Consider the following 72,089-nt stretch of genomic DNA (forward strand, 5'->3'; position numbering starts at 1 on the left):
AAACGGACTTGAAAGTATACTTTTATAAACTTAAAATGTTCCAATTTAGTCCGAAGAAGTATTAAATTAGTATGCTTTCTAGTACACTTGAAGTACATGGCCTGTAGTACACTTGATATACTTATACTTACACTTCAGAATACTTTACAAAATGAACTTTAAGTATACTACTTTTTGCTAAGGGAAGACAGTTGCCCAGCTTGTCTTTGTGTGCACAATAAACCATCTCTTTTGTTCTACTCTGGTTCTTGGTTTCCTAATTCTTCAGTCATCTTACGTTTGATGAAGTTGCAGTATTTTAATGATCATCCAGAAAGATTTCCACCAGTCTAAAATGGTCAGTTATAACATTAAAAAATATTGTGTATGTCCCCATTGTGCCACCAAAACAGGCCTAACCCCATGAGGCATGGGCTCCACAAGACCTCTGAAGGTGTACTGTGGTATCTGGTACCAAAATGTTAGCAGCAAATCCCGTAAGTTGTGAGGTGGGATCTCCATGGTTCGGACTTGTTTATCCACCACATCCCACAGAAACTCAATTGGATTGAAATCTGGGGAATTTGGAGGCCAGGTCTACACCTTGAATTCTTACTCATGTTTCTCTTACCATTCCTGAACAGTTTATACAGTGTGGCTGGGCACATTATTCCTGCTGAAAGAAGCCACTGCCATTAGGGAATGCCATTGCCATAAAGGGGTGTACTTGGTCTGCAACAATATTTAGGTAAGTGGTTTATGTGAAAGTAGCATCCACATGAATGCCAGGACCCAAGGTTTCCAAGCAGTACATTGACCAGAACATTACACTGCCTCCATTGGCTTGCCTTCTTCCCATAGTGCATCCTGGTGCCATCTCTTCCCCAGATAGTTTGATGACTTTTGGATGTCCATGGCCCTGTTGCAGGTTTACCAGGTGTCCTCCTTTTGACCACTTTTGGGATGTACTAACCCCTGCACACTGGGAGCACTCCATAAGATCTGCTATTTTGTAGATGCTCTGACCCAGTCGTCTAGCTATTGCAGTTTGGCCCTTGTCAAAGTCGCTCAGATCCTTATGTTTTCCCATTGTTTCCTGCTTCCAACACAACAACTTGACAAGTTGTTGTCATCCCACCCCTTGACAAGTGCCATTGTAATGAGTTAATGCTATTCAGTTCACCTGTCAATGGTTTTAATGTTACAGCTGAAATAAGGTGCTGGCAGCAGGGCCCTTTTCGGTGCAGTGTGGCAGATGAACCCAACAGAGTCAATGGCACACCATCAGATGGCATGCGGAAGAGTCACTCAGATGGCCAATGGATGGCATCACTCACCAAGTCAGTTGTTACTGTGGGGCAACTTCCAAAGCCGTCAGGTTTGTTTCACTTTTGTGCACCCCTTGGCATCAGGTTTGGAGGTCCAGAGAGACAACACGATGGAGGCACGACATAGTTTGTCTTACCTTATTGTGCAATGCACTTCGTTAGGAGAGGAGAATAGTATGTGAGAACTCACAAGGCCGGGCCATCCATGCCACTGCTCCGGGTGACTCTGTCACTCTGGTGCGGGCCTCACGGCCCATCTGTGCATCCTAATGAAGCAGTCATCATTGCTTGCAATGGACAGCCGATGATGATGTCGACAGCTGATCACTGTGTAATCCTTGAATTGGTGGAACCTCCTGGATTTCTTCTACATGTTGTGGGTTGAACCAGTGTCTAATGCTGTATTCAAGGGTCCTTGAAAGTGGTAATTTGCAAGTTGCAATAACGTTATTATCCCCCTTTGGACATTTGATGTGCAAAGTGGAAATTAAGTCCTGCAAGCACACCTTTTGTTTGCTGTGTCAGAGCATGTAAAGCTCCTGAAAAGGTACTTAAACTGAATTTTTAAGAGTTACAGGCCTGAGAGGCTATTGGTTGTATTCTAAGATTCATGTAAAATTTTGAACTGAAATTGCAGCACAGCAGTAAGAATGGACAACCGTGAATAGCTTAACAGCAAGGTTACCAATTAACATTGGAGAAAGCTCTAACACTGATGATTTGCTTTCTTAAAACAGCAATTAATATGGTTGGTGTTATAGATTTAACCAAGTACTGTGTGTGAGATGCATTTTATGATCTGTGACAGTAACTCAAGAAATCCTCCAGCATCTCTGTGTTGCTCTTCACCCTGCTGCCCTGAAGAGACGACACCATTTCAGCACCTCTGTTTTGGACCGCCACATGTAGCGTGGTCACTGGTTGGAGCCTGAGAACTACACACACAGCTGACTCCACTCAAGTGATGCCACTCTCTGCTCTCCTTCAGCAGCAAGGGGAGTACAAATCAGTGCTGCAACCAAAGAGGTCGGTGCTCTCTGAGATCCAAAAGCTTGCTGATTGCTCTCTCCCCTCTATCTCCAGGCAACAAGGCCTACAATGAAGATGATGACAAAGAAACACCTTTTTCCACGAGAGCTCCCGCTGCAAATCCTGACCCGCTGCAGGTTCTCGACCTGTCACGCTGCTGCTGAATTCCATTGGTGGACATACAGTGGTGCTTGACAGTTTGTGAACCCTTTAGAATTTTCTGTATTTCACACAAGTCCTACTGTAAAAGTAGATAAAGAGAACCCAGTTTAACAAATGAGACAAAAATATTACACTTGGTCATTTATTTATTGCGGAAAATGAACACCGGGACCCTCTCCACACAGGCCCCGTTGATGATGAGTGGCTGGATGTCAGCTTTTCTTTTTCCTAAAGTCAATAACCAGCTCCTTTGTTTTGGTGGTGTTGAGGAGCAGATTGTTGACTTTGCACCACTCTGACAGCCGCTCCACCTCGTCCCTGAATGCTAGCCTTGAACTTTAATTTTATTTATTTATTTTATTTTATAAGTTTTATATTGGCGGTATGGTGGTGTAGTGGTTAATGCTATCGCCTCACAGCAAGAAGGTCCGGGTTTGAGGCCGGTGAGGGATTTTAATCATAATATTTCAAAGTTAAGTATAAAGTTAGAATGCGGGGACAGGTAACACATGCTATTTTTCAGTGTTTTAGGTAGTTTTTATTTATACTTACAATTATATATTCGGTGGAATGGCTCTTATATTGATGTGTTTAAATACGCTTTATCAATTAATAAAGTAGTAGACCAGGTGGGGGCAGTAAAGCGCCTTGGTGCTCCTCCAACCGCCAGAGAACATTGGAGAAGAAAAAGGCTCTGTATGTGTTTTTGCTGGAAAATCTGAAGATAACAGCGCCAATCATCATTATATTAAATATTTCGAATAAAATTTCCAGTGGAGGTTATATCTGGTACAATTAAGAATACAAGTGCATTGTTTTGCTTATGTTTGAAGATTCACTGCGCTTTAAACCCTGAGGTAAGTTAAAATAAAGCTGTGAGGTCGAATCCCAAATGGGTGTCCATTGTTGAAGTCCACTCCATTCAGTATGAGAGAATGCTTTTCAAAACTCTCCTGGGGGAGAAAAGTGCGTGAAAGACATTTTCAGTTGGCCGAGGGTCTGATGCGCGGCTGAAGCGATAAAAACAGTGGATCCCAATTAATTGCAAACCATTTCAGATTTATACAATTAAAGAGTTTTTGAATTGTTGATATTGTTCTATCAGTTACTGTAGGTGATGGGATTCATGTGTCAGGCCTGAGAGAGCTCAGAGTGAAAAATCTGAAATAATACTCATCTTGAATTTTAATATAATAACAATGAAAGGGAAGTCTTGAATCAGATTTTGAGCTGAAAAATCGCCTGCCTGAATATTGTATACATACAGAGACCCACAGAAAATAACACAAGTGATGCTGTAGAAGTGAATGAAAGTATTATTGGATTGCATCAAATGTGTTTATCCTTCTGTAAGCTCATGTAAAAATACAGATAACTATAATATCATATAGAAATAAAATTTTAATAAGATTTAACCAAAATAGTAGCAACTCAAATCAATACTGCACTGTTGTAGTACGACTAAAATGCATCTCACTCACTAAACACTTTCCAACAGAATTTTTCAAAAGCACTAGAAATCCTATCGGAATGCATCAAAGGAATTTGCTCATTTGCAAACTTTGACTGAAAGTTTTCAAACAAAATGGCACGGTAGTGTAGTGGTTAGCACGGTCACCTCACAGCAAGAAGGTTCCGGGTTCGAACCCAGTGGCCAGCGAGGGCCTTTCTGTGTGGAGTTTGCATGTTCTCCCCGTGTCTGCGTGGGTTTCCTCCGGGTGCTCCGGTTTCCCCCACAATCCAAAGATATGCAGTTAGGTTGACGTGGGGCGGCCTTGGGCTGAGGTACCCTTGAGCAAGGTACCGAACCCCTGACTGCTCCCCAGGTGCTCTGGTGTGGCTGCCCACTGCTCTGAGTGTGTGCGCGTGTGTTCACTGCTTCAGATGGGTTAAATGCAGAGGATGAATTTCACTGTGCTTGAAGTGTGCATGTGACAAATAAAGGTTTCTTCTTAAAATGGCACTATAACTATCAAAATATACTTCACAAAGAAATTCATTCGAATGCAAAATTTTAGTACGACCAAAATACACTCACTAGTAATCTTATCAAAATCAATCACTTTCCAGATAATTCACTTGTAAACTTTTCACTTGAAACTTTCAAACATAAATTCAAAATAGCACTAAGACACTACCACACTATTCAAATACACTCACCAAACAAATTCTCTGTTATGCAAAATTTCACTAAACACTTTAGAAGTTGTACAGTTTGTTTCTGAAATGGTACAGAAGACTAGTTTAATTTCACACTCAAATGTCCATTATATTCTGATTTAAAGGAACAGTCCACCGTACTTCCATAATGAAATATGCTCTTATCTGAATTGAGACGAGCTGCTCCGTACCTGTCCGAGCTTTGCGCGACCTCCCAGTCAGTCAGACGCACTGTCACTCCTGTTAGCAATGTAGCTAGGCTCAGTATGGCCAATGGTATTTTTTGGGGCTGTAGTTAGATGCGACCAAACTCTTCCGCGTTTTTCCTGTTTACATAGGTTTATATGACCAGTGATATGAAACAAGTTCAGTTACACAAATTGAAACGTGGCGATTTTCTATGCTATGGAAAGTCCGCACTATAATGACAGGCGTACTAACACCTTCTGCACGCTTCGGCAGCGCATTGATATCTGAGCTCCGTATCAATGCGCTGCCAAAGCGCGCAGAAGGTGTTAGTACGCCTGTCATTATAGCGCGCACTTTCCATAGCATAGAAAATCGCCACGTTTCAATTTGTGTAACTGAACTTGTTTCATATCACTGGTCATATAAACCTATGTAAACAGGAAAAACGCGGAAGAGTTTGGTCGCATCTAACTGCAGCCCCAAAAAATACCATTGGCCATACTGAGCCTAGCTACATTGCTAACAGGAGTGACAGCGCGTCTGACAGCGTCTGACTGACTGGGAGGTCGCGCAAAGCTCGGACAGGTACGGAGCAGCTCGTCTCAATTCAGATAAGAGCATATTTCATTATGGAAGTACGGTGGACTGTTCCTTTAAGGTATCTTTACCTTAAAATCTGTAACTGGCTGGTCGAACATTTGCTTATCCACGGAAATTCATTCTCCCATGCAACCTGGTATTTACATTCATATTTTTGGTATTTGGTTTAGTGGCCATGATGAATGACTCATCTCATCTGTAGCCGCTTTATCCTGTTCTACAGGGTCACAGGCAAGCTGGAGCCTATCCCAGCTGACTACGGGCAAAAGGCGGGGTACACCCTGGACAAGTCGCCAGGTCATCACAGGGCTGACACATAGACACAGACAACCATTCACATTCACACCTACGGTCAATTTAGAGTCACCAGTTAACCTAACCTGCATGTCTTTGGACTGTGGGGGAAACCGGAGCACCCGGAGGAAACCCATGCGGACACGGGGAGAACATGCAAACTCCGCACAGAAAGGCCCTCGCCGGCCACGGGGCTCGAACCCGGACCTTCTTGCTGTGAGGCGACAGCGCTTAACCACTACACCACCATGCCGCCCTCTGTTCTGTTCATTGATTGGTTAAAAATCAGTTGACGTCAGCAGTGTTTCTCATACGATTCTGATTGGACATAATCGGGAGTATTTTTGACTTGGCGGTAGGGATTTCCCCAAACTGGGAGATTTTCCAGTTTTTAACAAATACAATCGGGAGACGGAGGCTAAAATCGGGAGCCTCCCGCTGAAATCGGGAGGGTTGGCGAGTATGTTGAGAGATTTGGAATTTGGCCTTAGTGATGTGTTTTAGTGTGGTTAACCTGTTTATTTATTTTTATGCTGAAAGTATTGAAATAATTTTAACTTGTTCAGAGTCACTCTTTACGAACAGCTTACACTAATCAAGATATACCTTTAATGAAATTACTTCTGAAACAGTTTACACTATACTAGGAGAAAATATTAAAAAGATACACATTCATTCATAAATACTAATATAAATATAAATAAAACTAATATAAATTCACTAATATAAAATCGTAGCAGCATGGTGGTGTAGTGGTTAGCACTGTCGCCTCACAACAAGAAGGTCCGGGTTCGAGCCCTGTGGCCGGTGAGGGCCTTTCTGTGCGGAGTTTGCATGTTCTCCCCATGTCCGCGTGGGTTTCCTCCGGGTGCTCCGGTTTCCCCCACAGTCCAAAGACATGCAGGTTAGGTTAACTGGTGACTCTAAATTGACCGTAGGTGTGAATGTGAGTGTGAATGGTTGTCTGTGTCTATGTGTCAGCCCTGTGATGACCTGGCGACTTATCCAGGGTGTACCCCGCCTTTCGCCCGTAGTCAGCTGGGATAGGCTCCAGCTTGCCTGCGACCCTGTAGAACAGGATAAAGCAGCTAGAGATGATGAGGTGAGATCAATATAAAATTGTGAATATACAATAGATAAAAACAATTCATATAGATTTAGTTAACTAACCTAGATTTTGTAGCTTTGTTTTTGTTTAACTTTTTAACAATAAAAAGCATTAATGTTGAGGTTTTAAAGCTCATGAACAGTTATACATAATCCTCTTGCTTTTATTTTTATCGAAATATCAAACATGTTGTTGTTGTTGTTGTTAATGGTATTAATAATAATAATCTTTGTTTAGAGCTGTTATAATGAGTTCAGCAGGAGACAGACAGTGCTCCTCCAGGACGTCTCAGTCTCCTGATCCCTCACAGGTAAAGCTCAACAATGATTTGTGTTGCAAAAACAAACAATAACAGTATGATATTAAAGTTTGACCAGTGTTTGTCTTTTGCTGCCTCGCTTCACTGCCAGCCTACAAGCTGTCCTGCTAATCACACAGAACCTAATAATACATAAAGCCCTGCTCCCACTACAGCTCGCAATAGGTTTCTGAATACTTGGTGATGAAAAATTGGTAGCTTCGCCACCAATTGTGTGATGCAAGGCAAATGTTCTCCGAGTTTCACGAGGTGTGTATCTGCTTCGTGAGTGGCCAAAAATGTCAATGCATGCGTTGAAATTTGGTGGCAATGTTTTCATCAGCAAACTAAGCAGCGAATACTCACAGATGGGTTTGGGAATACTAACTGAAGCTCAGAGAACCTTCTTTGAGCCTCTTGAGATGTATTTGACTCGAATCCACGTCCCCAGTGCTTACAGGAGATTCATTGGCATAGCCTGATCTTCCACGAGACTTAAAAAGCGCGTTGTGCATGCTCTTGGGACCCAATTATAATGGAAAATGCCTGATGCTGATTTGAGCACAATCAGCACGTGCATATCAGGATGCTGTTTTCACAGAGGCTTTATAAAGTATTTTGTCAGGGATGTGGCGTTTGACAGATGTCAGTGCAAGATGCATGTTTGTTAGCAGGTGTAATGTTTACAGAAACAAAACACAAATGAAACCAGAAGCAAAACAGAAAGCAGAGTATTTAACCAGAGTCATAATCATGGCTAGAAATAAATGTGACAGTGATGATGATACTTCGCAAAGTTTCTGTGAAAACAGTGTCCTCATATGCATTTGCACTCAAATCAGTATCAGGTGTTTCTCATAATGACTGGGTCCCACGATCACGCACAACGCACTCCGTGAGTGTGCGTGGCCACTCAACCTGAACCAGACTCAAGTGTGCAAAGACGTGACAGTCAAGTGTTCGCCTGCTGTGTGACCACAACTTTTAGCTCACCTGTACGTTGTCAAGCATCGCTACCAAAACGTCTCATTTTCATCTATAACCCATCACAAAGCATTGCGAGCTGTAGTGTGACCGTAGCTTAATGAAAAAGGAAATCTAAAGTCTTGTCTGAATAAGTGTTATTCTTGTTTGATCTTTAGCTGTATGAAGACGTGAAAATTGAGATTTCGGATGGAGGGACATCTGAAGTGTCAGGAATCTGTGTGAAGAAAGAAGAGACACTGGAGTTGAACATCTACAACCATGGAAACAACCTTGAGAACCCACCTGAAGTTCTCTCCGTGAAAGAGGAAGATCCTGACAATAAAGACTGCCTCTGTACGAGATCAGGAGCTCAGTAACACTCTCACTGATTTATTCTACCCGACACATTATCTAGTGCATTGAAAGTATAATAGTGGGTTATTTGGGATGTAGCCTCTGTTTCAGATAATTTAATCACCAAATTATGACTAAATGAACTTGCATGGTTTTTATGTTTTTAGAGAGTTTAATATCATACATAGGAGTAAGGAAAACTAAATAATTTTTTTCTTTAAATACAGCCCCAATTCCAAAAAAGTTGGGACAAAGTACATATTGTAAACAAAAATGGAATGCAATGATGTGGAAGTTTCAAAATTCCATATTTTATTCAGAATAGAACATAGATGACATATCAAATGTTTTAACTGAGAAAATGTATCATTTAAAGAGAGAAATTAGGTGATTTTAAATTTCATGACAACAACACATCTCAAAGTTGGAACAAGGCCATGTTTACCACTGTGAGACATCCCCCTTTCTCTTTACAACAGTCTGTAAACATCTGGGGACTGAGGAGACAAGTTGCTCAAGTTTAGGGATAGGAATGTTAACCCATTCTTGTCTAATGTAGGATTCTAGTTGCTCAACTGTCTTAGGTCTTTTTTGTCGTATCTTCCGTTTTATGATGCACCAAATGTTTTCTATGGGTGAAAGATCTGGACTGCAGGCTGGCCAGTTCAGTACCCGGACCCTTCTTCTATGCAGCCATGATGCTGTAATTGATGCAGTATGTGGTTTGGCATTGTCATGTTGGAAAATGCAAGGTCTTCCCTGAAAGAGATGTTGTCTGGATGGGAGCATATGCTGCTCTAGAACCTGGATATACCTTTCAGCATTGATGGCGTCTTTCCAGATGTGTAAGCTGCCCATGCCACACGCACTAATGCAACCCCATACCATCAGAGATGCAGGCTTCTGAACTGAGTGCTGATAACAACTCGGGTCGTCCTTCTCCTCTTTAGTCCGAATGACGCGACGTCCCTGATTTCCATAAAGAACTTCAAATTTTGATTCGTCTGACCACAGAACAGTTGTCCACTTTGCCACAGTCCATTTTAAATGAGCCTTGGTCCAGAGAAGACGTCTGCGCTTCTGGATCATGTTTAGATACGGCTTCTTCTTTGAACTATGGAGTTTTAGCTGGCAACAACGGATGGCACGGTGAATTGTGTTCACAGATAATGTTCTCTGGAAATATTCCTGAGCCCATTTTGTGATTTCCAATACAGAAGCATGCCTGTATGTGATGCAGTGCCGTCTAAGGGCCTGAAGATCACGGGCACCCAGTATGGTTTTCCGGCCTTGACCCTTACGCACAGAGATTCTTCCAGATTCTCTGAATCTTTTGATATTATGCACTGTAGATGATATGTTCAAACTCTTTGCAATTTTACACTGTCGAACTCCTTTCTGATATTGCTCCACTATTTGTCAGTGCAGAATTAGGAGGATTGGTGATCCTCTTCCCATCTTTACTTTTGAGAGCCGCTGCCACTCCAAGATACTCTTTTTATACCCAGTCATGTTAATGACCTATTGCCAATTGACCTAATGAGTTGCAATTTGGTCCTCCAGCTGTTCCTTTTTTGTACCTTTTAACTTTTCCAGCCTTTTATTGCCCCTGTCCCAACTTTTTTGAGATGTGTTGCTGTCATGAAATTTCAAATGAGCCAATATTTGTCATGAAATTTCAAAATGTCTCACTTTTGACATTTGATATGTTGTCTATGTTCTATTGTGAATACAATATCAGTTTTTGAGATTTGTAAATTATTGCATTCCGTTTTTATTTACAATTTGTACTTTGTCCCAACTTTTTTGGAATCGGGGTTGTACATACATTTAAATAGTTACCCCTACATTTGCTCCTGAACAACACTGGTTTCCAGCTCCATGGATATGATTATTTACATTATATGGCTAAATTTTGTGCACCCCAACCATCACACCCATATGTGGTTCTTCTCCAAACTGTTACCACAACATTAGAAGCACACAATTGAACGTTTTTGCAAGCTGTAGCTTTCCAAATTCTCTTCACTGGAACTAAGAAGCCAAAACCTGTTCCAGCATGACAATGTCCCTGTGCACAAAGCAAGCTCCATGTGTGTTAAGTTTGGAGTGGAAGAACTCTAGTGTCCTGCACAGAACCCTGACCTTGAACCTACTGAACACCATTGGGATGAAGTGGAACACCAACTGCACCCCAGGCCTCCTCACCCAACATTAGTGCCTGACCTCATGAATGCTCTGGTGGAAAGTATTCCCAGAATAGTGGAGCTTAGTTGAAAGGCAAAGAGGGTTGAATCTGGAATGAGATGCTCAACAAGCATTTGTGTGTGTGATGGTCAGGTGTCCAAATACCTGTATACAGGTTTAGGGGAATACTGGTGGTGCATTGTCATGGCCTCATACAGGGCTTTCCACTAAGGCTCATACTAGCCAGCCATGACAAATAAATAGCCAGCCGGGGGGGGTGAGTCAACACAAAATAAACTCCTGTGGACGCAGTTCCCAGGATTAAATGTATTTTCCACAGACCCTTTATTTATTCACTTTACTCAAATACAAAGTAAAATGGCAGTAAATCTTTCTTTTCTTGCATATTGCATCATGAGGCGTTCCTGGCTTGTAAATCTCTTATTTTCGGTGCATGACACATTCACGCAGCTGAGCATGCTATGAATTAACAACGACACCGGTCTGCAGTGGGGCTACACAAACACTCAGCGAACATTTCTCCATTTGTGTATGAAAATACACTCCAATGACTCAGTTTGGTTTCATTTACAACCAACGGTGTCTTTTGATGCCAGCATGTAATTGAACGAGAGAAGACTGGTTTACCAGAGACAAAATGAGCGTTATCTCTGCTTCTGTTCCCTCCGACACACTACTGCCTCCGCCGAGTGCGCGCGCGCACACCGCATGTCGGGGCCGCGGATGAGTTACTCTCCCTTGATCAGCGAAGTCGGCAGGGAATTTGTGGTTATTATCGGTACAAACAGCGTGAATCACAACTTGAATGAGTGCGGTTCAGTTTGACATTATTGTCAGTCCGTTAGTTAACATTTCGATTTTAATAAAATTAATATTTAGATCTAGGGCTGTGCGATATGGGAAAAAATGAATATCCCGATGTAACAGTTCTAACGAAGGGTGGAGCACAGAGGACGGCAGGACAGAGATCAGGTTCGCAAACACAGCTTTTATTGCCACACTTTGCAGTGACTAACGCAGACACACACACACTCGGCATCTGGTTCGGGGATGAGCTCCTCTGCTCTCCCTCTTTAAGTCGGGCGCGGTCACTGGGAAGACACACACAAACATAGGTTAATTGACATCAGGTGTAGTGATTCTGCCACTTACCTTCCCTGACTCCGCCCTCCTGTCACAGACCGGCGCTTGCCCATGCCCCCGCTGCCACATACCCCCACCGCCCGTCTCAGGCCGGGCGGCCGTCCGGCCTGCAGCCGACCCGACCCCCCCCCCCCCCCCCCCCCCCCGACGGGAGAGGAAGTCCGCCACGACCATCTGTGCCCCCGGCCTGTGGACCACCTTGAAATTAAAGGGTTGGAGTGCCAGATACCAACTGGTGATCCGCGCGTTGGCATCCTTCATGCGGTGGAGCCACTGGAGGGGCGCGTGGTCCGAACAGAGGGTGAAAGGGCGCCCCAGCAGGTAGTAACGAAGGGCGAGGACCGCCCACTTGATTGCTAGACACTCTTTCTCTATTGTGCTGTAGCGCCCCTCACACACCGACAGCTTTCTACTGATGTATAGGACTGGGCGGTCCTCCCCCTCCACCTCCTGGGACAAAACCGCCCCCAGCCCTCTGTCCGACACATCCATCTGTAATATAAAGGGGAGAGAAAAGTCAGGGGAGTGTAAAAGTGGCCCCCCACACAGTGCGGCCTTTACCTCAGAAAAAGCCCGCTGGCATTGCTCCCTCCACTGGACCGGATCTGGTGCCCCCTTTTTAGTGAGATCAGTCAGCGGGCTGGTGACGTCCGAATAATTAGGTATAAACCTCCGATAATAGCCAGCCAGCCCCAGGAACTGTCTCACCCCCTTTTTGGTCTTGGGCCTCGGCCAGGCCGCAGTTGCTGCGGTCTTGTTAATTTGGGGAAGCACCTGCCCGTTGCCCAAGTGGAAGCCCAGATACCATACTCCACCCGCCCAATCGCACACTTCTTCGGGTTGGCTGTGAGACCCGCCCGCCTCAGCGACCTAAAGATGGCCCTCAGATGTTCGAGATGCCTCGGCCAGTCATTACTATAGATGATAATGTCATCGAGGTAGGCGGCCGCATAGGTGGCGTGGGGGCGGAGGACCCTGTCCATCAGCCACTGAAACGTAGCGGGCGCCCCAAACAGCCCGAACGGAAGTGTGACGAATTGGTGTAAACCGAACGGTGTGGAAAAGGCCGCTTTTTCTCGGGATAGTGGGGTCAAGGGGATCTGCCAGTATCCCTTCGTTAAATCCAGTGTCGAATAAAAGCGTGCAGTGCCTAGTCGATCGAGCAACTCATCAATACAAGACATTGGGTACGCGTCGAATTTAGACACTGCGTTGACTTTTCTATAGTCCACACAGAACCGGACCGACCCGTCGGCCTTGGGTACCAAGACCACCGGGCTGCTCCAGTCACTGTGGGACTCCTCGACGATGCCCATTTCGAGCATGGCCTTAAGTTCTTCCTGAACCACCTTTTTCTTGTGTTCGGGTAGCCTGTAAGGGCGGCTACGCACTACCACCCCCGGGGGCGTCTCAATGTCGTGCTCGATGAGGTTGGTGCGGCCGGGCAGGGGCGAGAATACGTCCGAAAACTCGGTCTGCAACTGGGCGACCTCTGCAAGTTGGGTCGGGGAGAGGTGGTCTTCACAGGGGACCGGAGAGGTATGCGATGTCAATGCGCCTTTTTGAACCTCCGGCCCCAGCTCCGCCTTCTCCGGAACCACCGACACCAACGCTACGGGGACCTCCTCATTCCAGAGTTTGAGTAGATTGAGGTGGTAAATCTGTAGCGCCCCACCCCTGTCCGTCCGCCTCACCTCATAGTCGACGTCCCTGACTCGCCGTGTGACCTCAAAGGGTCCTTGCCACCTGGCGACTAATTTAGAGCTTGATGTGGGCAACAGTATGAGTACTTTATCTCCCGGTGCGAACTCTCTAAGGCCTCGTACCCTTGTCGTACAGGCGGGTTTGCCGTTCTTGGGCCTGCCGCAAATTCTCCTGGGTTAGGTGTGTGTGTGTGTGTGTGTGTAGTTTTGCGCGCAGGTCAATATTGTATTGAATTTCGTTTTTACTTGGTGAAGGTCCCTCCTCCTCCCAATTTTCTCGCAGCACATCTAAAATGCCGTGCAGCTTACGCCCATATAATAATTCAAACAGGGAGAACCCTGTGGAGGTTTGGGGGACCTCTCGCACTGCAAATAACAAGGGTTCGAGCCATTTATCCCAGTTACGTGCGTCCTCACTTACGAATTTTTTAATTATGTTCTTGAGGGTGCGATTAAACCGTCCGTTTGTGGGTGATATACGCTGGTGCGGATCGGCTTAATATCTAATAACCCATACAGTTCGTTCAGTGTTTGTGACATAAACGAGGTGCCTTGATCAGTCAGCATCTCTTTCGGGATTCCAACTCAGGAGATGACGCGGAAGTGTGCCTCCGCAATACTGCGTGCTGAGATATTGCGAAGAGGCACGGCTTCCGGGTATCGCGTTGCATAGTCCAGAGGTGGGACAAAGTCACTAATGTGCAAGTCACAAGTAAGTCTCAAGTCCTACCACTCAAGTCCGAGTCAAGTCACAAGTCAAGGCACTTTTGACCAAGTCAAGTCCAAGTCCTACCCAAGCCAAGTCGAGTCCAAGTCTCAGTTTTTTCCAAGTCCCTAACAAGTCACCATTTATTCTACAGGCAATCAACACATTTTTGATCACAAATGTATTACCTCTCCACACTGCAGTGTATGTCCTCCTTTGCCAGTCACCTTGGATAAAAATGTCTGCTAAATGTAATGTCAATGATTCATAGAGTCAGCACAAGTAACTACAGTACACCCATTCTTTTCCATTTTAAAATGTTTTAGAGCTTGTGCCCCAAGACAATCAAAGAATCTCAGAGGAGACAATGATTAGTTAGTTAACGTTAGTAAAGCATCCTAAATTTTCAGTGAGTTTAGTTTGAGTGAGTCAGTGTACATCTGAGGCTAAGGGTGTGAGAATGAGTGAAAGTATGACCATTTCCTTAAATTTTTTATTGGAAAATTAGTGAGAAATTAAAACAAAATTCTAAACAAAACTAGTACTGGTACTGTGTAACAAAAATCATCTTTTCATTTCATTCATGTCATTTTTCACATAAAAATGCTTTTCATGTGCATTTTAAGACATGAAACTCAAAGTCCAAGCTAACAGATGATCTGTGTACTTTTAGAATCAAAGAATGGTTTTCCTTCTGAAGTTAGGCACTGTCCCAACATTCAACATGACATGCCTTTAACACAATACAATGTGACTTGAGTACGTTTGTGTGTGTGAGAGAGAGACCAACTAACTGACAAATTCCGGAAATATCTGTTCTCCACTACTGAGAGAGGGATGTTGCATCCAATGACCAAATCTGTTAGTATTGAATTTGTGATGGCTTTTTGTTGTGGGTGGGTAGCATTGTACTGTATATCTTTTGCAGTAAGGAATCCAGAAATGGACGGCTGCTCTGTCTCACTTGGGATGATCTTGTTCTTCAGATATTCTGCAAATCTAAACAAGAAAAAAAAAATGTAAAATTAGTAGGCCTACTTGTTTTCTGTTTTTAATCATGTAGACATTAACATGTTTTTATCATTTTCAATATCAAAGTCTGAGTTCATTTAATCTGAACATATTTGTTTATACACAGTATAATGTTTAATACAAGCCAGCCAGGATGTTCCCTTAAGCAGTTTAGCTAGACCACAATGCATTCACTAAACACTCGCTAAAATACCGGTAGCCTCAGTAAACACAGAACGTTGTGACGATGTAGCCAGAATCAGTGTCCTCTAGGGCTCTGGCCAGAATGTGAGAATGAAGCCCTGGCAACATTCTAGAGAGCCATATAATAAAGTAGAATAAACAGTTGTTGTGAATTTCAGAATGTTCAGCGGAATCCTCCAGATCCAAGTTGCGTGCTTTTGGCGAATTTGGTTTCTCGCCAGAGACTAATAAATGCACTGGTAAAGCCACGCTATATAGAGGCATTGTGTGCCCTGTCGTTTGGGTAAGACTGTGGGATAATGCTTCGCGTCGGAGTAGGCTACACTCCAATCTGTCGGGATGTACTGCGCTATAAAACGTCAGTTGAGCTTACATTTTACATAGCCCAAATGGCCCATTATTCACATTGCCTACATGACACCAGAGAGAGGAAGAGAATAGAATTGAATGTCTCTGATGACACGTAATCCCAGCACTAATAACACACATTGCACAGCGTCCACGACTTGGTGCAGTACGTAGCAAACAGTTAAACGCCTGGTTTAACTTGCGTTGCTAGTCATCTTGTCTCAGTGGTTTAAATGCCTTTCATGACAAGCACTGACTTTCCCATTACAAAGAGCGAACTTGTTTTACATACTTAGTTTGCAGCCTGGGTAACTGTTTATTTGATTCACGTTTTATCCTTTGCTGTCCGGTTCTTATCATAAGTCTGTGTCGTTCTGACCAGAGCCTTTATAACAAGCTTGTAAACGTTCTCTGCTCTGACCAAATCACCACCTTCTGGCTATGCCTTCCCAATGTGTGTTAACTGGTAGCCTAGCCCACATAATCTAACACTAGACTGAACACAAAAGCAATCCAATAAAAAAAATCTACTTCACTATTTTATATTCAGCAAAGCAAAACAAATCCTTGACAGCATTAATATATTAACACATTCCACTTCTAGCCACCAACTAACCTGTACAGATTCTTGCTAGCTGTAGCCTAGCTTTGTTACTTACTTGTCCTTATGCAGCCTCAGGTGACGAGCGAAGTTTGATGTGGTTGACTGGCTGTCCGAAATTGTGGCTCCACATGTTCTGCACGTAGCAATGCATTTGCCATCTGTATTGGAGTATTCTTTAAATCCAAAGGAAATTACGCGGGTAATCATGTTTTTATCTGTCCGTTCATCATTCAGCGTCATCAATGTTCAGCGTCCTCGTTGCCCATCACCGTTTGGTTTTTCATTTGAACCAGTTGAAGTGCTTGAGTGACACCTAGTGCTAATGGATTGAGCTGCCGTAGCCTAGGACAAGGAGCTACACCGCATTCAAATAATGAGTGTACTTGGATTCAAAATCGGGGGGGGGGAGAATATTTATACCTGATACGCCAAGTCACTGCAAGCTAAAACTGCCAAGTCCAAGTCAAGTCTCGAGTCAACAGCGTGCAAGTCCGAGTCGAGTTGCAAGTCATTCCTCATCTCGGGATTTCAAGTCTCAAGTCATCAAAATGGTGACTCGAGTCTGACTCGAGTCCAAGTCACATGACTCGAGTCCACATGTCTGGCATAGTCCACCAGAACTAATATAAAGTGGTACGCTCGTGTTGACCGATCTAATGGCCCGACGAGATCCATCCCAATTCTTTCGAACGGGGTCTCGATTAATGGTAGAGGGCGCAAAGTCGCTTTTGGAATGGCCGCTGGATTTACTAACTGGCATTCATGGCACACCGTACACCACCTACGGACATCGCCGCGAATCCCCGGCCAATAGAATCGGGCCATTATTCGGGCTAGTGTCTTATCCTGCCCTAAGTGTCCAGCCATGGGATTAAAGTGAGCCACCTGGAATACCAATTCCCGGCGGCTCTTTGGAATTAAAAGCTGCGTGACTCGCTCTTTAGTCTGAGTGTCCTGCGTCACTCGGTATAATCTATCCTTCATAATCATGAAGTAGGGGAAAGACGGGGTGACGTTCGACTGGAGCGTTTGACCATCGATTACTCTCACTTGGTCAAACGCATGCCGCAGAGTCTTGTCTCGCGATTGCTCTAATGGGAAATCCGCGAGGGATTCCCCAACAGAGAGAGGAGGGGCCGGCGGCTCCTCACTCTGACGCGGAGATGACGTAGACGGCTCTGTGACAGCTGCTCCCGCCAAAGCAACACCGGGACCTCCCCCGTTAAATGGCAGGACCCACTCTTTACTAAGTGTGTCATGAAATCCCGGCCAATCCGTCCCCAAAATTAAACAGTGGGTAAGGCGAGGATTAACCGCCGCCTTCACTATAAATGTTTCCCCTCGGAAAAAAATGTGGACCGACACCAAAGGGTAGCTGTGAACGTCCCCGTGCACACACAACACCTTCACCCCCGTGCTCCCCCCAATGCCTCGTTTTGCACCAGGCTTTGGTGAATTGAGGTCTGATTACAACCAGAATCCACCAATGCCTGATATGTATCCCCTTGAATACTTACCGGTATGCGATACGCTCCGGCCCGATCGAGGGCAGCTCCTGGCGCGTTGGGGATCCGAACCACCGTGCCCACCTCCATGACCGTGCACTGTTGTTGGAGGTGGCCCGGCTCCCTGCAGCGCCAGCAAACCGGCCCGGGCTTCATCTCCACACCGGTGTTCTGGGGCTCACTCACCTGAGGGGGGGAGAGACAGACACAGAAGGGAGAAACGGGAGGGCACCGTGGGTGCGGCGGGCCGGCTGGGGAGGCGCCGGCCCCCGCCTCCACGGTGGGGGAATGGGGCGAGGACGAGACACAGGAGGAGAGAGAGAGAAAAGGAGAGAAGATGCTGTCTGCTGTCCTGCCGCCGGGACAGCCGCCATATGGTCCTCCGCCAGCTCAATCGCCTGATCCAGCGACGCCGGGCGGTGGCACTGGACCCACTCTGCGGTTCCTGCTGGCAAGCGTGCGATGAATTGCTCCATCACCACCTGGTCGATGATCCCCTTGGCGTCGCGGTTGTCGGCCCTCAACCACCGACAGCAGGCGTCCCGGAGTTGCTGGACAAACGCGAACGGCCGGCCAACTTCCTCCAAGCGCAAAGCGCGGAAGCGCTGACGCTGCTGTTCAGGGGTGTGTCCCACACGCTGGAAGATGGCCCGGTGAAGGTCCGCGTAGGCCAGCTGGCGGTCGGCGGGGAGCTGTAGCACGGCCAGCTGTGCCTCTCCCGTTAGCAGGGGGAGGAGGCGCGCCGCACGCTGCTCCATCGGCCACCCCGAGGTCTCCGCGACTTGCTCAAAGAGCGTGATGAATGCCTCAGGGTCGTCCTGCAAGCCCATCTTTGTTAGGGTGAGGGGGGACGGGCCCGCGGTAGGAGCGTCGGTGGACCCCGCCGACGCGAGGTGGTGCTGGAACGCCTGTCGACCTTCTTGTTGGGCCAACACCAGGGCCTCAAACCGCTGTTCTTGCTCCTTTCGGAGGGTGACTAGCACCTGGTGCTGGCTTTGCTGGGCTGTGGCGAGGGCGTGAACCAGTTCGGCGAACGGGGAGGACTCCATGGGGCTGCTAGGCTGTTGTGCTCCAGATGTCCCAGTTTTCAGCACCACTGTAACAGTTCTAATGAAGGGTGGAGCACAGAGGATGGCAGGGCAGAGATCAGGTTTGCAAACACGGCTTTTATTGCCACACTTTTCAGTGACTAACACAGACACACACACACTCGGCGTCTGGTTCGGGGATGAGCTTCTCTGCTCTCCCTCTTTCAGTCGGGCGCGGTCACTGGGAAGACACACACAAACACAGGTTAATTGACATCAGGTGTAGTGATTCTGCCACTTACCTTCCCTGACTCTGCCCTCCTGTCACAGACCGGCACTTGACCCCGCTCCTGCTGCCACACCCGATACATATTTTTCCATTTCACGATATATATCTCGATATATTTAAATCTCCTCTAAAGGACCCCATGAAATCTAACTTTTACTCTTTACTGTTTTCACTACAATCCCTGCAGATTAAATAACATTCTTGGTTAAGTTTACAGGTGGTTTTCAACAACACATTTTAAATTTTCATGTTAGTGATTAATCACAATTGAATTGAAATAAGACTGTTTTTATTCAACAAAGATGTGGCACAAACTGCAAAAACAATCTTGAAAATTGCAACAAAGGGGCAATACAATACAGAGCTGCTCAGAGCTCAGATCAATAAAATGCAAGCTCGACACTGAGAGGCATTTAGCCTAAATACGAAAAGTGCTCATTCATTAACTTATTTAAAAAAAATAGATCTCCAAGCTATTAACCTGACTACTGAGAACCACGGGAACATTCACAATAGAGAGAGAGAGATCTGCAAAACATAATTTTTCTCTTTGCACACTTTTGAACTGAATGTTTTCTGGCTCTGCCTCTCAGATGTGTATAATTCCGGTATTGCCTTCTCTGTAAAATGTCTGCGACCAGGCAACTCATATTTGGGATTGAGTGTGTTTAGTAATTTTTGGAAGCCTGGTTTTTCCACTATACTAATTGGGATCATGTCTTCGGCAATGACGTTAGTGATTGCATCCGTTACAGCTCTCCATCTCTGACTCGGTTTCTCATATGGGGTGACTTTGGAGACCGAGGCTGCTATGGTCATTTGTTTAGCTTGTGTGGGGGTTTTAGCTTGTGGGCAAGTAGTTCGGAGTTTAAGAGACTCTTCATACTGTACCGGTGAGTTTTCAGGTGATGGAACATATTTGTAGTGCTGCTGCCTTTCGTGATGACAGGGTTTTTTGCACACTTTACACCTGGCATTTGCTGTTCCATGGCCTCCTCGTGATATTCAAAAAACTGCCAGATGACTGACCCCTTACTAGTTCTTTTAGGAACCAATTCGTCCGCTTCCATTTTTAATTTGTCGCTGAAATTGGCAGAGCTTACACGGTAGCCTATGCAACACCAGCGAGTGCACAAACTGAGTCAACGATGTAAACCAGAACTAGAAAATCTTCCCGCCGGCAGTGTTGCCAGATACTGCTGACATTTTCCAGCCCAAAATATGTTCAAAACCCGTCAAAACGCACTTAAAACCACCCAATCTGGCAACGCAACTGAAACTAGAAAATCTTCCCGGAAGTTCCTTTCAGCACCGAGATGTCGCCCGGGATTGGTTGGCGAGTGCATGACGTTATTGTTTTCTTTACCCTTAGGCAGCCTCTCACGTTACTGCCTGAGGGACAGGGAGAAAACCACCAGAAAATGTTTTAAACAAACGCAAGTCGGCAGATGACCATAAAATACTCGATAGTTACGATATAATAATTTTATGTATCTCACACAGAATTTTCGGAGATATATCGAGTATATTCGATATATCGTACAGCCCTATTTAGAGCCTGTGGGCTACAAAAATAATAGTCATTAAAGTAGCCGGCTGGACTTAATTGTGTAGTCGGCTGTATGGCTGGCAGCCGGCGCTTGTGGAGAGCCCTGCCTCATAGCTCCAGGGTTGTGGATTTGATCCTGAGCTCAGGTTATTGTCTGTGTTGAGATTTGCATGTTCTCCCCATGTTTTTGTAGGTTTCCTCTGGGTCCACTTGTTTCCTTCAGATATGGGCAAATAGGCTATGCTTAAATTACCACTAGGTGTGAATGAGTTTCTTCACGTGTGGGTGCATGATTCCCTGCAGTGGACTGGCATGAGTGTATTCTGGTTTACTCTTGAAGTGGGTGTTGCCTATACGTTAAAAAAATGTAATTTAAATGCCACTGGAAAAATGTGTAGATCTAGAAATGCCAGAAGTGTCAGCATGCTCAAATAGGGAAACGAGTGGTTTATTTATTTGATTGATTTGATATATAATTTTTATTCTGCACATATTTAGACCACTATAGACTCATGCACACCTGCAACATGTCATAGCAATGACTTCATTAATTTTTTCAATGACAAAATTGAAAGTATCTGATAAATTTTAAACTAGTAATTTAAGGCCAGACAAGTAGAGTAACCCTGTAGTTAACAATATAAATGATTAGCAATTAGAATATTTTATTCCCCTTAGAGAAATTGAACTAATTAATCTCCACATCAAAATCTTCAACTTCTGTACTAGATCCCTTATCTCCTCAAACAGATAATAGCAGAAGCAATTGAACCTCTTCTAAAAATAATAAATTCTTCCTTTAGAATGGACTATGCACCCAAATTCTTTAAACTAGCAATTGTCAAACCCCTGATTAAAAAAACCTGACCTCAACCCCTGTCAGCTGTCCGATTATAGGCCAATATCAAACCCCCCATTTATCTCCAAGATCCTAGAAAAAGCTGTGTCACAGCAGTTATGCTCATATATCTGCACAGGAATAACATCCATGAAATATATCAGTCAGGATTTAGACCTCATCATAGCACAGAGATAGCACTGGTTAAAATAGTAAACGACTTACTGTTGGCATCTGATCAGGGCTGTGTCTCCCTGCTTGTACTGCCCGACCTTGGTGTAGCCTTTGAAACCATTGATCATTCCATTCTCCTGGACAGACTAGAAAATGTTGTGGGGGTTACGGGAACCGCCCTCTCCTGGCTCAGGTCTTATTTAACTGGTCCCTATCAGTTTGTTGATGTAAATGGTGATTTTTCTAGACATACTGAGGTGAAGTTTGGTGTTCCACAAGGTTCTGTATTAGGTCCACTGCTTTTTTCTTTATATATATGTTACTTGTGGGTGATGATATTCGTAAGCATGGTATTAGTTTCCACTGTTATGCTGATGACACACAGTTGTATGTTTCTGCAAAGCCAGATGAGAGACACAAGCTTAATAAAATTGAGGAATACGTAAAGGATATTAGACACGGGATGCTTATTAACTTCCTTCTGCTGAACTCTGACGAGAGAAGTACTTGTACTAGGACCACATGCAGGTAGAATTAGGTTTTCTGATTACACAGTAACTCTGGATGGCCTTTCTGTTTCTTCACGTGCAGCAGTAAAAGACCTCAGTGTAATCATTGACTCCAGTCTTTTGCATTTGAAACTCATATCGATAACATTACCCGGATAGCTTTCTTTCATCTCAGAAATATTGCTAAGAAATATAATGTCACTACATGATGCAGAAAAACTAGTTCATGCTTTTGTTACCTGTAAGTTGGATTATTGTAATGCATTACTGTCTGGATGTTCCAGTAAGTGTGTAAACAAGCTCCAGTTAGTTCAAAATGCAGCAGCAAGAGTCTTTACTAGAACTAGAAGATATGACCACATTATCCCTGTCTTAGCCACACTGCGTTGGCTCAAAATCAGATTTTGTGTTGATTATGAAAAATAATTGACCTTTAAAGCACTGAATGGTCTCGCACCACAGTACGTGAGTGAACTTCTGGTCCTTGATGTCAAAAAGTGCAGGCTATCTGCTGGTACCTCATATAGTGAAGGCTACATCAGGGGGCAGAGCCTTTTCTTACAAAGCCCCACAGTTATGGAACAGCCTTCCAAGAAGTGTTGAGGACTCAGACACGAGCTCAGTGTTTAAGTCTAGGCTGAAAACATATCTGTTTAGTTAAGCCTTTTGTTAATAATTTTTAATTAGGTAAAGGAGTAGATCTGGAGGGTTCTCAGGCATAAAGTGTTTTGGTAAACTGGGATGTATGGATGCTGACACACACCCCACTCTCACTTGCTCACTCAGGTTTGTTGGTGGTGTAGTGGCTGCTGCTTTATGTCCCAGGGCACCGTCATGTCTGTGTTACCTTCTGGCTCCCCCCTTTTAGTTATGCTGTCATAGTTAGTCTTGCTGGAGTCCCTGCTTGCACTCAGTGCAAAATGTATCCTGTTCTTATACATTAGGTGATATTGGGCATAGCTAACAAGCTGTGTTCCCCCACCCCTGTCTCTTCCCTCTGTCTGTCCCTCTGAGTTACTTGTCAATCCTGAGACACCAGTGGTGCTGCCCTCTTCTGCTCCTCGGACTTGCCTGATCCATCCTGATGCCCTACATCTGGCTGGAGTCTTATCTCATCACACCTGTGGAGGACGGCCATGTATGGACAGTTGAAAGTCACACTTGGAAGACGCACTGGACACTTACAGTAATACATTTATGTTTGAGGACTACAGTTGATTTGCTGACTTTAGGACTGCAGTTGTCATGAACAGTTTTGCATTCAAGTTTCCATCAATTTACAACTTCAACTTCAATTTACAACTTCAACAAAACAGACTTCATGCTAAACTATAATGAATTTCCTGGTTTCACAGTGAAACTTTGTGACTATATAGGATACAGTTATAGAAGTGAGTTATTTATAATCACACTATCTGTTATCACCCAAATGAGGAAGGGTTCCCTTTTGAGTCTGGTTCCTCTCGAGGTTTCTTCCTCATGTCATCTGAGGGAGATTTTCCTTGCCACCGTCGCCACAGGCTTGCTCATTGGGGATAAATTAGGGATAAAATTAGCTCATGTTTAAAGCCTTTAATTTTCTATAAAGCTGCTTTGTGACAATGTCTATTGTTAAAAGCACTATACAAATAAACTTGACTTGACAGTTATTTTTGTTTGTACCTGCCTGTGATTTCCTAACACATTGGTTGGCTAGATGGTTCTATTTCTCAAACGATCAACAAACAAGTAGGCTGATTTAAATCAACCATGACCAGGCAGTTACTAAGGATGCATATTCATGTAATTTTTGTATCCTGAAAGATCTCCTTCCTGGTGCACACGTCTAGTCTCAACCAGCTGCTCCATTAACATTTGTGGCAAGCTTCTTGGGCTAATATTTATACAATTCTATTGTAAATGTTCTCAAATATACAAATACTGCATAGACGTTTGGGCATCATTTCTTCCCATTGTGTTTTTGCTACTCCCAGATTGTGAAGTTTGCAAATCCTTCTTCTTTCACAAGTGTGAGCTTCACGGACCACCCCTCTTCATCCCTGATACTCCTGTTCTCATGGGAGTTCCTGACCGAGCCAGGCAAACACTTCCTCCTGGACTAGAGATTCGGAAGTCCGGTATTCCTGATGCAGGCCTGGGAGTGTTTAATAAGGGGGAGACTGTTCCAGTAGGTGCACACTTTGGACCCTACCAGGGAGAATTGGTGGACATAGAGAAAGCCATGAATAGCAGATACTCGTGGGTGGTGAGTTTGTTCTAAATGTGTTATAAAGATTTTTATCTTTTTATTTTTAAGAAACAAAATGTCACCGGGGCGGCACGGTGGTGTAGTGGTTAGCGCTGTCGCCTCACAGCAAGAAGGTCCTGGGTTCGAGCCCCGGGGCCGGCGAGGGCCTTTCTGTGTGGAGTTTGCATGTTCTCCCCGTGTCCGCGTGGGTTTCCTCCGGGTGCTCCGGTTTCCCCCACAGTCCAAAGACATGCAGGTTAGGTTAACTGGTGACTCTAAATTGACCGTAGGTGTGAATGTGAGTGTGAATGGTTGTCTGTGTCTATGTGTCAGCCCTGTGATGACCTGGCGACTTGTCCAGGGTGTACCCCGCCTTTCGCCCGTAGTCAGCTGGGATAGGCTCCAGCTTGCCTGCGACCCTGTAGAAGGATGAAGCGGCTAGAGATAATGAGATGAGATGAGAAAATGTCACCACTGGATGAATGTCACTCCCAAGAATATCCATTTCTGTTTGGCAGTGATGTGTGGAGACACTTCAGACACACTTTCAGGTCCGTCAAACTGCTGATAACTTGGTTCTGCTTGTACAGTTCACTCTAAATAATTTACATCAATTAACTGCAGGAAACCAAATGTGTGGGCTCTCACAACTCATAATCTAAAAGATTTCATGTAAATGAATAAGCTTAGCTTTTGATCTACAAAACTCTGTAAAAGGCAAAGCTTACAGAGAGCTCACAGTTACAAAATTAATGAATTAATGAAAGAGTGGGCAGCACGGTGGTGTAGTGGTTAGTGCTGTCACCTCACAGCAAGAAGGTCCGGGTTCGAGCCCCGTGGCTGACAAGGGCCTTTCTGTGCAGAGTTTGCATGTTCTCCCCGTGTCCGCATGGGTTTCCTCTGGGTGCTCCGGTTTCCCCCACAGTCCACAGACCTGCAGGTTAGGTTAACTGGTGACTCTAAATTGACCCTAGGTGTGAATGTGAGTGTGAATGGTTGTCTGTGTCTATGTGTCAGCCCTGTGATGACCTGGCGACTTGTCCAGGGTGTACCCCGCCTTTCGCCCGTAGTCAGCTGGGATAGGCTCCAGCTTGCCTGCGACCCTATAGAACAGGATAAAGCGGCTAGAGATAATGAGATGAGATGAAAGAGTGCCCTCTCAGCGTAAGTGTTCTAGTGATGAAGCTCAGCCATTGCAGAACGCTGGCAGGACAAAAAAAAAGTGCTTTACAGTACATACAAATTCACACACAAGCTCTCATAGGATACAAATCTTGTCTCGTCTTCATCCGCTTATCCGGGGCCGGGTCGCGGAGGCATAGACACCGGGTCGCGGAGGCATAGACATCTCGTCTTCGTCCGCTTAGCCGGGGCCCAGACACCTCGGCCAGCTCCGCGGGAAGAACACCGAGGCGTTCCCAGGCCAGCCGAGAGACATAGTCCCTCGGGGGGACATGCCTGGAACACCTCCCCAGGGAGGCATCCAGGAGGCATCCAAAAGAGATGCCCGAGCCACCTCAGCTGATTCCTCTCGATGTGGAGGAGCAGCGGCTCTACTCCGAGCTCCTCCCAAGTGACTGTGCTTCTCACCCTATCTCTAAGGGAGCACCCAGCCACCCTATGAAGGAAACTAATTTCGGCTGCTTGTGTCCGCGATCTTGTTCTTTCGGTAATTACCCAAAGCTCATGACCATAGGTGAGAGTCGGAACGTAGATCGACCGGTAAATCGAGAGCTTCGCCTTTTGGCTCAGCTCTTTCTTCACCACAACGGACCGGTAAAGCGACCGCATCACTGCGGAGGCTGCACCGATCCGCCTGTTGATCTCACGCTCTATCCTTCCCTCACTCTTGAACAAGATCCCGAGATACTTAAACTCCTCCACTTGAGGCAGGACTTCTCCACCAACCTGGAGAGGGCAAGCCACCCTTTTCCGGTCGAGAACCATGGCCTCGGACTTGGAGGTGCTGATTCTCATCCCAGCTGCTTCACACTCTACTGCAAACCGCCCCAGTGCATGCTGAAGGTCCTGGTTTGAAGAAGCCAACAGGACAACATCATCCGCAAAAAGCAGAGATGAAATCCTGTGGTTCCCAAACAGGATTCCTTCCGGCCCCTGGCTGCGCCTAGAAATTCTGTCCATAAAAATTATGAACAGAACTGGTGACAAAGGGCAGCCCTGCCGGAGTCCAACATGCACTGGGAACAGGTCTGACTTACTGCCGGCAATGCGAACCAGACTCCTGCTCCGTTCGTATAGGGACCGGACAGCCCTTAGCAAAGAGCCCCGAACCCTATACTCCCGAAGCACCCCCCACAGAATACCACGAGGGACATGGTCGAATGCCTTTTCCAGATCCACAAAGCACATGTAGACTGGTTGGGCAAACTCCCATGAACCCTCGAGCACCCTATGAAGGGTATAGAGCTGGTCCAGTGTTCCACGACCAGGACGAAAACCGCATCGTTCCTCCTGTATCCGAGGTTCGACTACTGGCCGAATTCTCCTCTCCAGTACCCTGGAGTAAACCTTCCCGGGGAGGCTGAGAAGTGTGATTCCCCTATAATTTGAGCACACTCTCTGGTCCCCTTTCTTAAAAAGAGGGACCACCACCCCAGTCTGCCACTCCAGAGGCACTGTCCCCAACTGCCACGCGATGTTGCAGAGGCGTGTCAGCCAAGACAGCCCCACAACATCCAGAGACTTGAGATACTCAGGGCTGATCTCATCCACCCCCGGTGCCTTGCCACCGAGGAGCTTGCAAAACCACCTCAGTGACTTCGGCTTGGGTAATGGACGAGTCCACCCCTGAGTCATCAGCCTCCGCTTCCTCAATGGAAGACGTGGGATTGAGGAGATCCTCGAAGTATTCCTTCCACTGCCTGATAATGTCCCCAGTCGAGGTCAACAGCTCCCCACCTGCACTGTAAACAGTGTTGGCAGAGTACTGCTTTCCCCTCCTGAGGCGCCGGACGGTTTGCCAGAATTTCTTCGAGGCCGACCGATAGTCCTCCTCCACGGCCTTACCGAACTCCTCCCAGTTCCAAGTTTTTGCCTCCGCAACTGCCCGAGCTACGGCACGCCTGGCCTGCAGATACCCATCAGCTGCCTCAGGAGTCCCGAAGGCCAACATGGCCCGATAGGACTCCTTCTTCAGCTTGACGGCATCCCTTACTTCCGGTGTCCACCACCGGGTTCGGGGATTGCCGCCATGACAGGCACCGGAGACCTTGCGGCCACAGCTCCGAACAGCCGCGTTGACAATGGAGGTAGAGAACATGGTCCACTCAGACTCAATGTCCCCTGCCTCCCTCAGAAGCTGGGAGAAGCTCTCCCGGAGGTGGGAGTTAAAGACCTCCCCGACAGAGTGCTCAGCCAGACGTTCCCAGCAGACCCTCACCATACGTTTGGGCCTGCCAGGTCTGTGCGGCTTCCTCCTCCGCCAGTGGATCCAACTCACCACCAGGTGGTGATCAGTTGACAGCTCAGCCCCTCTCTTCACCCGAGTGTCCAAGACATAGGGCCGGAGATCAGATGAAACGACAACAAAGTCGATCATCGACCTCCGACCTAAGGTGTCCTGGTGCCACGTGCACTTATGGACACCCCTATGCTCGAACACGGTGTTCGTTATGAACAAACCGTGACTAGCACAGAAGTCCAATAACAAAACACCACTCGGGTTCAGATCGGGGAGGCCGTTCCTCCCAATCACGCCCCTCCAGGTGTCACTGTTGTCGCCCACATGAGCGTTGAAGTCCCCCAGTAGAACAGTGGAGTCCCCAGTCTGAGCACCTCTCAGTACCTCTCCCAGGGACTCCAAGAAGGCCGGATACTCTATACTGCTATTCAGCCCATAGGCACAAAAAACAACGAGCCCTCTCCCCGATCCGAAGGCGCAGAGGCGCGACCCTCTCGTTCACTGGGGTAAACTCCAACACATGGTGGCTGAGCTGGGGAGCTATAAGCAAGCCCACACCAGCCCGCCACCACTCATCATGGGTGACTCCAGAGAAGTGGAGAGTCCAGCCCTTCTCGAAGAGCTGGGTTCCAGAGCCCAAGCTGTGCGTGGAGGTGAGCCCGACTATCTCTAGCCGGTACCTCTCAACCTCCCGCACAAGCTCAGGCTCTTTCCCCCCCAGCGAAGTGACATTCCATGTCCCAACAGCTAGCCGCTGTGTTCGGGGATCAGGTCGTCGAGGCCCCTGCCTTCGACTGCCACCCAATCCACACTGCACCAGCCCCCTACGGCTACCTCTGTGGGTGGTGGACCCACAGGAGGTTGGGCCCACGTCACCGCTTCGGGCTGAGTCCGGCTGGGCCCCGTGGGCAAAGGCCCGGCCACCAAGCGCTCATATACGAGCCCCAACCCCGGGCCTGTCTCCAGGGTGGGACCCTGGCTGTGCCATACCAGTCGACGTCACGGTCCTTGATCTATTATCCATAAGGGTTTTGGTGAACTGCTCTTGGGCTGGCCTGTCACCTAGGACCTGTCCGCCTTGGGAGACCCCAACAGGGGCGTAATGCCCCCGACAACATAGCTCCTAGGATCATTCAAGCACACAAACCCCTCCACCACAATAAGGTGGCAGTTCTAAGAGGGGTAGGATACAAATATTTTGCAAATTAAATGAATTTTCATGAATACCAAGTTTTTTGTGTCCAGCTTGAGAAATGAGGCCCAAAAGACAAATGTTTGACTCTGGATTAGTCATGTATCCAGGACCAGAGGTACAGTATACTGAACTAAAGCTCACAAATACTTACAGTAAATGGATAGTACTTATGAAAAATATTTTCTACTTGTACAAAACCTATTTCATGACAGAACTGACATTAAAGTTTGTCTGTTTAGAGGCCAAAACACAAGGGACGGATATTTATCAGAGTCTGATTGAACAGCACAGCTTTGCCATGTCAAAGACATAAAACCTTCGAGTAAAAAGTTCCTTCACCTAAATTCTGATGTAAAGTCTTGCCTGCATTTTCTTAAGGTTGCTAAATTCACCTCAGAGGTTGTCAGCTGTTCTGTGAAACTAAACATACAGTAAAGAACTTTTTAATTCTGTCTTCATAATGCTTAATATAACATTGGCATGAGCCATTATTCTCGTTCCTGTGTACGTCATTTAATTTGAAGGCATAGATTAAGTTAATGAAGAAAATATAAATGTGTAATTTTTCTACAGATATGCAGGAGCAGGCAGTGCGAAGAGTACATAGATGCCACAAGAGAAATGCATGCAAATTGGATGAGGTGAGGAATACACCAGTTGTTGGGTCTTTGCTTAGTCATTGGTTTTACAGTTCCTAATTTGTTGGAAGAACTTTTTCTTCCGGTCACTGATATCTCCCCCATGCTTTTTCTTGATCTGTAACTCTGATCTGATTTTTTTTTTTTTTTTTTACCTTTTCTGCCACTTTGCCTTATTGTTTTAGGTATGTGAATTGTGCTCGTAATGATGAAGAACAGAATCTTGTGGTGTTTCAGTATCGAGGGGGAATTCTGTATCGTTGCTGTCAACCCATTAACCCAGAACAGGAGCTCTTGGTGTGGTATGATGAGGAGTATGCCAAAGAACTAAGTCCTGTGTTTCACAAGCTCTGGAACAAAAAGTGTTCCATGAATGGTAAAGTACACCATACAAACTGCAATTCATTTCACTTTGATTGAATTATTCACTGCCTGGCCAAAAGAAAGTCATCATTACCATTAAAATAAGCAAATACTTCAGAGGCTTTGTTTCAATAATTACTGCAGTAAGTCAAACGTTTCAGCTGGCAACAGTTCTTTAAACTCTAACTGATGCAGTGAGTAGCTTCTCATTTCTTAAACAATCATGTCGGAAGACATATCCCATCGTCCAAAGTAAATATTTCAGAAGGGCCAGTTTGTTGGCCTGCATCAAGCAAAGAAAATAACTAATGAGATTGCTGACATTGGCGGCGTGGTGGTGTAGTGGTTAGCACTGTCGCCTCACAGCAAGAAGGTCCTGGGATCGAGCCCAGCGGCTGACGAGGGCCTTTCTGTGTGGAGTTTGCATGTTCTCCCCGTGTCTGCGTGGGTTCCTCCGGGTGCTCCGGTTTCCCCCACAGTCCAAAGACATGCAGGTTAGGCTAATTGGTGGCTCTAAATTGACCGTAGGTGTGAATGTGTGTGTGAATGGTTGTTTGTCTCTATGTGTCAGCCTTGTGATGACCTGGCGACTTTTCCAAGATGTACCCCCGCCTCTCGCCCATAGTCAGCTGGGATAGGCTCCAGCTTGCCTGCGACCCTGTACAGGATAATCGGCTAGAGATAGTGGATGGGTTAATAACTGTCCAACACATTATTAAAACCTGGAAGGATAGTGGTGAAGGGATCAGGACACTTTTTCCAATGACCATTTTGTCCAAAGCCTTTTTCATACACACTCTGAATTATTTTATATGTGGTTACAATATGTGCAAGAAGATTGAGATATAAACAAACCATAATTCATTTAAGGGAGTGCATTAAACAGGTTTACGATTGTGTCTCCCCATAATAAATGGAAATAAACAATTTTTTGTAAAGCAAAAGAGTGCCGTAGTACGAGCACTTTGACACGCGAGTGGTGTAAGGGGGCGTAAACAAGTAGACCCTGACCATTACAGGCTGCTCTCCGAGCTTTGAGTCCAGTGAAGCTGTTTAATTCATCATATAGCCAGTCTTAATAAGGCCAACACAGACTTGATCAGTAAAATGTTTCAATAAGTATTTTATTAATTTAAAGGAGTGCATTAAGCAGGTTTATGATTGCGTCTCCCTGTAATAAATGGAAACGTATGCCTAGTGATAGTGAGGTGACAATATGCGACAAATTGCTGTATATTTTTAAACCGATCCTAAAGAAGAATTCTCAATAGAATTTGACCGAAGCGGAAAACATTTTTGTAAAGCAAACAAGCAACCCTTACCATTACAGGCAGCTCTCCTGAGCTTTGAGTCCAGTGAAGCTGTTTAACTCATCATATAGCCAGTTTTAATAAGGCGTGCACGCAGTCTGGAGCGTGCCTGAGAGTCCTGCACGAGGAAGGAGTTTTTGTCGAATATTTCTTGAATTTTACATGAATACTTGGTAGGAACCCATCGTTTTGAACACACGCCGAGAAAGGCGAGTCTGAGGTGGTCTTTACTCACCATTAGATTTCACAACTTGCGGGTGGTTAAGCTACATCCTACGAAAATGTGTTTTGCTTTGGTCAAATTCCGTTGAGAATTCCTCCTTTTTTTTTAACAAACAAATACATGAAATATAAAGTAATTGATAGTGCGTATGAAAAAGGCTTTGGACGAAATGGTTGTTGGACGAACTGTCCTGTATCCGTGATGGACCATCAACTTTGTGGAATGAAATGATGGTCTGAAAAAATTTTGAATTACTATGACTGGAGACCACTTAAAGTCTTGGTGAGTTTGAACTGTAAAAAATCAACAGCAGAACTCATGGCCATATTTAATAGTGAAAGTAAGAGCATTTCCTCAGGGCTGAGTGGCTGTAAGAGAAGCACTTGTTAGTGAAGCAAATTGGAAGAAAAGGTTTCAGTTTGTGAGGGAGCATAAAGATGGAGCAATTGAAAAAGATCATGTGGTTTGATGAGTATAGATGGGTGCGTCAGGGTTAGAAGGGAAGTGCATGAAACAATGCACCCATCATGCATAGTGGCCAATATACAAGCCTCTGGAGGCAGTGTTATGATCTGGGTTGCTTCATTTGATCACGTCTAAGCTCAGCAACATTATGTGCCAATAAAATGAAATTAGCTGACTACCTGAATGTACCGATTGTGTGCTATAATCAAAGCTAAAGGTGATCCAGTGAAATATTACTTTCATTGGCCTTTTTTGGGGGGGTGGGGGGGTGAGCAGGCAGTGTGTTTGTAAGTGGAGGAACCTTGACAGTCAATGTTTGTCCAGATCAAGCACTGGCATCCCATCACGCATGAGGACCAACATGTATAGTCTGACAATAGCTCACATGAAGTCAGAAACTCGCACGATCCCCCCCCCCCAAAAAAAAAGCCTTTATTGTGTCACATGTACACTGAAGTACACCAAAAGTCCTCCTGTCTCCTCTTTAACCCATCTGAAGCAGTGAACCCATGCATGTGCACACAAGTGAATACACACACGTACCCAGAGCAGTGGGCAGCTGTGCTACAGCACCTGAGGAGCAGTTGGTCAAAGGCAATTCAGCCATGAATGCAGAGGGACGGGAAAGTGCTGTTGATTTTACTCCCCCCATATTTTTCTTGCCGGTTCAGGGAATCGAACCGGCGACCCCTTGGGCCCAAGGCTGCTTCTCTAACTTTTAGGCCATGGCTGCCCCAGCTATAGTCTAGATTATTCTAGGGATGAATAAATAACCTGCACCTTTTGATTAAAGCAGGTATGATTTGGTCAGAAAAGACCAAAGTTCACTCGAGTATTGTCGGGCAAGACCATCCAGTGCGCTTTAGGTCGTTACTCACACGGTAAACTATTGCTGATGATGGAAAAAGAACATCTTCCCCATGACAAATTCCACTTGACCCTGAATAAACTCAAAGCTGGTTATGTCAAAATACTGTAGATTGTATGAACATTTCATATCACTTCATGATGAGGACTATGAAAAAAATTGTGTCCTGTCTTTAAATAAAAATATTGTTTGAAAAAGAAGTGTAGCATCAGGTGAAAAAGGAATGAGAAAATTATTTACAAAAAAGAAATGCACTGTTTTCTTAAAATGATTTGTGGATGGGATCAAGAAACCTTTGTGGATAAGATGGACAGGTTTTTGCTCTTTGACAGTCTGGTTACGTTCAGGCTCATTAATCATTTTTTTGTGAACTCTCAGCCTGAAATGTCTCCTATAGCAATGTGCCAGCCCCAATGCTATGTTGATGCTGGTATGCAACACACTAGGGAATATATGGCACATTGCAGCTTGAGCCAGTCCAGATCAGTCACTTATTGTTCACTTGCTACAAATAAAACTGGCTGGTACACCATCTGAACAATTGCAGCGTGTCCCTTTTTTATACACTTGCATTTCTCTCTTAACTAAATGACTGGTCTTATCCATCTTAATTTATGTATTTATGTTGGCTTACTTCTTTAATAAATTCTCGTCTCGTCTCGTCTTCTTCCGCTTTATCCGGGACCGGGTCGCGGAGGCAGCAGTCTAAGCAGGGAAGCCCAAACTTCCCTTTCCCCAGACACCTCGGCCAGCTCCTCGGGAAGAACACCGAGGCGTTCCCAGGCCAGCCGAGAGACATAGTCCCTCCAGCGTGTCCTGGGTCTTCCCCGGGGCCTCCTCCCGGGGGGACATGCCTGGAACACCTCCCCAGGGAGGCGTCCAGGAGGCATCCGAAAAAGATGCCCGAGCCACCTCAGCTGATTCCTCTCGATGTGGAGCAGCAGCGGCTCTACTCCGAGCTCCTCCCGAGTGACTGTGCTTCTCACCCTATCTCTAAGGGAGCGCCCAGCCACCCTGCGAAGGAAACTCATTTCGGCCGCTTGTATCCGCGATCTTGTCCTTTCGGTCATTACCCAAAGCTCATGACCATAGGTGAGAGTCGGAACGTAGATCGACCGGTAAATTGAGAGCTTCGCCTTTTGGCTCAGCTCCTTCTTCACCACAACGGACCGGTAAAGCGACCGCATCACTGCGGAGGCTGCACCGATCCGCCTGTCGATCTCACGCTCCATCCTTCCCTCACTCGTGAACAAGATCCCGAGATACTTAAACTCCTCCACTTGAGGCAGAACTTCTCCACCAACCTGGAGAGGGCAAGCCACCCTTTTCCGGTCGAGAACCATGGCCTCGGACTTGGAGGTGCTGATTCTCATCCCAGCCGCTTCACACTCGACTGCAAACCGCCCCAGTGCATGCTGAAGGTCCTGGTTTGAAGAAGCCAACAGGACAACATCATCCGCAAAAAGCAGAGATGAAATCCTGTGGTTCCCAAACAGGATTCCTTCTGGCCCCTGGCTGCGCCTAGAAATTCTGTCCATAAAAATTATGAACAGAACCGGTGACAAAGGGCAGCCCTGCCGGAGTCCAACATGCACTGGGAACAGGTCTGACTTACTGCCGGCAATGCGAACCAGACTCCTGCTCCGTTCGTACAGGGACCGGACAGCCCTTAGCAAAGAGCCCCGAACCCCATACTCCCGAAGCACCCCCCACAGAATACTACGGGGGACACGGTCGAATGCCTTCTCCAGATCCACAAAGCACATGTGGACTGGTTGGGCAAACTCCCATGAACCCTCGAGCACCCTATGAAGGGTATAGAGCTGGTCCAGTGTTCCGCGACCAGGACGAAAACCGCATTGTTCCTCCTGGATCCGAGGTTCGACTATTGGTCGAATTCTCCTCTCCAGTACCCTGGAGTAAACCTTCCCTGGGAGGCTGAGAAGTGTGATTCCCCTATAATTGGGGCACACTCTCCGGTCCCCTTTCTTAAAAAGAGGGACCACCACCCCAGTCTGCCACTCCAGAGGCACTGTCCCTGACCGCCACGCGATGTTGCAGAGGCGTGTCAACCAAGACAGCCCCACAACATCCAGAGACTTGAGATACTCAGGGCGGATCTCATCCACCCCCGGTGCCTTGCCACCGAGGAGCTTGCAAACCACCTCAGTGACTTCGGCTTGGGTAATGGACGAGTCCACCTCTGAGTCATCAGCCTCAGTCTCCTCAGTGGAAGACATGACGGTGGGATTGAGGAGATCCTCAAAGTATTCCTTCCACCGCCCGACAATGTCCCCAGTCGAGGTCAACAGCTCCCCACCCGCACTGTAAACAGTGTTGGCAGAGTACTGCTTCCCCCTCCTGAGGCGCCGGACGGTTTGCCAGAATTTCTTCGAGGCCGACCGATAGTCCTTCTCCATGGCCTCCCCGAACTCCTCCCAGTTCCGAGTTTTTGCCTCCGCAACTGCCCGAGCTGCAGCACGCCTGGCCTGCCGATACCCGTCAGCTGCCTCGGGAGTCCTGGAGGTTAACATGGCCCGATAGGACTCCTCCTTCAGCTTGACGGCATCCCTTACTTCTGGTGTCCACCACCGGGTTCGGGGATTGCCGCCACGACAGGCACCGGAGACCTTGCGGCCACAGCTCCGAACAGCTGCGTCCACAATGGAGGTAGAGAACATGGTCCACTCAGACTCAATGTCCCCCGCCTCCCTCGGAAGCTGGGAAAAGCTCTCCCGGAGGTGGGAGTTAAAGACCTCCCCGACAGAGTGCTCGGCCAGATGTTCCCAGCAGACCCTCACCATACGTTTGGGCCTGCCAGGTCTGTCCAGCTTCCTCCTCCGCCAGCGGATCCAACTCACCACCAGGTGGTGATCAGTTGACAGCTCAGCCCCTCTCTTCACCCGAGTGTCCAAGACATAGGGCCGGAGATCAGATGAAACGACTACAAAGTCTATCATTGACCTCCGACCTAAGGTGTCCTGGTGCCACGTGCACTTATGGACACCCCTATGCTCGAACATGGTGTTCGTTATGGACAAACCGTGACTAGCACAGAAGTCCAATAACAAAACACCTTAATAAATTCTATTAATATGAATTGACAGTTTCACAAAATTTCACAGAATTGAATTTTATTAAATTGGTGTATGATTTAAATTAATAAGCAAATTAAACTAAATGATATATTCTGTACATAAATCAGTATGTAAAAACGCAAGCTTTTTGGCCACTCAAACCCATTGGGCTGTTCCCAGCACCTTATTGAATCTACCAGTTTTCTTCAATAGATTCTCCTTTAGCTTAGCTCTTAAATGTTGTTTTTTGTTTGGTCTCAGCACCTCAGAAGCTGGCTAAAGCTGTCGTTGAGGATTATTTGACATTGAAAAAGTTCCTTTGAGGACTGCAGAACTGCATTATTCTGATTATGTAAGATACAGGATCTGTGAGCTTCTCTAATCTGGTATGGCACATACTGACTTGTCCCACTTTACTTTGTTTTGTGCTGTTTACTTTGCTGTGCTAAACCATCTGGTGGCCAACTTGTTTTCATGGCAGGAGTTAACTTCAGAGAAGTGGTAACTGTGTGATTTGCGTCAAGTGAAGTGTCACAGATATGTTCATCCTAGAAATCACCAACAGCCCTCTGTAGTCCATGCTGGTGACCCTGAGCCTTGTGAAATTGTAGACAAAGAAATCCATTCCCAGGTCCCTTTATTCTTTGTTGCTGGTTATTTGAATTACAGATTAGTAAATCTTCATTCTTGTAGAATTTTGATTGTTTTTATTTAACCTCAGACATTCCTTTACATTGGGATAATATTACATTTTATAATCTAATTGTTCTAATCATGTTCACTTTTTGAAATTTTTGTTCTCCCAGGAGAGGAGCCATATCACTGCTCCCAGTGTGGAAAGAGTTTTACACATCAGAGTAATCTCCAACAACACCAGTGCATTCACGGAGGGGAGAAGCCATATCACTGCTCCCAGTGTGGAAAGAGTTTTACACATCAGAGTAATCTCCAACAACACCAGCGCATTCACAGAGGGGAGAAGCCATATCACTGCTCACAGTGTGGAAAGAGTTTTACTCATCAGAGTAATCTCCAACAACACCAGCGCATTCACACAGGGGAGAAGCCATATCTCTGCTCACAGTGTGGAAAGAGTTTTACTCAACATAGTGATCTTCAGCGTCACCAGCGCATTCACACAGGAGAGAAGCCATATCTCTGCTCACTGTGTGGAAAGAGTTTTACTCAAAAGAGTCATCTCCAACAACACCAGCGCGTTCACACAGGGGAGAAACCTCATTACTGCTTACAGTGTGGAAAGAGTTTTACTCATCACAGTGCTCTCCTACGACACCAGCGCATTCACACGGGAGCGAAGCCATATCAGTGCTCACAGTGTGGAAAGTTTTTCACTCAAAAGAGTCATCTTCAACTACACCAACGCATTCACACAGGAGAGAAGCCATTTCTCTGCTCACAGTGTGGAAAGAGTTTTATTCATCAGCGCTATCTCCAATTACACCAGCGAATTCACACAGGGGAGAACCCTTATCAGTGCTCACAGTGTGGAAAGAGTTTTACTCGACAGAGTCATCTTCAACTCCATCAGCGCATTCACAAAGGAGAGAGGCCCTATCACTGCTCACAGTGTGGAAAGAGTTTTATTCATCAGAGTCATCTCCAACAACACCAGCGAATTCACACAGGAGAGAAACCATATCACTGCTCACAGTGTGGAAAGAGTTTTACTCATCAGAGTGCTCTCCTACGACACCAGCGCATTCACACAGGGGAGAAGCCGTATCAGTGCTCACAGTGTGGAAAGGGTTTCATTCATCTGAATCATTTCCAAGAACACCAGAGGATTCACACAGGGGAGAAGCCTCATCACTGCTCACAATGTGGAACAAGTTTTACTCATCAGAGTGCTCTCCGACGACACCAACACATTCACACAGGAGCGAAGCCGTATCATTGCTCACAGTGTGGAAAGAATTTTACTCAAAAGATTCATCTCCAACTACACCAGCGCATTCACACAGGAGAGAAGCCGCATCACTGCTCACAATGTGGAAAGGGTTTCATTCATCTGAATCATTTCCAAGAACACCAGAGGATTCACACAGGGGAGAAGCCTCATCACTGCTCACAGTGTGGAACAAGTTTTGCTCATCAGAGTGCTCTCCGACGACACCAACACATTCACACAGGAGCGAAGCCGTATCATTGCTCACAGTGTGGAAAGAATTTTACTCAAAAGATTCATCTCCAACGGCACCAACGCATTCACACAGGAGAGAAGCCGTATCACTGCTCACAGTGTGGAAAGAGTTTTACTCGACAGACTCATCTCCAACAACACCAGCGCATTCACACAGGGGAGAAGCCATATCACTGCTCCCAGTGTGGAAAGAGTTTTACTCAACAGAGTAATCTCCGACAACACCAGCGCATTCACACAGGAGAGAAGCTTTATCATTGCTCACAGTGTGGAAAGCCTTTTACTCGACAGGATTATCTCCAAAAACATCAGCGCATTCACAAAGTACAGAAGCCTCATCACTCCTGACAGTGTGGAAAGCGTTTTACTCATTAGGGTCTTCTCTGCATTTACCTGTGCATTCACACCAGAGAAAAGTAGAATCACTGCTTACAGAGAGGCAACACATTTATTCAGTTACATTTAAGACGCACGAGTGCATGAACTCTGAGACATTGCATGGTTTCAAGTTGTCAAATTATGTTTATTACTGTTTTTCCTGGAATTAATCTATATTTTGAAAGGTATATTTAATTTTATATTTATCTTGACTTTTTGTGGAAGGCAGTATATGTAAACTTATCTCAGTGTTTAAAATTAGACCATTGATTGCATTTATTTTTTGCTTGAACTTCAGTAGTCATCTCACAAGCCTTCACCACACAAGTCAGGCATTAACTGCACTACTAATATCAGTGTAATCCAGCAGCATTACACTAGAACAGAACCAGTGAGCAACCAGAAATTTTACTCGCCAGTAAACTGGAGTCACATGTAAATAGAAACAAAACCAACCTTTTAGTTCAAGTCTTTTTGCCCATCGTCTACTAATATATTTTCTCTTGTATTTTTCCATGGTTATTATACAAGATTTAATCAGTAACATCAAATCAATTGACTGTGATTTCAGTAAGAGTCTTTGTTCACTTGTAATGCATGTGTTTGTATTTTGCTAACTCGTGTAGGGTGCTATTGGTCTTAAGTGATCAATCTCATTAACTCAGTCTCATTAATAATACCATTAATTTTGGTGCTTAATAATAAATTACCAAACAGCTAAATTATGGTATATTCCAAATTATTATGATCACTTCCAATGCAGCAATAATGTATCACTTACCGAATTACATAAATACTACAGCCAATGGCACACTGAAGGCAATTTGGAGGTCTTTTGAGATTGTGTGACTTCCAGGATATATCAGCAAAACAGACAATCACAGGTTCAGAATAACTGAATTTATTATAACAATGATAAAAATTGAATAATAGCTGTCTGCATAAATCAGCCTGTTCTGAAAGGACCCTGACTCTGCAGCACCACTAAGCAAGCAACATAACAACCAAGGCGCACTCCAAACAGGTCAGAGTTCTAAAAAAAAAAATCCCAAACTTTGAATATCCCATAGAGCACCGTTAAATCCATTATAGCAAAATGGAAAGAATACGGTGCCACTACAAACCTGACAAGAGAAGGCTGCCCACCAAAACTCACAAAAAGGGCAAGGAGGGCATTAATCAGACAAGCAACAAAGACACCACAGATAACACTGAAGGAGCTGCAAAGATCCACAGCAGAGATGGGAGTATCTGTCCATAGGATCACTTTAAGCCGTACACTCCACAGAGTGGAGCTGTACGGAAGAGTGGCCAGAAAAAGTCATTGCTTTAAGAAAACATGTTTGGAGTTTGCCCAACAGCATGTGATGGACTCCCCAAACACATGGAAGAAGATTCTCTGGTCAGATGACATGAAAAGTGAACTTTTTGCCCATCATGGGAAACGCCATATTTGGCACAAACCTAACATTTCCCATCACCTGAGAACAGGGGCGCCTGCAGGGTTGAACTGTAAGGTACGCACTAGCGGTGTAATCCCCCCCTCCCCCCCCAAAAAAAAACGCTTGCGTGCTGCAGTTTCTATGAAGAGTCGATCTATAGGCTTATACACAAAACAACGATAGAACTTTAACTTGAAATTGAACAATAGCCTTCCATGAACACAGGCTGATATTTGAACAACATATGTGAACTACACACGACAATAAACTCTTTATAGCCTCGATTAGAATCTAGTGAACTTGCTCAGCACTACCGCACGCACGAGTACACACAGACCTACACCACAAGCGCAGTCCTGTCCCCAGGCGCACCCAATCACCGAGCAAAATTGTGCCTATTTAAAGTTAATTCGTCTTCTACCTGTAGCGTCGAACTGCCTCATAATCTCTTCGCTGTCAATCTCCATATCAAAATGAATGTTCATGAGTGGTGCAAGAAAAGTATATCTGCATTGACCAATGAGCTTTCTTGGTCACGCACACCCCGCCCACTCCTGAAGCACACAAATGCGCCGGCACACACACGTCTCTCTCTCTCTTTCTCAAATTATGTTGCATTGCCAAAGCATTCAGGTAACAATTATAATTTAAAAAAAATCTCTCTCTCCCCAAGGTACGCCTAGTGCGTACGGCCGTACGCCTGGCAGCGCCACTGCCTGAGAACACCGCTCCTACAGTGAAGCATGGTGGTGACAGGATCATGCTGTGGGGCTGCTTTTCATCTGCAGGGACAGTAATGCTGGTCAGGATTGAAGGAAAGATGGATGACACTAAATACAGGGCAATTCTGGAGGAAAACCTGTTTGAGTCGACTAGAGGTTTGAGACTGGGACAAAGGTTCAAATTCCAGCATGACTGTGACCCTAAACATACTGCTGAAGCTACACTGGTTACATTCAAATGTCTTGGAGTGGCCTAATCAAAGCCCAAACCTCAATCCAATTGAGAATGTGTGGAATAACTTGAAGATTGCTGTACACCAACTCAACCCATCTAACTTGAAGGAGATGGAGCAGTTTTGCCTTGAGGAATGGGCAAAAATCCCAATAGCTGGATGTGCTAAGCTAATAGAGACATACCCCAAGAGACTTGCAACTGTAATTGCGGAAAAAGCTGGCTCTACAAAGTTTTGACTTTGGGGGTGAATATTTATGCACACGCCAGATTTCTGTTTTTTCATCTTAATTATTATTGGTGTCACAATAAAAAAAACCACACTTTAAAGTGGTAGGCATATTGTGTAAATCAAATGGTCCTAACCCTCCAAAAATGTATTTTAATTTCAGCTTGTAATGCAGCAAAAACAGAACAAACATCAGCGAGGATGAATACTTTTGCAAGACACAGTAAACTGGCTGTGTCCAACTTTTGTTTAACCTAAGACTGTTGCCCAGGTTGTCTTGTGTGCACAATAAACCATCTCTTTTATTATACTCTGGTGCTTGGTTTCCTGATTCTTCAGTCATCTTACGGTTGATGAAGTTGTAGTATTTTGATGATCATCCAGAAATATTTCCACCAGTATACAATGATCAGTTATAACATTAAAAATATTGTGCATGTCCCCATTGTGCCAAAAAAACAGGCCTAACCCCTTGATGCATGGACTCCATAAGACCTCTGAAGATGTGCTGTGGTATCTGGCACCAAAATATTAGCAGCAAATCCCTTAAGTCATGTAAGGTGTGAGGTGGGACCTCCATGGATTGGACTTGTTTATCCACCACATCCCACAGAAGTTCAGTTGGATTGAAATCCGGGGAATTTGGTGGCCAAGTCAATTCTTACACATACTCTTACCGTTCCTGAACAATTTTTGCAGTGTGGCTGAGCACATTATCCTGCTGAAAGAAGCCACTGCCATTAAGGAATACTGTTGCTGTGAAGGGGTGTACTTGGTCTGCAACAATGTTTAGGTAAGTGGTTTGTGTCAAAGTAACATCCACATGAATGCCAGTACCCAATGTTTCCAAGCAGTATATTGTCCAGAACATTACACTGCCTCCATCGGCTTGCCTTCTTCCCCAAATAGTTTGAGGACTTTTGGATGTCCATGTTGCACATTCACCAGGTGTCCTTCTTTTGACCAGTTTTGGGATGTACTAACCACTGTACATTGTGAGCACTCCATAAGATCTGCCATTTTGGAGATGCTCTGACCAAGTCGTCTAGCCATCGCAGTTTGGCCCTTGTCACAGTTGTTCAGATCCTTAAGTTTTTCCGTTGTTTCCTGTTTCCAACAGAACAACTTGACAAGTTGTAGTCAACCCACCCCTTGACAAGTGCCATTGTAATGAGTTAATGTTATTCAATTCACCTGTTAATGGTTTTAATGTTACAGCTGAAATTAAGGGACTAGCAGCAGTGTCCTTTTCAGTGCAGTGCGGCAGATGAACCCAACAAGGTCAATGGCACACCACCAGATGGCATGCGGAAGAGCCACTGAAATGGCCAATGGATGGCATCACTTGCCAAATCATTTGTCACTGTGGGGCAACTTTCATACCTGTCAGGTCTGTGGCACTTTTGTGCATCACTTGTCATCAGGTCTGGAGGTGCAGAGAGACAACACGATGGGGGCACGACATCGTATGTCTTACCTTACCGTGCAAGGTGCTTTGTTAGGAGAGGAGAATAGTATGTGAGAGCTCACAAGGCCAGACATTCCGTAGCGGCATGGCCGGGCCATTCATGCCGCCACTCTGGGTGAGACTCGCTCTGGTGCGAACCTTGTGGACCATCTGCATTTCTGTGCATCCTAATGAAGCAGTCATCATTGCTAGCGATTGACAGCCGATGGTGGCGACGACAGCTGATCACTGTGTAATTCCTGCATTGGTGGAACTTGCTGGATTTCAAGTGCATGTTGTGGGTTGAACCAGTGTCTAATGCTGCATTCAAGGGTCCTTGCAAGTGGTAATTTGCAAGTTGCAATAACATAATTTCCCACCTTTGGACATTCGAAGTGCAAAGTGGAAATAAAATACTGCAAGAACACCTTTTGTTTGCTGTGTCAGAGCATGTAAAGCTCATTAAAAGGTACTTAAACTGAATTTTTAAGAATTACAGGCCTGAGAGACCATTGGTTGTATTCTAAGATTCATGTAAAATTTTGAGCTGAAATTGCAGCATAGCAATAACAATGGACAACAGTGAATAGCTTAACAGCAAACTTACCGGTTAACGTTGGAGATGGCTCTAACATTGATGATTTGCCTTCGGCGTTATAGATTTAACCAAGTACTGTGTCTAAGATATGTTTTATGATCTGTGGTGGTGGCTCAAGAAATCCTCCAGCATCTGTCTGTGTTGCTCCTCGCCCTGCTGCCCTGAAGAGAAAACACCATTTCAGCACTTCTGTTTTGGACTGCCACATGTAGCATGGTCACTGGTCGGAGCCTGACAACTACACACAGCTGACTCCACTCAAGTGCTGTCACTCTCTGTCTTCCTTCAGCAGCCAGGGGAGTACAAATCGGTGCTACAACCAAAGAGGTCACTGCTCTCTGAGATCCAAACACTTGCCGATTTCTCTCTCCCCACTGTTTCCAGGCAACAAGGCCTACAATGAAGATGATGACAAAGAAACCCCTTTTGCCTCGAGCACTCCTGCTGCAAATCCTGGCCTGCTGCAGGTTCTCGACCTGTCAGGCTGCTGCTAAATTCCATCAGTGGACGTATCAGGCAAAGCTCAGCCCTCATTCCCAGACGAACTCTCTGTGATGCACCATGAAGAGGTGGCTGCAGGCCAAGTAGTACTCGGCCATTGAGGTTACAGAGTGGGTCTCCACTGACTGGTTCCTGTGGGACCTTCCCCTAGCTGAGAGCATGGCTGATGGAATGAGGCCATGGTGACTTAATGGATGCTCTTGAGTGTGCACTGGGCACACTGGAAATCAGCCAGCCCAGTACGTAGGGAGGTGACGAGCAGCCCCCAAGACAGTGCACTCTTGTCTGAAATAACCCTGGATCTTGAGGACACCCTGGCAGCCAGTCTCAACCACTTTCACTACTGGAGGAGCCCACCGCACCTGAACTGCATTTGCTGGCCCTGGCCAGGAAGCGCTGGCTGCCTGCATGTTGCATTCACCATCAAGCCCACACCTCTCCAGCATCCCTGTGCAGCTGGAGGGGTGTATCTTGCGGGGCTTGCTCGACTTGGATAACACCATCACCCTGGCTCGAACTGCCATCCTGCCTGAGGATTTCAGGCCCAACGGTTCCATCAAGGTCACCTGCATGCATGGGGACACATGAGAGGTGGCCAGAGCCAACGTTTGGGTCGGCAATGAGTGAGGTGAGTAATGATGGGTTGGTTCCTGACCTTCCTGTCCCTCTTCTCCGTGGTTGAACCTGGCTCAATTTCCTCTGTGAGCTGCATGCAGCCAGGAAGAAGGGACAACAGTGACAATCCCAGGCGGTCTTGAGCTCTCTCCAAGTACGACGTGTGTCTGGCAGGCGATCATTAGGATGGTGTCGAAAGAGGGTCCGCCATGCTCGTTAACCCAGTCATGTCTGTCCCAGTAGGTGGTTAAGGAGGGGAATTGTGGATGAGAACAAAAGGAGGATGAGCAGCTGAAGCATTCCTGGTCCCAGGTATGCATAACTGAGTGGTGATGACCAGTAACCAGTTTGGCCCCTCCCACTGTCTTACTTCCACATCTGCTAGGGGCTTCTTTACTTCCACACTGAGCACCAAGGGCAGCCTTGCAACCTATTAGTGGTCCCACATTCAGCGGTGGACATAGTCATGCACCTAGCCCACACTATAGCTGACCACCTAGCTGCCAGAAACACCACAGAGAATGCACATGACCACTTCCTCTGGCAAAGAATGAATGTGGAGATCCAGCAGTGCTCTCAGTGTCAGCGTACCTCACCACAGAAGCCACCTCCAGTGCTGCACGTGCCTTTACCCATAATTGGAGTCCCCTTCGAGAGTGTGAATAGATCTGGTAGGTCCCCTTCCTAAGTCTGCCCAGGGCCATAAATACATATTGGTCATCATGGATTATGCAACCCCCTAAACATTGGCTGGGAACTGGTAACACTATTCTCTCACATGGGTCTCCCCAGCAAACTCCAGTGAAAAAGGTATGCCCTTTGTGTCTAAGCTGTTGGCAGATGTGTGCCGGTTGTTGCAGGTAAACTAGATCCACACCTCAGTGTACCATCCATGGATTGACTGACTGGTGGAAAGATTTAAACAGAAAATGAAGATGAAGTTCTGGCATGTGGTCGAAGAGGATGGCAGAAACTGGGACCTCCTTCCCTATGTACTCTTTGCTGTCCAGAAAACTCCACAGGCATCCACTGGCTTCACCCTATTTTAGGTACTCTTTGGGAGTTGGCCCTGGAGCTTCCTGGATGTGGTGAAGGAGCCATGGGAAGAACAAACTTCCCCTTTCAGAACCCCAATAGAAAATGTCCAGGAAATGCAGGACCTCATCGCAAGCACCATGCTCCTTGGCCTCAAGGCCCAAGCAGAGCAGGATCTACAATCACCCCATGCAGCCTCAGGAGTTTCAGCATGGAGACCACATGCTCCTGCTGATTCAGTCAGCCAACAGCAAGTTCATTGCACGCTCGCAAGCTCCCTTCACCATTGCGGAGCTGGTCAGTCCCGTCAACTACCACCTGCAACTACTGGGTAAGAGAAGATCTGTCCAAACATACCACATCAATCTGCTGGATAGAACCTGTCCTGTTGGTGTCAATGCATGTCTCTTTCCCCACAGGCCCAGTAGAGTATATCCTTGTGAAAAAAAGGAAAGATCGTCAAGCCCACCAGCACAGGAGCTGGAGAAACTCCTGGAGCAGTTCCGGGATATGGAGCAGTTCCGGAACATCCACACCCTCCCACCCACGGGTTGTCAATCCACGCCCCATCACACCCCAGAGGCCTGCCGTCAACCATCGAGGAGTAGGTGGCTCGGATGCTGTGGAGCAGAGTCATTGAGGATGTACCAAGCCAGATGGTATGTTAAGACTATGTAATGTCTTCAGGAAACTAAACGGGGTCTTTGATTTTGACAGCTATTCCATGTTTAGAGTGGACACCCTGGTTGACATCTAGGGAGGGCCCACTTCAACACTAGACCTGACCAAGGCTACTGGTACTGTAGGTGCTGCTAACACCAGAAGCACAGCCAAAAATGGCTTCCAGCACCACCTCAGGCCAATGGCAGTACCGGAACCTCCCTTTTAGCCTCCATGGGGCACCAGCTAACCTTTCAAAGGCTGATGGACATCATCCTGTGGCCCCATTGTGAGCTCGCAATGGCCTACCCCAATGATGTCATCATACACCTGGGGCATCCATCTCCATCACCTCAGGGCTATCTTCGAAGGGCTGAGACAGGCTGGGCTCACCACAAACCTGCACAAGTGTCATCTGGGGCTGACAGAAGCACAATACCTGGGATATTGAATCAGCCCAGAGGTACTGATGCCAGAGGAGAAAAAAGTTGAAGCAGTTCAGGAGTACCCTCTGCCCGCCACCAAGCGACAGGTATGTGATGGGTACACCTTCTTGGGGCTTGCAGGGTATTAATCCAGATTCATTCCTAATTTCACCTCCCTGGCCTCTCCCCTCTCAGACCTGGCCAGAAAAGGACAAGCTGAGAAGATATACTGGACTGTCCAGACAGAGCAGGCTTTCCAGGCCTGGAAGAGTGCCTTCACCACTGTCCTCATCTTCCACAACCCAGCTTTCAGCAGGCCCTTTGTCCTCCAGATGGATGGCTTGGGAACTGGCCTGGGTGCTGGGCTCTCAAAGATGTTTGAGGCTGAAGAGCATCCTATGCTGTTCATAAGCCACAAGCTGACACTGGTGGAGAAGTATTCTGCAGCAATGAAGAAAGAAGCCTTGTCACTCAAATGTGCCTTCACCGACTTAAGGTATTATCTGTCTGGTCATCACTTGACACCAATTGCTGATCAGTCACTCCTGCAGTGGATGTGAAATGGCCAAGGACACAAATGCCCACATCACACACACTCCCTCCAAGACTTCTCTTTCCAGGTCCAGCATAGATCTGAAGCCCCGCATGGAAATGCAGACAGCATCTCAAGGCACAATGGCTTCTAGGCCAAGCCCAGGAGGAAGACAGGCTCAGAGCTCAGGGGAGGTTGGGGGAGAGACTGTGGTGGCAGCTCAAGAGATCCTCCACCATCTCTCTCTGTCGCTCCACGCCCTGCTGCCCCAATGGTGCTGAAGAGACAGCACCACTTCCAGCATGGTTATGGGGTGGAGCCTGCCAACAACATACAGCTGACTCCATTGAAGTGACGACACTCTCTACCCTCCTTGAACAGCCAGAGGAGTATTAACAGGTGGTGCCAACCTCCAGGTCAGTGTTGTCTGAGCTGCAAAAGCTCTCTGATTCCTCTTTCTTCTTTGTCTCCAGTCCCGAGGCCGATGAGGATGACGATGAGGAAACAATGCTGCTCATGAGAGCCCCCATTCCTTAAATCCATTGTCACTTTTTATAATTCATATAATTGTTAATGTTCACTCCATGTTAATTTATTGCAATTGGATGGTACTTGTATGTTCTATTTTGGAAATGAATTATTGTGGTACTGTTTTGAAGTCCTTTATAATGAAAGAATGATGCTTTCAAACACAAATATTTGTAATGATTTGACTTATGTGCAGTCCCCTTCTTCAGCTTGTTAGTCATTTTTGGAAATATGGGGGGGGGGGTTTTTTCGCAGTCTGGTTTCCATCAAATCCTGCACTCTGATTGGCTGCTGAGTGGGTCCATATCCTACAATACGGACCCCAGTTATGGACCTCTGGCGACTCGCTCGTTCACAACAACAACAAACATAGTAGCAAATTTTTAGGCACTGGCACTATTAAAGATCGTTTCCAAAGACTGGGGACCACACCAGTGTCAAGGGACCATTGGAAGAGCCTTTGGAAGGGCTGTGCCAGCTCATTTGCACACATTTTTAAGGTTCTGCTGCTGATACCATCTGGGCCAGTAGCCTTACATGGGTTTGTGCGTCTAAAAAAGGATTTTACCTCGTCAACAGAAATATCCATACTTGCACCCTCCATACCCCTCACTTCCATGCTAATCAAATGCTGCTCTGTTTTAAAATCATCTGTGTCAAACCTACAATAAAAATCATTTAACTCATTGGCCATGTCGAGCTCATTGTCTACTGCCATCAGATGGTTCTTAGGCTTGTAACCTGTAATTGTCTGTACCCCCTGCCATGCTCTTCTAGGGTTACTGTTGAAAAAACCTTCAAGTTTGCATTTATATGCGGATTTACAGTCTTTAATCAGGTTTTTGATCTTTTTCTGTACAGTTTTTTTGTCTTCTGTAGTTCCACCCGATTTAAATAGACTCTTCTTCTGATTGAGAAGTTGCTTTAATTCCGGAGTCACCCAGGGTTTATTGTTGGGGAACATTTTAATAGTCTTTTTGGGTATGATTGTGTCCTCGCAGAATTGTATATATCCGGCAATGGCGAACACCGCGTCGTTGACGTCATCTGTTCCATCTGTTATTACATTCCAATCCGTGCTCACAAGGCAATCCTGAAGTCTGCCAGTCGCGGTAGCAGTCCAGCATTTAACGTCCAGTTTTTTAACTTTCTCCCGCCTGAGCCTGGGCACATAGGCAGGGCTTAATTTAATCATATTATGGTCCGAGTTCCCTAGACCGGGTAGTGCTTTAGAGTAAAAGGCATCCGGTATGTTACCATAACAGTGGTCAAGGCAGGCTTTATCGCGAGTGGGACAAGTGACATATTGCTGGTACGTGGGTAAAAGTTCCTTTAGACTGCAAAGGTTGAAGTCTCCCATCATGAAATTAGCTGCATCAGGAGCCTCTGTCACTGCCTGCGACACCAGTTCATGAAGCAGAGTGGCAGCAGCCTGTGTGTCGGCTGAGGGCGCAATATACACAACAAAAAGTCTGATTTGGTGTATTTCCTGAGGCAAGTGATAGAGCGGGTCTCATCTTACAAGTATTTGGGAATAGAGATAGACAACAGATTGTGTTTTAACCAGTGTGCACAGACCAAATGTAAGAAGCTACAACAGAGGATGTTCTTTCTTAGGAAACACAAAGATTTTAGATTAGACTGCAGTATTCTCCAATTGTTTTATAAATCACTTTTACAGAGTATTTTATCATTTGGGCTAATCTGCGTCTATGGAAATATGCACGTACAGGACCACAAAAAATTGCAGCGTATCATTAAATCAGCCAGCCGGGTTATTGGTGTGGACCAGACATCTGCAGTCGAGCTGTACAATGAGCTTATTTTAAGAAAGAAGGATCAAATTTTAACTGACCCAACACATCCTCTGTTCCCAAAGTTTTTAAGAAGCACCAGGTCTAATAACAGATTTCTGCAGAGGCCAATCAGGACAGCGAGGTACCACAAATCATTTGTACCCACAGCAATAAGACTATACAATAACAAACTAAAAACATCTGTTGCACTTTAGTTTACTCATCTGTACAAATTTCCTTTTATGCATTTTATTTATTTTATGTAGCGCACAGTTTTTATCTTTTTGTTTTTATCTCTTATAGTTTTTATCTTACATCACACCTTTTATCACAGATTTATTTTAATGTGGTATGTCTATTGTCTGTCTGTCTATATGTCTTTGGTATGTTTTGAGGATATGTGCAATATGGACCACTTGAGTTTCCCCTGGGGGATAATAGAATAGTCTTTATTGTCCCAAAGGGATATTTGTTTTCACATCAGACAAGTCAATGTTATCAGGTTCAGCATTAATCAGATCTTTGTGACTCACATCTCATAAACAAGTACATACATACATAAACACCATTTACATATACACCTCCACATACACCTCCATACTTTCACCAACCCTTCTCATTTACCCAGCTATGCCACCATACATACATTCATTGCCCCACATACAACACATATCTTCACTCATACTCCACCTCCACATTCCCTAATGTCACCATATTCAAGCATTTTTTATAACAAGTATTTTCCCTTCCAGCCCCCTGAGCATATAGCCCCACACTCAGCACCCCCACCCTCCCTCCACAGTTCAACTCCCTCCCTTTTCCGCATGAGGAGTGTATATTTGTCACAAAACTTTGTTTAATGCCGTGATCGCTGAGGAAACAAAACTTTTCTTGAAATGAGCTTTTTTCCAGTCCAGGGCTCTATATCTGCGGCCAGATGGAAGAAGGATGAAGAACTGGTTCAGAGGGTGGTCAGGGCTGCTTGCTATTGTGCGGGCTAGACGTGTGATGGCTATGTCATTTGCTTCAGTGAGGCTGGGGGTGGGGAGATGTATTATCTTGGATGCTAAATTGGAGATTTTAATAAGCTTGTTCTTGCTGGTGACAGTTAATATATTAAAGAAACAGGGAGAGCAATAGAGTAGAAGGGGTTGGATGATGCTCTTGTATAGTAGCAGAAGAAGATGGGGGGCAACAGACAGTGATTTTAGTTTGCGTATGATATACAGTCTCTGGTGTGCACGTTTCTGTGTGATGGTAACATGTTCATTGAAGTTTAATTTATTGTCAGTTGTGAGACCAAGGTATTTGAAAGTACTGACCTGTTCGACTAGTTGACCGTGAATGGAAATATGAGTAAATCCAGAGGGTGGTGTTGATGCATAGATGACCAGTTCTTTTGTTTTGTCGACGTTGAGTTGGAGGTAGTTGTCAGAGCACCACTGTGCAAAGTCTGTGATGGACTGGTGGTAAGCTGTGATGGAGTTATTTTCTGACAATAATCCGACAATGGCTGTGTCATCTGCATATTTATAATAAGTGGTGTTGGGCAGAGATGGGACCAAATCACACATGTGCAAGTCTCAAGTCTTAACCTTCAAGTCCCAAGTAAGTCCCAAGTCTTTTTTTGTCTTGGGCAAGTGAAGTCACAGGCTATGTCAAGTCAAGTCAAGTCAAGTCCTATAATAAGTCAAGTCCAAGTCAAGTCACCTTAGGCATATTGGCGTAATTTTAGCAGCAGAATATGAATTTAATACATTGAAAAGGCAATACATAAGTAAATGTCAGTAAACATCCCTGGCACATGTGCCCAACCTGTTAAATATTTGCATTTTAAATACTCATGTTCTGTAAAATACATAAAACAAAATAGTAATAATGTCACAAAGTTATTTATTGATGGCAAAATTGATTGAAAGCCAACTAAGTTTCTCACATTGTCATCAGCCAACAAGAAAAATAAACAGAGAATTGGCATTCTGTTATGTGTGTAGTTAAAAGAGGGTAGGACGACACCTTGGGTTAACAGGGGCATGAGCTCCTCCGATCTCTAATCACGTCAGATGAGATGATTATTATTAATAAGATACACGTGGAGAAACCTGAAGTGACTTCAATGTATGTTTGCGCCAGTAAAAAAAAAAACCCAGAGGATAGAGAAATGTGTCAGACATAATTTAGGTCTCAAAAAGAAGACCTGTTCACCCGTGCAAAAGTGACATCATCTTACCCCATATGACAAGCTACAGAGGGGTGTGCAAAAGCGCTCTCTCGCTCTCTCCCTCTCCGAGGCTGTCTCAGCCTGTGCGGAGCAGGGACATATAGAACAACTTTGGCGCGGGAGTCTTGGTTCCCGCTATAATAGATTGTTACGAAAATAAATGTTAAATGAAATATGCATCCCGCACATTCCTTTCCACAGGAACTTTGCTCACAACGTTTCGGTCGTGGCTAACACACTGTCCTCCTTACCACAAGTGCAACGTTTCGGGAACAATACGGAAAGGACAGTGCGCGGGATTCATCTTTCCTTGAACAATTACCCAGAGACTTTTTAAATTACCTCACTGGGAAATATCCAAAGCACCTGTTCAGTTACAGAGTTGTGCTCTCTAAATTGTAGTCATTCAAACCATTGTTTTGGCGGCCTGGTAGCCTGATATACTAAATGTAAATTCATGGTTTGGATGACTGCACAATTTATTTTCGTAACACTGTGTTACAGCGGGAACCGAGACTCCCGCGCACAGTCAGCCTGTTTTGCAGAGTTTAGTATTGCTGCTAGCCTGTATTCAAACAGCAAGTGGCATGCCGGTGAATCCAAATCGTGGCGCTTTTTTCAATAGTGCATGATAGGCAGTGGGACGGAGTTTTCTTTTCTTTTTTGATCGGGTAGTGTGACGAAAAAAATGTGCAGGTTGCTGCACTGCTATTTCAAACGGCTATGATAAACTCCCCTGCCTCTATGCCCTATGGACAGTCTGGCTAATGTACACGAACACACACGAATTTGTACTGCTCATGAACGTGTACATGTTCACAAGCTGACCATTAGCTTAACCCTGAAACAGAACAACAGGGTAGGAAGCTGCTTATGTTATTCAGCATCATGACTGCAAAGTGCACAATCAACTTACTACTACTGATATACAATATCATTAAACTTGACGTAACTACATTGCTTACCAGCATTCACATAAGAATTTCACAATAATAAACTGAATCCCTAGCTACATCTGCAACGGCTAAAATCCTCCTACCGCTCACTCTCGTGGCTAACATTGGCTAACGAGGAGTTTAGCTGCTATCACCAAATAGCAACACATTAATAAACTTACTGGGCAGAATGGATCTTCAAATGCCAGACGAAATTGGAGGTCGTGGTCTGGCTGTCAGAAATCGTCATGTTGCAAATCTTGCACTGCGCCGTTCGTCGTTTACCTTCTAGGCAGTAGCTCTTGAAGCCGAAAGTGATGACTCTTGGGATGGCTGACATGATGATATGATGTGAAATCTGTGAACACATCGTGGCATGGGGCGTGGTATATAGCCCACGCAGAGCGCGTGCCTGATGGACAGGGCGGTGACAACGCAACGGCAGTGCAATCAAAATTACTGAAGTATGTGCATATTACATTTTATTTTCACAATAAAAACATGATGGAAATAACACTCAAGTCACTCAAGTCATCGTGTGTCAAGTCAAGTCCCGAGTCTTAAACTTCCAAGTCCGAGTCAAGTCTCAAGTATTTTCATGTTTTGTCAAGTCAAGTCACAAGTCATGAAAACAGTGACTCGAGTCGACTCGAGTCCAAGTCTCAAGTCCCCACCTCTGGTGTTGGGTATTGAGCTTTGGCAGTCATTTGTGTAAAGTGTGTACAGAAATGGACTGAGAACGCAACCTTGTGGAGCACCCGTGTTGGTAATAATGGTAGATGATGTTGTTGTCCCAATTTTCACTGTCTGTGGCCTGTTGCTGAGAAAGTTGTAAATCCAATGGATAAGGGGAGGGATGATGTTCAGATGCTGTAATTTCTTGATTAGTTGATGGTGTTGAATTGTATTGAATGCGGAACTGAAGTCAACAAACAGAACTGAGGCAAAATTATGAGGAGTCTGAAGGTGATGAAGGAGAGAGTGGAGAAGGCATGCCACTGCATCCTCTGTCCCCCTTTTTGGCCTGTATGCAAATTGATATGGATCCAGTTGTATGCTAACGGTTGGTAAGATGGGTGCAATATGATTTTTTCCATGCATTTCATAACTATTGATGTCAATGCAACTGGGCGGAAGTGGTTGGATTCTGAGGGACATGGTTTCTTGGGAACAGGTATAATGGTTGAAGTTTTCCAAAGAGTGGGTATTATTGCTGTCCTGTAGGATTCCCAGAAGATGGAGTGAAAGATGGGGGCAAGTTCCATTGCACAGCTTTTTAACACCTTTGCCGAGATGCCATCCGGCCCTGGTGCCTTACCCAGTTTGCACCTGGCCAGCTCTCGCTGCACATCCTCTTCTGTGAATAACGGATAATGGGGTTCATGAGGGGGGAGAGAGCTGAGTAGTTCCTCACAGATGGAGGTGTGATCATGAATGTCAAACCGGTTGAAGAAACTGTTCAGGGAATTAGCAAGATGAAGGGAATCTGGGCTCGGTAGGTAATGATGGCTATTGCCTTGACCTGTAAGTTTTTTGATCTTTTGAAATGCCTGTTTTGTGTTCATGTTGCTGAATTCATGTTCCAGTTTATTTTTATATTCCATTTTGGCTCTGATAATGTCATTCTTTATCTGTCTATTGAGTAATTTGAGAGTGGCCCAGTCCTTATTCCTAAATGCTATTCTTTTTTCTCTGAGTGAGTGTTTAATGTGGGGGCTAATCCAGGGTTTGGAGTTTGGGTATTTCTTGACAGTTCTTGTAGGGATAGTCGTGTGAATGCAGAAGTTAATGTAATCTGTCACAGTAGACACCCTCTCATCCAGAGTACCTTGGAAAATATCCCAGTCTGTACAGGCCAGGGAGCCCTGAAGTTGTTGTATGGCGTCCTCCGACCAGAGGGTGACACTGTACGTTATGGGCTTGATCCATTTCAGTTCCGGTCTGTACTGCAGGAGGAGGAAGATGACGTTGTGGTCTGAAAACCCGAGTGGTGGGAAGGCGTGTGATGTAAAAGCGCCAGCGATGTTGCCATAACACAGGTCCAAGGTGTTTTCCTTCCTCGTTGGAACATCCACATACTGGTAGAATGATGGCAAGACGTCACTGAGTCTGCAGTTGTTAAAATCACCCAGTACAAATACCGGGGCCTCCGAATAGGCGGCTAGCATGGTGTTAGCGCTGTCAGCTACTAGCTCTGCTGCTACCTTAGCATTAGCGCTCGGCGCGATGTAAACACAGATGACAACTACTGTCGGGAATTCCCTCAGAAGATGAAAGGGACGCAGGCTCACGGTCAACATCTCTACGTCCGGTGTGCAAATCTTATTATGGATCTTGATGCTGTCACACCATCTGTTGTTGACGTAGATGCAGATACCACCGCCTCTCACTTTGCCCGTCTGATGGGTCCTGTCAGCTCGAAGGATGGTAAAGTGATCGAGACTGACCTCAGACTCCGGGACCTCCTCGTTAAGCCAGGTTTCCGTGAGCGCGATGAGGCAGGCATCCCTGTAGCCTCTCTCCGTTGTACACTTAGCGTGTAGCAGGTCCATCTTGTTCCTAAGGGAACGGACGTTGGCAAGTATGATGGAAGGGAGAGGGGGCCTGAAGGGACGCCGTCGAAGTTTTGTTCTTACGCCTCCTCGTCTGCCTCTTCGCCTCGGCTTGATCTCCGGTGGAAGAGCAACAGTTGTTTCTGGTGACAAAGTATAGAAGACCGGAGCTGAAGAAGATCCGCCCGACTGTAAGTGAATCTCTGGTCACTGGCTAATGCCAGCGCCAGGTTGTTGTATATAATCCATATTATCATAAGTCCAATTACAACGAGTTTATAAAAGTCATTCATACTTGTCAAAGACGTAATGGGTTAAAACGCAAACACTGGTAACTCACAAGACAGACGCTAAACACTATAACAAACCGACAATAGACAGAGACATGAAGCCACCATGAAACATTGACAGACTGTGTGTCATCGCAGCAGAGCATGCGCCGGATAAAACTGATGGACATTCATTAATAAAGTTTACCTTGACCTTGAGCAATTTTTGTCAACGTTTATTTTCGCATTTCTTAGGAGAATAGCATTAATTTTACAGCATGGATAGTGATAACGACAGTCTTCACAGCGAAAGTGAGTTTTACTACCCTGAGGAAGAAGAAATAAAAGAAAATATTTCAGGAGAAAGCTAAAAACCTGTAACTGCTGCAAACGCTGAGTAAAAACATGGCTGAATCCTGAACGAATGACTCAATTTTGTATAAATAGGGGACTACATAGTCAGCAAAATGTAGGGGGTTTTTTCCTGCCATGGAAGTGCACTTGTATACCGAGGAGGAAGCAGTTTGCATTACAGCCGTGAATGAGGATTCAAAATGGCGACTCGGCTCGGTTTTCCTTTTCGGGCGCTCTCGTTTTCTGTTAGAATTTGGTAAAGAAAAAAATAAATATATTATTTATCAGCTTAAGGTCGGTCAGTATGGTGAAATACCGTGACCTTGGCCTTAAATACTGACCTCGGCCCAGAGGGCCTCACTGAGTACTTTCAAGAGCTCGGTCACGGTATTTCACGATACGGACCGACCTTAAGCTGGTAAACAACATTTTTTTATATATTATATATATTACATAATATGACACTTTTCCACTACCAACGCGGCTGAGTTGGGCTGAGCCGTGCCGTGCTGAGTCGAGCTGAGTGGGGCTGTTGGAGTTGCATTTCGACTACAACCGCGCTGAACCGTGCTGGCTGGAAGTGGGTGGACACTTGGGTGGAGTTAGCGAAAGTGGGTGGACATCACGTGATGTCGTTAAGCAGCGCAAACAGTGACATCAGTGAGCTTTTAAGCGGTAGTCTCACGACCCGAATAGTAAACAATAAACATGGAGGACATGGAGTCGTTAGTGTTGCTGGTCTTGGTTCTGTGGCTTGTTGTCACCGACAACGCCAACAGATACTGGCAAGAGCGTATAGATGAGGCGAGGCGCATAAGGCTTCAGAAATTCTCGTAATTCGTAATTCTTCTTCTTCCGGGTTTACGGTGTTTACAGATCCCAGCGTGCTCGCGGGGCGTGTGTGGGCATGTGAGGACACTCCTCCTCACCAATCAGTGCACAGGGGAGTGTCTGCTCACGCCCCCAGCCTCACTCTGCTCGGTTTGGCTCGCTTCAGCCCCACTCCAAAACGGTGCGAGTTTTAGGGGCTAAGCAGGGCTGAAGCGAGCTGAGTCGTGCTGCTTTTTGGTAGTCGAAACGTGAGCCGTGTCGGGCTGAAGTGAGCTGAAGCGAGCTGAAGTGAGCTGAAAAAGGGTAGTGGAAAAGGGCCAATAGTGGCAACAGTATGATCAGGCCTGGACTACGTTCCAAGCTGTTGTATATTTTAAACCAAGCCGTTCCAAGCTTGGTTTGGTGTTGAGGAGAGGAAGACCATCACTTCAAATGCTCGGCAGCCGAATCGGAGGGAGAAGGAGATGCAGAGCTTGTGGAAAGAGATAAAGATACTCTCCAGGCAGTTCAAGAATGTTACAGAAGGGGAAAAAGAGGGGATTAAAGACCAAACATCAGTACTTCGTGAGCGGCTTCGCAGGCTGAGAAGGGCGGAGCAGACACGGAAGCAGAGAAAGAAGAAAGGGGCAAAGAGGGCGCAGTTCATCAAAGACCCATATAGGTTCACCAAAGCCTTATTAGGAGAAGCTAGATCAGGAACACTCACCAGCTCTAAGGAGGAGGTTGAAGAAGTCCTGAGGTCAACACACTGTGACCCACACAGGTATGAACATCTGAGCAGCCACCCAAAGATCACCAGGGCCCCACCCCCCTTGAGACCTTTGGAGACCAGAGAACCAATCTGGAAGGAAGTGGAGGAGGTGGTGAAGAAGGCAAGAACAGCATCAGCCCCTGGACCAAGTGGTTTGCCCTACAAAGTTTGCAAGAAGTGTCCACTTCTACTACGTAGACTTTGGAAGCTCCTCCAGACAATTTGGGCAAAGGGCAACACACCTACCACCTGGAGAGTGTCAGAGGGCTGCTTTGTGCCAAAGGAGAAGGACTCCTCTGCGATCAGCCAGTTCCGCACCATCTCCCTGCTGAGTGTAGAAGCCAAGATTTTCTTCTCAGTCTTGGCAAGACGAATAATGACCTACATGATAGAGAATGGGTATGTCGACACCTCGATCCAGAAGGGGGGGAATTCCAGGGTTCTCTGGATGCCTGGAACACACCACCATCCTCAGCCATCTGATCCAGGAGGCCAGGGAGAGCAAGGGCAACCTAACAGTTGTCTGGCTGGATCTCGCCAATGCATATGGGTCCATGCCCCATTCCCTCGTCAACAAGGCCATGTAGCAGTACCACATCCCTGACAAGATCAGGCAGATGATCAATAGCTACCTGGGGTCATTCAGGCTGCGGTTCCAGACTGCCAAGTTTACCACCACATGGAGAAGGGGATTGTAACAGGATGTACAGTATCCCCCGTCCTGTTCATCATGGGGATGAATCTCCTGATAACAGCAGCAGCAGCAGAGGCCAAGGGACCAGTCACGGCAGCGGGGAGCAGACAACCCCCACTGAGAGGATTCATGGATGACCTCACCATAACAACCACATCACATGTGCAGGCAAGGTGGATCCTGAAGACTCTTGGGGCTTTAGCATCATGGGTGAGAATGGCTTTTAAGCCCAGAAAGTCACGGAGCATGGTGATAAGGCGGGGGAAACTGACCGATGCTTTCGAACTGCATGTCCAAGGTGAGCAGATCCCTACAATCAGGGAGAACCCCATTAAATGCCTGGGAAAGTGGTATGATGACACCCTCAGTGACAGAAACAACATCTCCGACACTGTAAATCAGGCGCATGAGTGGCTGAGGAGGATTGACAGGTCAGGCCTACCTGGCAAGTTCAAGTCCTGGATATACCAGCATGGGCTTCTACCAAGGCTGATGTGGCTGCTGACAGTCTATGAGGTCCCAATGACTGCAGTGGAGGGGGTGGAGAGGAAAGTGAATAAACATCTGAGGCGGTGGCTTGGAATCCCTCCCAGCTTCACAGCAGTGGGGCTCTACATTCGATCGGGACAGCTCCAACTTCCATTTTCCTCTGTGGTAGAAGAGTTCAAGGTGGCTAAGTGCAGGGTGGCAATGATGCTCAGAGACTCAAAAGACGAGCAAGTCAGCAATGCGGGGGTCGTAATAAGAACAGGCCATAAGTGGGCAGCAGACACTGCAGTCAGGCAAGCCGAAAGCTCCTTGGAGTTGAGGGATATCATTGGCAATGTCTGCACTGGCCGGCAAGGACTGGGAACATCTCACTTCACCCAGTGGAGGAAGGCAAGCGTCCAGCAGAGGAGGGAGATGGTGCAAGCGGAAGTGCGTCACCAAGAGGAAGAGACACGGAAGGCAAAGGCTGTTGAACTAGCAACACAGGGGACATGGACTAGATGGGACCTCCCAAACAGGAGGGTCACATGGACTGAACTCTGGAGGCTGGAACCTTTCCGTGTGAGCTTCCTCTTGAGGTTTGTATATGACACACTCCCATCGCCAGCGAACCTAGCCAGGTGGGGCCTGAGGGAGGACCCACTCTGCAAGTTGTGTGGGAAGAAGGGTACACTGTCCCACATTTTAGCAGGGTGCCAAACTGCTCTGGCCCAGGGGAGATACAGGTGGCGGCATGACCAAGTGCTCAGTGTGATTGCTGACATCTTCGAGCAGGCCAGGAGAAGACCACAATCACTTAAGCCACAAGTACCATCATTGCAGTTTGTCAGGGCAGGAGAGAAGACATCCTCTGTAAAAAGAGCTAGGACCAACATCCTCCAGGGGGCACAAGGATGGGAGATGTCAGTCGACCTGGGGAAGAAACTCATTTTTCCCCCCATCGTCCAGACCACCTTGAGGCCTGACATTGTCATCTGGGCAGAGCAGGCAAAGAAAATCATCCTGGTGGAACTGACTGTGCCTTGGGAAGAAGGCTGTGATGAGGCCCATGAGAGGAAGAGCCTAAAATACCAGGACCTCATCATGGAGAGCAGGGAGAAAGGCTGGCAAGCATGGCTGTTTCCAGAGGAGGTGGGGTGTAGAGGGTTCCCGGCATAGTCTGTATGGTCGGTGCTCACTACACTCGGCATATCAGGTAAGGAGAGGAAGACAGCTGTGCGCAGGATTAGGGAGGCAGCAGAGAGAGCCTCATGCTGGTTGTGGTTTAAGAGGGAGAAGGGGGGCTGGAGGCCTGGAGCTGATGGGCAGTGACCTGGCCACCACTGCTGACCCGCCAGCTGGAGGGTGTAGCGGTTAAGGGTTGAAACACCCCATGAAGGTTGGGCACCGTCTGACGACATCAGCTCCAGGCCAAAAGCCACAGTCACTTTAGAGAGTGGCTGTATGTATGGCATCACGTGATGTATAAACAAGTGTGTGTGTGTGTGTGTGTGTGTGTATATATATATATATATATATATATATATATATATATATATATATATCTTACATAATAGTGGCAACAGTATGATCAGGCCTGGACTACGTGTCAAGCTGTCAGATCAATAAAGTGAAAGGAAAGCCCAGCCAGTCACCCATGACCCAAGTGAAAAAGACCACTTTGGATGAAAGTTTTATCTTATGATAATTTTTTTTTCATGAGCTAGATAAAAATTTGCGAGAATTCGGGTGAGCCTTTCCTCCATATTCTGAGGTTATCAGGTTGGCTCTCACGAGATATGGCCGGGAGCTTATTTTAGTTAGTATTTACTATGCCCTCCAGACCAGATGGTGGCGGTAAAGCACCTAAGAACTGCTGCTCCAACTGCCAGAAAACATTGGAGAAGAAAAACCGTTGCATGTTTCTTGCGGGAACATCTTAAGATAACAGCGCCAGTCATCTCATTCATCTCATCTCATTATCTCTAGCCGCTTTATCCTATTCTACAGGGTCGCAGGCAAGCTGGAGCCTATCCCAGCTGACTACGGGCGAAAGGCGGGGTACACCCTGGACAAGTCGCCAGGTCATCACAGGGCTGACACATAGACACAGACAACCATTCACACTCACATTCACACCTACGGTCAATTTAGAGTCACCAGTTAACCTAACCTGCATGTCTTTGGACTGTGGGGGAAACCGGAGCACCCAGAGGAAACCCACACGGACACAGGGAGAACATGCAAACTCCACACAGAAAGGCCCTCGCCGGCCACGGGGCTCGAACCCAGACCTTCTTGTTGTGAGGCGATAGCACTAATCACCAGTTAACCGTGCCGCCCCAGCGCCAGTAATCATTACGTTAAATATTTCAAATAAAATGTCTTGTGTAGGTTATATCTAATGCAATTAAAAATACAAATGCATTGTTTTGCCTTTGTTTGAATGTCCGTTGCGCTTTAAACCCTGAGGTAAGCGAAAATAAAGCTGTGAGGCCGAATCCCAAATGGGTGTCCATTGTTCAAGTCCACTACATTCAGTATGATGGAATGCTGTGTGCTCCCTATGTAGTGCACTATTTATCCAGTAAGGAGAGATTTGGAATTTGGCCTTTGTGATGTGTTTTAGTGAGCATAACCTGCTTATTTTTGTGTTTAAAGTATTGAAATAATTTTAACTTGTTCAAAGTCACTTTTTACGAGCAGTTTGCACTAATCAAGATAAAAAACCAATTCGTATAAATTTACTTCACCTAGTTTTTTTTTTGTAGTTTTATGTTTTTGTTTAACCTTTTAACAATCGACCTCAACATGAATTATTTTTAAAGCTTCATGAGCAGCTTTACATAATCCTCTAGTTTTTATTTTTATGGAAATATCAAAGGTGTTAATGATATTATCTTTGTTTAAAGCTGTTATAATGAGTTCAGCAGGAGACAGACAGTGCTCTTCCAGGACCTCTCAGGCTCCTGATCCCTCACAGGTAAAGCTCAAGAATGAGGTTAAAGTGCATATCACGGGTAAATTCAGGAGCAAGATCAATGTAATTCTCCTATTTTATATTAAACTTTGGTCAAATATCTGTAACATTCTGCATTCTCTGCGATTTTTTTTTTTTTACCTTGCGCAATACCAGAAAAATTAAGTTGAAATCAAGCCATTTGAGGCGAATTGGTCCGCCTCTGAAAAAACTTGGCATTTGGATTTCCCAGCAAACATTGATTTTTGTGACGTCGCGTGTGGGACGCCTCCTTCTGAATCCTACGTCAGCGCTGGTTTGTTTATGAGAAAACGACCCGGTGGTTTTCTGCAAATTTCTTCAACGTTATCGCGTAATTATTAAAATGGTTAACAGACGTATTGTAGGAGGGTGTAGGAACACCAATCTTGATGGGATTAGTACTCATCGTTTTCCAAAAGACCAGACAATGAGAGAGAAATGGGAGCACTTTGTGCGAGGCACCCGGAAAAACTGGCAACATGCAACAGACCACAGCATCATATACGGGGCTCGCTTCATAAAGCCCGACGACTTTGAGAACTATTTGCAGTGGGAAATGAGCTTCAAGAAGCAACTTGATCTGAAAAAAGATGCAGTTCCATCTGTTAAAATGGCCAAAGCAACACCGTCTCCATTTGAGTCAGCGTCACCAAAGGAGCCAGCCGTGTTCGTCTCCCCTGACAGAAGACGAAGTGCCGCATCCACTGAGGCCCTTGAAGCCGAGGACCAAGCAGAGCCGAGAAAAAGACCAAGAAAATTGGCAGTTCCCAAGTTGACTGTTGCCAGGGTAAGAAATAAGAGAGACTATACTCTAAGTTAGGTGTTCCTGTGTTTGTCTCTCAGCCTGCTGGCGGATCCGTACGTGACATCACGAATCTGGATCAATATGGCTCCAGACTCCCTTGGGATTTTTACAGACGCGTTTTATTTTATTTTTTTCTGCTGTAGACAGATGGCCTTGTGCAAAATTATCCTTCTGGATGACTGTGTAAAGGGACATACTTTCATATAAAAAAAAAAACGAAATTGGTCCAGAATATGCACTTTAACACTTGACCAGTCTTTGTATTTTGCTGCCTTGTTTCTCTACCAGCCTACAAGCTGTCCTGCTAATCACCCAAAACCTAACAATACCTAAGGCCCTTCTCACACTACAGCTTGCGATGGGTTTGCAAATACTTGGCAATGAGAAATTGGTAGCATCGCCACCAATCGTGTGATGCAAGGCAAATGTCAAAGTTTCGCGAGTTGTTTTTTGGTGTCCCTGTCTTGTGAGTGACCAACAGCATTGTGAAAAATGCCAGTGCCTGCATTAAAATTTGGTGGCGATGTTTTCGCTGACAAACTAAATAGCGAATACTCGCACGTGGGTTTGGGAATACTTCCTGAAGCCCGGGGAACCTTCTTCGAGCTTCTTGAGATGTATTTGTCTTGAATCCACGTCCACGATGCTCGCAGGAGATTCATCAGCAGAGCGGCTTGACATAGCCTAATCTTCCCCAAGATTTAAAAAGTGTATTTACATTTGGGTATTGTTCGGAGCGTGTTGTGCACGCTCTTGGGACCCAGTTATTATGGAAAATGCCTGATGCTGATTTGAGCGCAATCCGCACGCACATATGACACTATTTTTCCAGAGGCTTTGTTTAGTATTTTGTCAAGTATGCGACATTAGCAGATCTAAGTGTAGGAAGAATGTTTATTAGCAGGTGTGATATTTACAAAAAGAAAATGTGAGGCAAGGCCAAAGTAACAAAACACAAATGAAATCAAAAGCAAAACACAAAGCAGAGTATTTAACCAGAGTCATAATCATGGCTAGAAACAAATGTGGCGATAATGATGATACTTCGCAAAGTCTCTGTGAATACATCATCCTTATATGCGCATGCTGATTTGAACTCAAATCAGTATCAGGTGTTTCCCATAATGACTGGGTCCCATGATCACGCACAATGCACTCCGTGAGAGTGCATAGCCGCACAAGCTCCACCGGACTCAAGTGCGTGAAGCTGTGACGGTCAAGTGTTCACCTGCTGTGTGACCACAACTTTTAGCTCACCTGTACCTTGTCAAGCATCGCCACCAAAACGTCTCATTTTAATCGATAACCCATTGCAAAGCATTGCGAGCTGTAGTGTGACCGTAGCGTAATGAAAAAGGAAATCTGAAGTATTTTCTGAATGTGTTATTCTTGTTTGCTCTTTAGCTGTATGAAGACGTGAAAATCGAGATTTCAGGTGGAGGGACATCTGAAGTGTCAGGAATCTGTGTGAAGAAAGAAGAGACACTGGAGTTGAACATCTACAACCATGGAAACAACTTCGAGAACCCACCTGAAGTTCTCTCAATTAAAGAGATCCTGACAATAAAGACTACCTCTGTACGAGATCAGGAGCTCAGTAACACTCTCTGATTATTCTACCTGACACAGTATCTAGTGCACTGAAAGTACAATAGTGGGTTATTTTGAGATGGAGCCTCTGTTCAGATAATTTAATCACCAAATCACGACTAAATTAACTTGCATGTTTTTTTTTTATATTTATAGAGAGTTTAATATCATACCTAGGAGTGAGGATAACTAAATATTTTTTCTTTAAATACATATATTTTAAATAGCTGCCCCAACATTCGCTTCAGAATAACACTTGTTTCAAGCTCCATTGATGCGATTCTTTACATGTTCACTCCTCTCAAAGAGGACTGACTCTGGAATGACATGCTCAACAAGCATTTATGGGTGTAATGTTCAGGTGTCCAAATGTGTATACAGGTTTAGGGGAATACTGGTGGTGCATTTTCATAGCCTCATAGCTCTAGGGTTGTGGATTTGATCCTGAGCTCAGGTTATTGTTGCTGTTGAGATTTGCATGTTTTCCCCGTGTCTGTGTAGATTTTCTCTGGGTCCACTGGTTTCCTTCAGATATGGGCAAATAGGCTATGCTTGAATTGCCACTAGGTGTGAATGAGTTTGTTCATGTGTGGGTGCATGATGCCCGGCAGTGGACTGGCATGAGTGTATTCTGGTTTACTGGAAAAATGTGTAGCTCTAGAAATGGCAGAAGTGTCAGCATGCTCAAATACGGAAATGAGTGGTGTGATGAATTGGTGGGGTTTTTTTTCCTCTCTCCCCAAATTCTTATTATTTTTGTTTGTACCTGCCTGCGATTTCCAAACATAGTAGTTGGCCACTTGGTTCTCTTTCCCAAAATACAGAACAAACACGTAGCCTAATTTAAATCAACTGTGACCATGACCAAGCATTTACTAAGGATGCTGTAAAAACAGTGTCTTGCAAAAGTATTCATCCCTCTTGGTGTTTTTACTGTTTTGTTGTGTTCCAAGCTGGAAGTAAAATGTATTTATGGGGTGTTAGCACCATTTGATTTACACAATATGCCTACCACTTTAAAGGTGCAAATTATTTTATTTATTTGTTTGCTTGTATAAAATTTGTGACACAAACAATTACAATGAAAAAAAAAAGAAATCTGGACTGTGTATAGGTATTCAACCCCAAAGTCAATACTTTGTAGAGCCATATTTTGCTGCAATTACAGCAGCAAGTTTCTTGGGGTATGTCTCTAGTAGTTTAACACATTTGGCCACTGGGATTTTTTCCCATTCCTCAGGGCAAAACTGCTCCAGCTCCTTCAAGTTAGATGGGTTGCATTGGTGTACAGCAGTCTTCAAGTTATGCCACAGATTCTCAATTGGATTGAGGTCTGGGCTTTGATTAGACCATTCCAAAACATTTAAATATTTCCCTTGAAACCACTCCAGTGTAGCTTTAACAGCATGTTTAGGGTCATTGTCCTGTTGGAATTTGAACCTTGTCCTAGTCTCAATCCTCTGGCTGACTCAAACAGGTTTTTCTCCAGGATTGCCCTGTATTTAGTGCCATCCATTTTTCCTTCAATCCTGACCAGCTTTTCTGTTGCTGCAGATGAAAAACATCCCCACAGCATGATTCTCAGGGTGATGGGAAGTTTTGGGTTTGCGCCACACATGGCGTTTCCCATGATAGCCAAAAAGTTCAATTTTAGTGCCATCTGACCAGAGAATCTTCTTCCATGTGTTTAGGGAGTCTGCCACATGCTGTTGGGCAAACTCCAAACGTGTTTTCTTATTTTTGTCTTAATGCAATGGCTTTTTTACTGGCCACTCTTCCATAATGCCCCACTCTGTGGAGTGTACGGTTTAAAGTGGTCCTATGGACAGATACTCCCATCTCCGCTGTGGATCTTTGCAGCTCCTTCAGTGTTGTCTTTAGTGTCTTTGTTGCTTCTCTGATTAATGCCCTCCTTGCCTGGTCTGCGAGTTTTGGTGGGCGGCCTTCTCTTGTCAGGTGCCATATTCTTCTCTCATGCCATATTTTTTCCATTTTGCTGTCATGGATTTAATTGTGCTCTGTGGGATAGTGAAAGTTTGGGATTTATATGTTATTTACCAGCTAGGAGGTCTGTATCGTGAAATACCGTGACCGAGGTCTTGAAAGTGCTTAGCGAGGCCTTCTGGGCCGAGGTCAGTATTCAAGGCTGAGGTCACGGTATTTCACCATACGGACCGACCTTAAGCTGGTAAATAATATATATATTTTTTCTTTACCAAATTCTAACAGAAAACGAGAGTGCCTGAAAGGGAAAACCGAGCCGAGGGGAGCCACCATTTTGAATCCTCATTCATGGCTGTAATGTAAATTGCTTCCTCCTCGGTATACAAGTGCACTTCCATGGCAGGAAAAAAAAACTAAATTTTGCCACCTATGTAGTCCCCTATTTAAGCAAAATTGAGTCATTCAGGATTCAGCCATGTTTTTGCTTGCGTTAGCAAGTTAGAGGTTTTTAGCTTTCTCCTGAAATGTTTTCTTTTATTTTACCTTCCTCAGGGTAGTAAAACTCGCTTTCGCTGTGAACACTGTCGTTATAGCTATCCATGCTGTAAAATTAATGCTATTTTGAATCCTCATTCACGGCTGTAATGCAAATGGCTTCCACCTCAGTATACAAGTGCACTTCCATGGCAGGAAAAAAAAACTACATTTTGCCGCCTATGTAGTCCCCTATTTATACAAATAGGAGTCATTCAGGATTTAGCCATGTTTTTGCTCGGCGTTAGCAAGTTAGAAGTTTTTAGCTTTCTCCTGAAATGTTTTCTTTTATTTCTTCTTCCTCAGGGTAGTAAAACTCGCTTTCGCTTTGAAGACTGTCATTATCGATGTCCATGATGTAAAATTAGTGCTATTTTCCTGAGAAACTGTGGCACAAATTTATAAGATTTTTGATAATCTTATAAATAAATCTTATTTAAAAAAAAAAGATAAATGTTGACAAAAAATTCTACTATGTTTGTTGTTGTTGTGAACACATGAATCACCAGAGGTCTGTAATCGGGGTCCGTACCATAGGATACAGACCTGCTCGCCAGCCAATCAGAGTGCAGGATTTGATGGAAACCTCACATTGAAAAAAAAGTGTTTATTTAATAACTCAACCCTGATCTATACTTCTCCACAGCTTTGTTTCTGACCTGTTTGGAGGCTCCTTGGTTTTCATATTGCTTGCTTAGTAGTGTTGCAGAGTCAGGGTTCTTCCAGAACAAGTTGATTTATACAGACATCATATGACAGATCATGTGACACTTTGCACACAGGTGGATCTTAATCAACCAATTATGTGATTTATGAAGTTAATTGTTGGACTAGCTCTTATTTAGGGGTTTCATACGAAAGGTGAATACTTATGCACACTTTTTAGATTTCTGTTTTTTAACCTTAATTTGTCACAATTTAAAAAATAAAATAAAATTTGGCAATTAACAGGGTAGGCATGTTGTGTAAATCAAATGGTGATACCCCCCCCCCCCCCCCCCAAAAAAAAAAAAAAAATCCATTTTAATGCGACAGAACAGGAGAAACACCAAGGGGGATGAATACTTTTGCAAGACACTGTATATTACGCAGCAACACATTTTCATGTTTAATGAACATGGTTTTATTCTTTGTGGAATGAAATGATAGCCTTAAAATATTTTGACTGGCTTGATTGGAGACCATTTAAAGTCTTGGCGAATTTGAAATCAACAGCAGAACTTATGGCCATGTTTAATAATGAAAGTAAGAGCCTTTCCTCATGGCTGCGTGGCCAGAAGAAAAGCTTTGTTAGTGAAGCGAATGGAAGAAAAGGCTTCAGTTTGCGAGAGAGCATAAAGATGGAGCAATCGAAAAAGGTCATGTGGTTTGATGAGTCCAGGTGGGTGCAACAAGGTAAGAAGGGAAGTGCATGAAGCAATGCAGCCATCATGCATAGTGGCCAATATACAGTGTAATGATTTGAGCTTGCTTCATTTGTTCACGTCTAGGCTCAGCAACATTATGTGCTAATAAATTGAAATTGGTTGATTACTTGAATGTACTGATTGTGTGCCGTAATCAAAGCCGAAGGTTGTCCAATGAAATATTTATTTATTTATTCATTTGGCCAGGCAGTGTATGTGTCAATGGAGGAACCCTGAGAGTCACTGTTTGCCCAGATCAGGCACTGGCATCCCATCAGGTGTGTGGACCAACATGTATAGTCTGACCATAGTCCTCATGAAGTCAGGAACCCCCAAGATCCCCTCCAAGAAGAAGCTTTTATTTTGTCACGTGTACACTGAGGCACAGTAAAATTCCTCCTCTGCCTCCTCTTTAACCCACCTGAAGCAGTGAACACATGCATGTGCACACAAGTGAGCAATGAGCATACGCATACCCAGAACAGTGGGCAGCTATGCTACAGTGCCCAGGGAGCAGTTGCTCAAGGGCAATTCAGCCATGATTTGGAGGGGAAAGTGCTGTTTATTCAGGTATGATGGGTCATAAAAAACCAAAAGTTCACTTGGGTGTTGTCGCTCAAGACCATCCAGTGTGCTTTAGGTCATTACTCACAAGGTAAACTATTATTGATGATGGAAAAAGAACATCATCCCATTGACAAATTCCACTTGACACTGAATAAACTCAAAGCTGGTTCTTCTGAAATACTGTAGATTGTACAAGCATTTCACGTCAGTTCCTGGTGAGGACCATGAAGAAAATTGTGTCCTGTCTTTAAACAAAATTATTGTTTGAAAAAGAAGTGTAGCATCAGGTGAAAAAGGAAGGAAAATTACTTATAAAAAGGAACTGACTGTTTTCTCAAAATGATTTGTGGATGGGATCAAGAAACATTTGTGGATAAGATGAAGGACAGGTTTTTGCTCTTTGTCAGTCTGGTTACGTTCGGGCTCATTAATCATTTTTGTGAACTCTCAGCCTAAAATGTCTCCTATACCAATGTGCCAGCCCCAATGCTGCATCAATGCTCGTATGCAACACACTAGGGAATATATGGCACGTTGCAGCTTGAGACAGTCCAGATCAGTCACTTATCTGTCACTTGCTACAAATTGAACTGGCTGGCACACTATCTGAACAATTGCAGCGTGCCCCTTTTTTAATAGACTTGCATTTCTCTTTTAACTAAATGACTGGTCCGAGACATCTTAATTCATGTATTTATGTTGGCTTACTTCTTTATTAAATCTATTAATATGAATTGACAGTTTTGCAAAATTTCACAGTATTTAATTTTTTTTAAATTGGTGTGTAATTTAAATGAATAAGCAAATTAAACTTGACAGTATAATCTGTACATAAATCAGTATGTAAGAATGTAAACATTTTGGCCACTCAGATCCATTGGGCTATGGCTAGTGCTGCTCTGAGCTGCTTTTCCAGCACCTTATTGAATCTACCAATATTCCAAGATAGAGGCTCCTGTATCTTAACTCTCAGACTTTCAGAATTGTTTGTTTGGTCTCAGCACCTCAGAAGCTGGCTAAAGCTGCTGTTGAGGATTATTTGGCATTGAAGTAGCTCCTTTGAGGACTGCAGAACTGCATTATTCTGATGATGTAAGATACAGGATCTGTGAGCTTCTCTAATCTGGTATGGCACATACTGACCTGTCCCACTTTACTTCGTTCTGTGATGTTTGCTGTGCTAATCCATCCATCTGGTGGCTGACTTCTTTTCATGGCAGGAGATAACTTCAGAGAAGTGTTAACTGTTTGACAAACTGTCTGATTTGTGTCAAGTGAAGTGTCACTTAAGTAGATATGTTCATCACAGAAATCACCAACAACCCTCTGTAGTCCATGCTGGTGACCCTGATCCATGTGAATTTGTAGACAAGCAGATCCATTCTCAGATCCACTTATTCTCTACTGCTGGTTATTTGAATTACAGGTTAGTAAATCTTCATTCATTTAGAATCCCAAATGATTTTACTTAACCTCAAACATTCCTTGACACTGGGGTAGTGATGTTGCATTTTATAATCTAGTTACATTTCATGTTCACTTTGATATTTTTCTTTCACTTGTTCAGAAGTCAACAACTCGGTGTTGCAATTCTTTTCCTGCACAACATGACCTCTTTCCTCTGCATCCCAATTTTACCTAGACACAAACATCCAGAGATGCCAGGATGAAGAGTATTTGAAACCATGCAGATTGGGAGATAATAAACATGATCTTCACCTACCCTCCAAAGGCTCCAGTAAAAAGCCAACTATAGGGGTGTTCACACGGCAACTTTTACTCCGGTGTAGCACCGGGGCTGCCCCGGTAGAGCGTTCACACGGTACAAAGTTATACCGGTGTAGCCCCTGAAAGCTGCTTAAACCGGTGCAAATCTAACCCTGCTCGGGAGGTGGTTTAAGAAATTTACTCCGGAGTAAATGCTAGTTTGCGGGGCAGCACCGATATAAAATGGGACGTCTGAATGCTACAGGGGTCGACTCGCTACGCGTGAGGAGAGTTGATTACATACGGGCATTGCATAATTTGCATCCTGGTATTTTGCGCTTCCAAAATGGCGAATATCAACAACAACAGAACTGCGTGTCTTCCAGTGTTGCCAGATTGTCAGTTTTAAGTGCATTTTGGTGGATTTGAACATATTTTGGGCTGGAAAAAGTCAGCAATATCTGGCAACACTGGTGTCTTCATCCACGTTGTTTTCCCGGCGCTTGATGATGCCATGACAACCGGGAAAAGGAAGTACATTTTCACGCATGCGCATATTTCATTTCCGCATTATTACTATCGGAAATGATAGTAATAATGATAGGAAATGATAATAATAAAAGGAAATGATATCAAAACTTTATTACTATCAAAGGAAATTATAAAGTTTTTGCTACTATTGCATGGTCGCAGAAACTGCCGTGTGACCGCAAGTGGGGCTGCACCGGTGCTAACACGCTTCTCTCTAGTAAGCAGGGTTGTGACGTGTGAACGCTCCACAAAATTTACACCGGTGTAAGATATATCGCAACAAAATACATCGGTGCAGCATCGATGCAAATATGTGCCGTGTGAACAGGGCTATTATCTGATACTCTCACTTCTGACAATTTTAACAATGATGACCAAAAGGAAATTCACCATTGCTCAGAACGTGGAACAAATTTTGGTCATCAGAGTGCTCTCCAAAAACATGAACAAGTTCACATAAGAGAAAAGCCATATCACTGCTCACAGTGTGGAAAGAGTTTTACTCAAAAGAGTGCCCGCCAAAAACACCAGCGCATTCACACAGGAGAGAAGCCATATCACTGTTCACAGTGTGGAAAGAGTTTTACTCAAAAGAGTCATCTGCAAGAACACCAGCGCATTCACACAGGGGAAAAACCATATCACTGCTCACAGTGTGGAATGAGTTTTACTCATCAGAGTGCTCTCCTACAACACCAGCGCATTCACACAGGAGCGAAGCCGCATCAGTGCTCACAGTGTGGAAAGCTTTTCACTCAAAAGAGTCATCTCCAAGAACACCAGCGCATTCACACAGGGGAGAAGCAATATCACTGTTCACAGTGTGGAAAGAGTTTTACTCAAAAGAGTCATCTGCAAGACCACCAGCACATTCACACAGGGGAAAAACCATATCACTGTTCACAGTGTGGAACAGGTTTTACTCATCAGAGTGCTCTCCAACGACACCAGCGCATTCACATTGGAGCAATGCCATATCAGTGCTCACGGTGTGGAAAGAGTTTTACTCAAAAGCGTCATCTTCAACAACACCAACGCATTCACACAGGAGAGAAGCCTCATTACTGCTCACAGTGTGGAAAGAGTTTTCCTCAAAAGAGTGCTCTTCAGTCACACCAGCGGATTCACACAGGAGAGAAGCCATATCATTGCTCACAGTGTGGAAAGAATGTTGCTCATCAGCGTGCTTGCCAACAACACCAGCACATTCACACAGGAGAGAAGCCTTATCCTTGCTCACAGTGTGGAAAGTGTTTTATTCATCAGAGTCATCTCCAACAACACCAGCGAATTCGCACAGGGTAGAAGCCTCATCACACCTGACAGTATGGACAGTGTTTTACTCATGAGGGTAATCTACACGTTTACCTGTGCATTTGCACCGGGGAAAAGCAGCATCACTGCTCACAGTGTGGAAACACATTTATTCATTCATTTACATTTAAGACACCAAAGTGCATGAACCCGGAGATATTGCATGATGTCTAGTTGTCAAATTTATATTTGTTTATTACTGCTTTTCCTGGAATTAATCTATATTTTGAATGATATATTT

General features: G+C 45.2%; 2 protein-coding genes across 2 annotated transcripts; both read left to right on the forward strand.

Annotated features, from left to right (window-relative positions):
* The first annotated feature begins 6,801 nt into the window (after positions 1-6,801).
* LOC132890964 (zinc finger protein 271-like) lies at positions 6,802-38,582 on the forward strand. The gene is made up of 7 exons (XM_060928376.1): positions 6,802-6,843; positions 7,087-7,159; positions 8,290-8,467; positions 24,260-24,531; positions 29,703-29,770; positions 29,953-30,143; positions 36,880-38,582. The coding sequence occupies exons 1-7, from the start codon at positions 6,836-6,838 to the stop codon at positions 38,580-38,582; spliced, it is 2,493 nt and encodes an 830-aa protein (XP_060784359.1). The 5' UTR covers positions 6,802-6,835.
* Positions 38,583-61,369: 22,787 nt separating this feature from the next.
* Positions 61,370-71,865, forward strand: LOC132889948 (zinc finger protein 135-like). Its single transcript, XM_060926755.1, has 3 exons — positions 61,370-61,432; positions 63,660-63,852; positions 70,863-71,865. Exons 1-3 carry the CDS (start codon positions 61,370-61,372, stop codon positions 71,837-71,839), a joined length of 1,233 nt encoding a protein of 410 aa, XP_060782738.1. The 3' UTR covers positions 71,840-71,865.
* Positions 71,866-72,089: the final 224 nt, after the last annotated feature.

The sequence above is a fragment of the Neoarius graeffei genome, chromosome 8 (genome assembly GCF_027579695.1).
Source record: "Neoarius graeffei isolate fNeoGra1 chromosome 8, fNeoGra1.pri, whole genome shotgun sequence".
NCBI classification, from domain to species: Eukaryota; Metazoa; Chordata; class Actinopteri; order Siluriformes; family Ariidae; genus Neoarius; species Neoarius graeffei.

Excerpts from the sequence above, each read along its gene's own strand:
- LOC132890964 (XM_060928376.1), top strand. Across the intron at positions 24,532-29,702 it reads ATAGCAGATACTCGTGGGTG|ATATGCAGGAGCAGGCAGTG; the intron begins GTGAGTTTGTTC and ends ATTTTTCTACAG. Across the intron at positions 29,771-29,952 it reads ATGCATGCAAATTGGATGAG|GTATGTGAATTGTGCTCGTA; the intron begins GTGAGGAATACA and ends TTATTGTTTTAG.
- LOC132889948 (XM_060926755.1), top strand. The coding sequence starts at position 61,370 with ATGAGTTCAGCAGGAGACAGACAGTGCTCTTCCAGGACCTCTCAGGCT. Across the intron at positions 61,433-63,659 it reads AGGCTCCTGATCCCTCACAG|CTGTATGAAGACGTGAAAAT; the intron begins GTAAAGCTCAAG and ends TTTGCTCTTTAG. Across the intron at positions 63,853-70,862 it reads TGTACGAGATCAGGAGCTCA|GGCTATTATCTGATACTCTC; the intron begins GTAACACTCTCT and ends CCGTGTGAACAG.